We start from the raw sequence: 72,089 nt of genomic DNA, 5'->3' as shown, positions 1-72,089 counted from the left end.
ATTCAGGTTGGATGTTATAAAGAATTTCTTCTCTGAAAGGGTTGTCAGCCACTGGAATAGGCTGCCCAGGGAGGTGGTTGAGTCCCCATCCCTGGATGTGTTTAAGAAAAGAGTGGATGAACTGCTTAGGGACATCGTTTAATGGAGGATTAGGGACAGTTGGACTGGATGATCTCTAAGGTCTTTTCCAACCTAGAAAGAATCTATGAAATCTATGAAATCTATGAAATGGAGAGAAAATGCAATACATTTAGGCTGATGCTCTGTGTGCTGAATTGCAGAAGTCTATAAATTGCTGAGATAACTTTCTTTCAGTGTAGAAATAAAGAACCTTTTAAAAATTAATTTTAATTCTTAATTTTGTTTTCTGTATACTGCCAAGTTGAGATTATTATGTGGCTTTGGGGGTGGTCATCAGTATTTTTACTCTGTATGGAAAATTAATTGAAAAGAGATCATTCTTAACAAATCTCTTCATCGGTAGGAGTACTTAAAATCAAATAACATTAGCAAAGCTTCTTGAGATAGACTTGCGTACTTAAAAGTAAGTTGTGTTTACCTGCATTACTCTAACACATATGGTTACAGGCATTACACTCTGAGTATCTTTCTTCTGTAATACTGAGAAGAGTCCATGAATTTGATGGAGCATGGTCAATACTTATCCTCACAAGCCTCTTTTTCTCTGAAAGTTTCAGACTGAATTGTTCACACATTCTCTTTCTCTTCTACTTCTGCCCATAACATCTTGTTTATAACGAGACAGCACCCCAAACAGCTGACGGGGAAAAGCCTCTTCCTTTCCTGACAGCATTGTACAAGCCTTTACAAGTTACAAGCTCCCTATGCTATAATGTATGTAAGTTTAGAAGATTTCAAATACTGTAGTTGTATATATTTTTATAGATAGTCTTTTACTCTTCGTAATCCCTCTATTAATGAACTAGAATTTCATGCAATGTCACAAGCTATTTTCAGGCCTGAAAAAATATGTTTAGAAGGCACAGAGAACAAGAGAAAGTACATTTATTCTTTGCTAAAGAATCCATTCCACTATTGCAAGGAAATTTTTGCCCTTGCACCGGTATGTCTAATAGCACTTTTTATAGGGCCTCCATTACCTGGTAAGCCAAATTATTCACTACACTGCATTTGCTAAGTCTACATTGCCTTTATGGTTCACTTTGTAATGCATCAAATAATGTTTCTCTGTATGAAAGCTAAAGCTTTTTCATTTTTCTGTTAGTGCTTCTTTCTTCTTTGCTAGGAAGTGTGTTTACTTAAGACTAAATTATTGCATTTGGAAATGGAGGTAGTGAAGAGCACTGGCTTTGCTATCTAAGATTGTGTTTAAAGCTTCTTGTGACTCAGTTTCTTGTCTCTGGCCTCAGTTTAGATAAGCAATTCTAATGCCCCCAAACTCATGCCCTTAAAGCCTAGGTGAAGTTGAGTGTACGTTGTGTAAAGTACTTTCTTAAAAAGGAAGCTTATAAAATGATGGCTAGCATATGCTTCAAAAGAAGGTTAACAGCTCCCTATCCCTACAAAAAGATCAAAGCCTCCACTGCTACCCCCACCTCAAAGAAACTGGCAAGTAATTTTGTAATAACTTGTTCAGAAGAAAAATTCCCTCTTCACTGCAAATGGTAAATGGGCAGTTTATGCCTAGTGCCTGAGGCTTTAAATCACTTTATTATTAAACACAAAACATCCTAACTTAGGTAAGTGAGGATGATTTTTATTGCCCATCCCTTTTGAATACTTTGATTGCAGGGATATCTTGTATTGATGAGTTTCACAATATATTGTTTAAAGTATATTTCTTGTGATCAATCTGAAACCACATTTTTTAAATTATGTTCGATAATACCTTGCTGAATTCTTTATTGAAAGTTTTACACAGGTTGTTACTGTTCAGATGCCCCAAAATTGCTGGCTGTTTGGAATAGGATGTGCAGTGGCCAAAATATAAAGTTGTGACTAATATTTGTCACCTCCATTACAGAACATAAATCCTTTCACTTCTCAGAATGCTCTCGCACCTTGCAGTCCAAAATCAACAGGCTACTTGGCCCTTCAATATGCTATTTGAAAGCTGATGCTGTAAGTCTGTCAAAATCTGGGGAGCTGCAGTGAGTCACAAGAATAAATAGTACTTGGTATTTGTTAAACAGTTGTTAAAAGTTAATTAATATGAACATTAATATTTTTTCTGAGTTATGCAATATGTAGACTTGAATTTATGACAATATCAGCTGAGAAGTAAATGCAACACTGAATGCCATTTATTCTTCCAATAATGGAAAAATCTTCTGACAAGGTATGTGTAGGGACCAGAGGCTTTCACTTCAGATAAGTGGTAAAAAATAAAAATGAAATTATTTACTTTCTTTTGATTTACCCTGACCCTTCCCACATACCTGTTAAGTACAATGACAGTAGGAACAGGTCCATTCTCTTTTAAACCAGCCTTCAGCATTGCTGAAGTTCCAGGTGAGCAATGCTTTTTCTCCTCTAATGAAATGAAAGAAAAGGTAGAGTTTGCTGTGGAAGCAAAACGGTAAATAACTTTAACTCAACACAGAAAACATTTGAAAACCTTCGTGAACTCAGTATGACATTTTCAAAATAGTTTTCACCTTTTTCAGAGAGGCCAAGAGGCTTTCTTCTGCCTGTTTTTTTTTTTTTTTAAAAAAAAACCCTCTCTTTTTGTTTACTTTTTGTTTACTTTACTTTATTGCCCAACATTATATTTAAAAGCAGAAGTAAAGAGAAGGTAGAAATAGTTGAACGTCCTGAAAAACAAAACACTTTGTATCTAGTCAAACTAAATTCATGAAGCTGACCTTGAAATGAAATTTTGCTCTTCCATATAAAAAAAAAACCCCACAATCATTTGTCCACCTTTACATATAAGCTGAGGCTTTTAGTTGTTTGCACTTTTATTTCTTTTGAAGAGATCCCGATGGTGACAAAGCCCAATGATTTCAGAAAGTCACAACCGGGCTTTTAGTTGATATGATTGATTTAAACCACTACAATAACTTTTGGTGATGAAAACTTTTAGGTGGCAAATAACACATCTTGCCAGATTATGAATTAAAATGACTGTGGTAGGTAACCACAGAGTAATTCCATCCTGACGGAGTAAATGGATTCAGAAATGAAAGAAAAGACAACAAAAAAACCTGATTACAAGGCAACTTAGATTTTCATTTGACTTCATTGTAGTGAGACCAATTTACTTCAAATATGACCTCTTCAGTGATGAATATCACTTCCTACGCTTTCCATGTCACAGCGTCCATCTGCATTGTGTTAGAAAGAACACCATATAGTTTTGGCAGTGTGCTTAGAAAAACTTTCAACTAAAAGTGGAGAATTCAACAACACATCATAAACAAAGATAATCCTTTTCCCTGCACATGTTCTGTCTCCCGTATAAAAGTGACATTTTTCTTTACCTTTGCAGTAGATCGGAAAATATGATTTTGAAGGAAAATGGATGCACTACTTTAATCAAACCATTCTTATCTTCAAAAGATAGTTTTCATGTTTCAGATAGGTTTGTGAAGATTAATTCATTCATGTCCGCACAACACTTTAAGATCCTCGGGAAATGGAATGGTAGAAGTACAGAAAAAAAAACAAAGAATGTGTGGTTTTTATACCAAGGTGAAAAAGAACTGCAGAAGTGACTTTAAGAAAAAGGCTTTTTGTTTAATGGAGTGATATTAACTGGCATTGACATTGAGTCCATTATTCTAATTACTTTGCAAGTCAGTTTCTGGAATAGGATGGTGGGTTAGGATATCCCAAGGTTCAGTTTTCCCTATCTAAGTGTATATCAAAGTATAAATTACAGTTTAGAAAACTACTTGGGCTGAGATATTTATCTCTAAAATAGATAATCTTGGCCAGGATACTTTAAAGTTTTTACTGGCCTTCCAATGTGGGGAAAAGAAATGAAGACTGAAATGAAAAGAGACAGACCTTAAGGAAGTGAAGACTGCAGGACCTGACCGGCTGTCAGTGCGTCACGGGCCAAAAACTGACGACAGCTCAAACTCCTTCCTGAAAATCTGAGGATTGTGAAAGTCTGGTTTATTTTCATATCCTCCTATCTTGTCTGAACACTATCAGTTTTGCAAATGAAATGCTGGACCATTTCAGGAGATATTATTCTGAGGATAAACCTCACCTGATGGGATACTATGGGGGCTGGTCACCTGGGAAAGACTGATGTTCATGGGAGATTACCTGTCCTGTTTACAGAGTTGCAAGCTATAGGTTTAAATGCAGGTGGGAAGTGTTATATGTCAAAGTTTCATCAACCAAAGGTATTTAGGGTAATTCAGAGTTGAGGGCAGGCTGCCGAGTTTCTGGACCTCACTTATATCTGGAGGCAGGTTTTCACGAAGGGTCTCAGCATCATCTGATCCTGTGTACTCTCCTTTGGGTTTGAACGTGATGGTACTGGTAGTTTTCCCTTCATTACTATGTGTGAGATAATGTTTTGAGGGGGAGAAAAAAAATACATTGCCTGAGGCTGGAAAGTAATACGATAATAAGAATGGTGTGCTACAGTAATAGTTCCGCAAATGTACTCTAAAAAAAAAAAAAGGAAACTGTTTGTGTTTAGCAAAAAAAGTTATATTAATGTTGGTTAAGACTTCTTTTCTCCTGCTTCTAACTGTAATAGTCTTAAGAAAACCTGAGAACATCTATTTATAATTTAATAAACTTCCTTGCTTTGTCTTTTCTACTGATTTAATACCGTTATATAATTCTGTTCCAGGACCTTTACTCCTGATTTATACAGAGCTAAGCAAGAAGTAATGAAGTCAAGATCTTGGTGGAAGATATGAAATGTAAATTGCTGCCAATTTTCTGCTGAGATAAGCCTGAGAGGTCCGAAGGTTATCAAAGAAATGTCTTCACCGCATAGAAGACAAGATTGGACAAGTCGGGCCTGACCTGGACCTTACCTGGAACTGGCTGACATGACAGACCCACTGGCAACTGTTTGGGAAAGGTTTGGGGGAAAGCAGGCACTTAGATGGGGCAGGTAAAATTGCTCCTGAACTGCTGCCTCTCAAGTAGGTGATTGGAAGGGCTGCTCTCCCTCTGCTAGTGATTATGCAACACTTTTTTCCTCATCCTGCTGATATCCCAGGAAGGCTCATTGCTTTGACTGCTTGCATGCAGCTGTGCCCTTTTGGAGAAAAATATAAAGAAATATAAACCTTTAGAAGTTAGGTGCAACAGAGTTTTGCCCTACTTTCAACCAGTATATTTTTCTTCTTTTTTTTTTTTTGATAAAATTAAGTCTTCTAAGTTTATTCACTCTTTTGGGATGGACAAGACTGTTGCTGTCCAACTCACCTGTAAGAAGCTGCTTTCTGCAGATTGATAGGTTTTATAGAATTAGCACATGCAGCATGAAAGGTGTAAAAGTCGTGGACTCGTTCTGCCAGATGGCTGCAGCCTTGTCAGACCTGCATTTACTTGAAAATGTCTTTAACTATGTACGTTGTTCCAGGTGATCATTTTAAAATAATCCAGCTGCAATCTACTATCTTAATTTGGTACTGAGACTATATTAAAGTTATTTTTTCATTGAAAAGTTATCTCTTGATTCTAATAATCTAATTAATGCTGATCATGAAAGTGAGCAAAAAATGTTAACCTATCTTAAAATGTATAAAGCATCTGTTACAAGTTTTGCTATCAGTTTATTCATCTGCAGCTTTCATTTTTTGTCTCCTCAAGGTTCAGAAGAAGAACACGTGTTTTATTCTCCTCAAGCAGACTTACCAGTTTTACAATTCAAAACTAATACATTTGTATAGTTTGAGCATCAGTGACAGGAATGACATGTCTGTGCTTTGCAGTGCAACTCCTTTGACATCTTGTAATCCCTATTCTGTTATGATGTGTCTGTTATGAGGATGAAAAGTGGAAGTGTGCTACAGGGAGCGAGAAAGATCTGTTGACCTGGAGCCAGTCAAATCTGTAGAGGCATTTAGACTAAGAATTTCATAAGCCAGGGGCACTACTTAACAAAGAATAAATTAAAACTTGGAAGAGATCAATTTATTAAATGCGTAGAGCATCTGTGATTCTGACTTTAAAAAGCACTTTAACACTCATAAAAATGAGGCGTGTCTCAAAGCAAGATCTAATGACTTTTGACAATTCATAAATTCCAGTAACAATGCACCTTTGAGGGCCTGATGATCTCCACATAGGTGGCAAAAGAGAACTAATTTTTTAGAGGTCCTAATTTGAATGTGTTAATTGCCATTTTCTTGATTATGATTGCCGTTCATTTATAATAACAATTTGCAATTTATGAGAAGACAGAAACTGACATTTAACATTATTTACAGGGCAAAGTTTGAACCTGTAGTGCTTCAGGAGTTATAGAGCAAAGATTTTATTCTGGGCTGCATCGTCCCAAGATCATAATCTTGGTTCTAGCAGAGAGGTAAAACCTTGATTTGCTATTAGCAATAGTATTATTTTAATTGACTCTCACCTAATATCTTAGATAGAAAGATGTTTCCTATCTAGTAGCATGTAGGTGTGGCAAAGATCTTTGAAGACTGCTATATCACTCTAAAATTTGCTCCTGGCAGTCTATATTGTCATACTACCTTGCAGGTGAATCTTATCTAATCATTGAAAAAATACGTAATACAAGCATTTGGGCTGTGCTTTGCTTTGCAGTCTTATGAAATTGACATGATCTGTTTTCTTCTTATCAGTTTTGGTGATGTGAAACAGTTACTCTGATGCTATTTGAATTAAAATGGCATAAAATTGGTCACATGAGAAAAGAATCAGGATTTGTGTATTATCAGTACCATTAGCACTCTTTGCTGCAAATAAGTATGGTTTGAAAGGGCAGAGTATGATCTATTATCTAAATCTAAGATATTTGAGCTATTGGTCCCTCAGCAATACCTCTGGACAGCTTTCTTTACAGGAGGCAATTGAAAAAAATTCCTCTTATACTTGAGGGGGAAAGCATTTTTCCATTCTTTTTATAGAGTTACTTATTATGTGTAAATACATGTATAACACACACACACACACACACTTTATCTACAGATGGACAAGGTGTCCATGATATTTTTTTAAGCAAAGCCAGCAGTAGCCTAGCTTTTCTGTACAGACTTTCCTTTACGTAGCTGAAGGAGTCCGATAACAGGCATGTCCTCTTTTGATTTGTTAGGAAATGATTGTTCCTGATGGAACTAGCGGAGTGAGATGATAAATATTTTTCTTCAGACAGCCATTCCTATCTATCTGTTTATTTTGTTTACAACGCAGCCACTGAAATAATAATGAGAGCACCTGGACTGAAAAATTAACAGATTTAAACCAAAACATAATCCATTCTTTATTAATTGATATGCAGTTTTCTATGTTCAGTGTGCCAGCTTTGCATCTGAGCAGCGCAAACAAATCAGTGTAGGAATGATTTTCCTTTCTCTTGCAGTCTTTGGGCTCACCTTTACTAACTTGCCTAGTCCTGTGGAAGAGAAAATGGTTTTACTGCGTTATTCCTGCTTTGTTCAAGATTGTTCTCTAGGACGTACAAAGTCCTGCAAAAATTCCAGCTGTTAATCCAGTTACACTCTGTGAATGGTGATGCCTCCCAGCACCATTTGTCTCCAAACATTTAGTGCTTCCTTGCAGAGTGGTACCTAAACTGGGTGCGTCTCCCATCTCAGCTTTACTCTGCTGCTCATCCAGAAATAAAATGACACGTGGCAAGCCCAGATCTTGCAGCAACAGAGGATGAGTGCAATATTTAACTACTGATAGAAAGTGTTTTCACTGAGCAGGGTGATGCCAATTGCTTTTAGTCGTTGGGAGTTTGCCGGTTCTTGCAACAGGGAAAGGGAGTAGCTTGAGATGTGAAGCTGCTGCTGGCTGAGGCACTGCAGGAGAGAAAGAACTGTTAAAGAAGAAAGTAGTAAGAGCTTGGAAAAAACATTCTTGTCTGAATTTATAACTGAAAAATGGATGGTAATGCTGGTTGCTGGTCATTGCTGGAGATTCCTCTGGATGTTAGAAGCAAACCCTTGCTAGACTTTATTATCTCTCTAAGATTAACTAGACTGTAACATGATTTGCAGTTGCAATGTATATATAAATGCTGTTTGTGTGCAGCTGACTCCTTCAGAAGGAACACATCGAGTATGCCAGAATCAGTCCAACTGCAGCAATCCAGCCCAACTGGGGGTCGCATTTTCTGGCTGCATGAACCCATTAAAATTGGAATTCCTTGAAAGAGAGGAAGGTTCACTTTCCTTCTGCCTAGGTGCACAAGGGATAACAACTTCACAGGGATGTGGTGAGAGTTAAATCATTATGTTTCCAAAATGGTTCAAAATTTTTGGATGAGAGTTGCCATAGAAGTGAAAATGAAGTCAGTGTCATGCTAATGTTGTCCAAGTCCAACAGCTCAGAAGGAGCCAGAGATGAAAAGAGTCTTTGGAGTTGGTCATTGTAAGTGTGTGTTGGACCTGGGAGATTCTGTTCCTGGTGTTTAACATTAATGTGTTTACCTTATGGTAGTTTATATCTTGGGTACTGATGAAAAATTTGCAAAGAGGAAAAGCAATGTGTGTGTACCTTCTCTAATACGTACACACATAATTAATCATTTTATGCAAACTGAGGAAATCGAGCAGAGAAGGTGCAGTTACAAGGACGGGAAATGGACCATTTTAAGAGGTCTTTGTTGTGCTTTTTCAGCATGTGGGGGGTGACTTTAAATGAGGAAGGCTTATTATATTAATAACTCAGGAAATAGTGAATAAATAAAATGTGAGACAGTTAATCTAAATTTAAGTGCCAGGGCTTGGATCCAACTTTGGAGGATAACACAGGAAACTCCAAAACATGTAGTGCAGAGAAAGTTTATCTCGACGTTGCTGTCTGACAGTGAAGGATGAGGGGCCTCAGGGCCAATGGTTTATGCAACCACAGCAGCACAGATTGATCAGATCGGCAGCTGAGGTGGGTCCCTGCTGCTCCACTCACCAAAGCTCACAGCAGGAACTGTGCAAGACGAGGAGGTGGCACAGAAGTCTAAGGGTTTTGTAAGAGTTTCCATGCTGATTGTCACTTACGGGTTATTTCATTTGCCTGGGGGGAAGTCCAAAGGGACAAGAAATCTGCTTGAGTGTTGTGGTCTCTGCTTCTTCTGGATCTGGCTCAGACCTTCCTCTGTCGCACACTATTGCAGAGAGTTTCATGCAAATAATGAAATATAGTCATAATGATCATCAGATATTTTAAGGTCTGCGACAACAATGTAGACTGACAACTGCTTTTGTTCATGTGCTTAGAACAAGAACGATGAATGTTTAATGTAATAGCTCAGAAATACACGTTTATCACTCTTCATTTCCGAGGAACATATTGCTTTTAATGAGATGTTTGGTTATGTGTAACAAAACAAAAGATGAATCTTGCTATAAAAGACCCACCTGTAACATTTAGCGTGAATGAACATCAGCTAGAGCTAGTCATTTCTAAAAGCTACTTGCAAGTGTAATTAAACCCTTTAAAGTAATGACTCCCAAAGGAATAAGCTTCTTTAAAGAGGAAAGTGATTTTACATTCCCTCCTCCTATTTAAGAAGTCTCAGGTGTATTTTATAACCCTTCCAGGTTGTACTTTACCCAACAGTTCTTGTGTAATCTTATTCACATGGAATACTGTGCTCAGCTCTGGAGTCCCCAACACAAGAAGGACATGGAGCTGTTGGAACGAGTCCAGAGGAGGGCCACGAAGATGATCAGAGGGCTGGAACACCTCTGTTATCAAGATAGGCTGGAGAGTTGGGGCTATTCAGCCTGGAGAAGAGGAGGCTCCGGGGTGATCTTATAGCAGCTTTCCAGTACCTAAAGGGGGCCTACAGGAAAGCTGGAGAGGGACTTTTTACAAGGATGTGTAGTGATAGGACAAGGGGCAACGGGTTTAAACTGAAAGAGGGCAGGTTTAGGTTAGATATAAGAAAGAAATTCTTTACATTGAGGGTGGTGAGCTACTGGAACAGGTTGCCCAGAGAAGCTGTGGATGCCCCATCCCTGGCAGTGTTCAAGGCCAGGTTGGATGAGGCTTTGAGCAACCTGGTGTAGTGGAGGATTTCCCTGCCTATGGCAGGGGGATTGGAACTAGATGATCTTTAAAGTCCCTTCCAACCCTAACCATTCTATGATTCTATGATTCTATGATTCTAATCTGGTGCTCTTCAGCTGACCAAATCTTTGCTCTGAATTTGTGTAGTAATTTGTTTGCAGACTCTAGGGTCTCTGGTGATTCACCAAATGAGGTGGTTGAGATGTTTTATTATTGTGGGATGTCCAGCTGGCATGTCTCTAATATCAGCATAGTAATGGTGTTCCTGAAAAGAATAGGAATGATGTAGTATATAAAAGTAGTAAAAAGACCACTAGAGGCCAATATGGCTCCCTTAATAAAATTGTGTGGTTCTGATTTTGTAAAATATTTAATATTTTGCAAGAACCTCATTAAAAGAGGTGTGTTTAAGTGAGGGAAAAGGTAACAGAGTTCAAAACTTAGCTCTTAGAATGCAATTTCTGAAGTTTCATCATTTTTTTCAACTGATGGTTTTATCAGTGACTTGCATTTGTCTTTCTACTCTGAATTTTTTGAATCAACTGTCCTTATTCCCAGCTTGGGGATTTTTTTGGTTTGACATTTTTCCGAGAGCAAAAATTAAATTCACCTTCTCTCTCTCTGAAATTCTCAATGAGCTCAAATTCCTTGCATCTCCACTTCAGACACAGGCAGCAAAGTGCTGTGAAAAGAGTGGGGCAATGTGGGTCAGAGGATTTTCGAAAGAAATATTTCCAAAACGGTGCCATGAAGGTGTCTTATTGTCTGTTTTTCCGATGCTATTTCAGCTCTTAAAGAGTTGACCTTCTTTTCTTCCCTCTGCCCCTCATATTTGTGTTGGTGTACGTGAATATGCAAACACACACATAAACACTCAGAGGTTTATTTATACACACCCATACATGCACACTGTAAGTACATGTGATGTAAAGATAACACAAATGGTGCCATTTGTAGCATGTCACATGTGTTGTCTGTAACTGTGATTCTGCTTTAATTTTCGGCCGCTTTCCGTGTTGTACCCACCTCACACAGACATTCTTTTACTATTGTTCTTGGAACTGAGGTTGCTTTGGATGATGGTTCATCCTCTTCCACCTCAAGACTGAAAACTTCTTGGTCTTTCAAAGTTTATATTCTCAAGCCACAGTAGTCAGCAGGAGAAAAAATATGCTGTTTTACTTTAGAGATTTGGAACTCATTTTTATGTAATATCTGCCAACACTTAATTTAAAAATATTTCAAACATCATATATTGAATTTCTGGAAGTTTTCCAGCTGATGAGAATGCTTTTTCAGAGGCATTGCTTCAAATTTGGGGAAGATATTATTTCATTGGCCACTATTCTAGTAAGATTAATCAGAGTTGTAGCCATGAGTGAGAATTGCATACTTTTCTGACTTATCTTTTTGATAGCAGGCGTGTAGCATTGAGACAAACTTTTTTTTTGTTGTGAATCTTTTCTTACTTTTCCCCTAATATTGCTGAGTCTTGATTTACCAAGCTTTGATTCACTTACAAAAAAAAACTAGGTGTATTTGCTCGTCTCCAGCATTACTGCATCAAATATATTTCAGAGGAACGGAAGCCATTAAATGTTCTGCACTCATGTTAGGCAGACAAATGTTTTTTATTTCCTTTCCTGTTATGTGATATAGTCCCAAAATAAATTAAAGGGAAAGAATCAGCTTACTAGACTCACTTCATTATTTTCTTAAACTAGAAGAGAATTTAGCAACGCTACTTGATATTGAGTCCACTTTTCTGCAGTTACTCTGACCTTCTCTTCAGTTCTTAGGTATTTTACCTTTTTCTTTGCCCAGTTGTCCAGTCAAGAACGAGGTTACAATACATGAGAGTGACCCTTCATTGCTAGCCCTCTTTGGTTCTTGGTTTTGCAGACTTTGCAAGTGTACTGCCATAATTCAGTATCAGGCATATTGTTCATTATGAGCCCTGTAGGTGTATTTAGACGCAAAATGAAGCAACAGCTTTTTTGTGACAATGCCAGGTCTTTCCATAACTATGCATTCCCTGTTTTTTTTTTTTTTTTTTCTGAGAGCAAACTGAAACAAAATAATGGTCCTGGAAGAGAAGGCTTAATCCCTGTCTTCAGGATTTCAACAGTATCTTTGCAAGATCTATGACTTGATCATGCAAAGTGCTGTTAAAACTTCGTTCCTGTTTGATTGTGGGATGTCTGCAGTAAAAAATATTTCCATGTGTGAATGGTCTCTTATAATTTAGATGATTATACATTATTATTTAGCTCAAATAAATTTATAAGTTTAATTTATACAGGCTTTGCTCTGATACCTCCTAAGAACTGCTAATGTAGGATTTCATTTGTTGTACAAAATGATCACTTTTGTAGAATAGTAACTGTAAGTAATCAAACAAACTACTAGTGGTTACACGTACCATAGTATTTTTTAAACCACTTTTCTTAGTACAGTGTATTTGTTTAATGGATTCATGGTGGTTTCAGATAATACTAAGGCTTTAAAGATTCAACAAAAATTTTCTCACAAGGATTGCACTCAACCCTGAGAAAGTTACCACTTCTCTCTATTATTGTCATTATTCCCATTTCACTGATGACATGACCAAGAACATATAGTGAGTCAGTGTCAGATTCAGGGGAAAAGAATGTCGGGCTCCAGATTCTCAATGTCTATTTCTATATATTTTTCAATTTATTTCCAGGCAGAGTAAATAAACAAAAATGTAAACCAAACCAGAAGAACAACAATAAGACTACTGAAATAGAGGAATATGACTAAAATGTCATGTGAAGTAAGATAAAAGTCAAAGGAGATTAGGCATATCGTAGTCATCTCCTGAAACAAGTTTCACAGTTTGGGCAAAATGGACCTGAACTGGACTGAAGTTATCTTTTAGTTCAAGTTTATGAGCTTCTGTACAGACAAGTTTAAGGCAACCTTGACCTTGAGGTAAGTTAAAGGGGAAAATATCTTTTCATAGAATCATAGAATCGGCTGGTTGGAAGAGACCTTCAAGATCATCGAGTACAACCATTTTCCCAGGAAGTGAAAACACATCTTTTAATAAAATTTAATTTCATCTGGTACCACAAACTTTTGCTATGGTGAGAGCTACGAAACTTGAGTTTTGTAATCAAATTTGTCCTAATGGTGGTGTAGTTGAGTATCAGGACTGTGCCTGCACTCATATCTGATGCAGTTGAGGCATTAATACTCTATGTAGTCCAGGACACCAGCTATTGGTCTGCATAGCTGAGATCATGGACAGTTTGAAACAATGGACTAACCTCACCCAAGGTGCCTGACTGAGATCCTGACTGTCTTCCAAATTCAGTATACTGCTAATTGGTGCAGTAGCTTTCCAAGTCTGGATGTAGGAGGATTTCGAAGGTTCTCTGGCAGCTCCTGCTGTGTCGAGACTAACTTATGTGTCTATCAGCATCCTAGGCGGGTAATACACTCTCCAAGAGACTCCCCAAGCAGCTCCTGCTGCAAAGCCGAGCAAGTAGATGGGACACTTGCAAAGGGTGGGTAGAAACTGTTCCAGTGGGTGCCAAAATTGACAGAATTTTGTGCGTAGTTAAGAAATTTAGGGTTATTTTGAATGTAGTTTAAGAAAACTCAGTGGTGATGGATCATGCATATGTTATAGTGGTCATGTAGGACCACTGGCAGGTACGATTTTAGGAATTCCGCAGAAGAAGAGGTTCAGGGAATCTCACCTGATCCCGTTGATGACGCTATCTTTAGGAGCCTTGAAACAGAGATTCCTGTTACCTTTCCAACAGATCACTCTGTATGAGAGATTTGGATAACATGGGTGTTACCATATGCCAAGATGCCAATAATTCAGGCTTATTTTTTAAACACATACAGTTCATGAGTGCCTGTACGACAGTACAAATCGTTTGGTAGTCCTAAAGAGTCATTACAGGGCAGAGTTAAGATTCACTGTGCCAAGGGGACAGCCGTGCACGAGGCAGATCTGGATGCCAAGATTTGTTTCTCTTTTAATATATAGTTAAGTTAGTAAGGCGTCATGTGATACCTGAATAAGAGATGGTGAGATTGTTTGACTTATTGAAGGCAGGAGGGAATTCACTAACAATCAAAGCTGTAATGTTTCCAGTTGGTTGTGCAAAATACTTACTAATTAGTGAGTTAGATTTTTTTTGAGCCAATAATAAGTTGACTTCATCCTCTGTAGATATTGCTCCTTTATCTAATTCAAAGAAAGATGACAGCTGATATTCACAAACTTGTCCTAGGTCCTTTTAATACTTATGTGTCACAATCTGGGAAGAAACCTTATTGCATCATACAGATATAGTTATGTATTTCCTTTCACAGATATATACTTTGTCTAAGCTACTTGTGAAAATATAATGTGCCTCTTTATAAAAATATAAGACTAAATTAATTTTGTATACGTGTTGAACAAGTCATCCAGAACTGGATTCACAGACATATGGAGATGCATGCCATTGACTTCAGTTCAGAGACAATCTTATAAATGTACGTCCTTACAAACCTAGACTAGTGTCTTTACTGCAGTGTACGAGGGGTAAATACGATGATGAAACCTAGTATTTTGTTTATCTTTTCAAAATTGTTGCTGTTCAATCAAGGAATATCCCCTTAGAGAGGAAAGTTGCCTTGTGGCCCTCCATGGCAGCCTTTTGGTTACTTTAAAAAAAGTGTGGATGGTGAGACTTTGACTAGATCCGTGGTATTTTGCTGACTGGAAGGAGGAAGAGGAAAAATGCTCAGAGCAACTGCATGGATGAAGAATATCCTATCACTCCTTTACATTTTGGAACAGGAAAACTAATTCTTCTTGCTGTATGTCATCTTAGATTTTTTAAATGAAACTATGATTTGCAGAAAGTTTCCTTGTGTGCGTCCCTGACAAAAGGAAAGGTAAATCGATGATGCAATTGAAAATGCAGGCAGGGAGATGAACTCTGGAAATGGGCTCTTTTAGCAAGCTACAATCACTTAATTTCTGTGCTGATTCCACAGAGTGATGCATAGATATTAGCTCAGATTTGTTGGATCAGAATAGTTTGGATTGGATGGGACTTTTAAAGGTCGTGCAACCCAGTAAGCAGGGACAACTTCAACTAGATCAGGTTGCTCAGAGCCCCGTTCAGCCTGACCTTGAATGTTTCCAGGGATGCGCCACATACCACCTCTTTGGGCAACCTGTCCCAGTGTTTCACCACTCTCATTGTAAAAAATTTCTTCCTTATATCTAGCCTAAATCTACTCTTCTTTAGTTTAAAACCATTGCCCCTTGTCCTATCACAACAAGTCCTAATAAATGTTTGTCCCCATCTTTCTTGAAGGCCTCCTTTAAGCAATGAAAGGCTGCAATAAGGTTTCCCTGGAGCCTTCTCTTCTCTTGCTTGAACAATCTCAACTCTCAGACTTCCCTTACAGAGAAGATGTTTCATCCCTCTGATGATTTTTGTGGCCATCATCTGGACCTGCTCCAACAGGTCCATGTCTTTCCTGTGTGGAGGACTCCAGAGTTGGACACAGCACTCCAGGTAGGTTCTCACCAGAACAGAATAGAGAGTTGTGACTCTTTCCAATGCAGAGACATGGTACAAATCATCTGCAGATGATGTGGAAGAAGGAGCCAACTTCCATTGTATTCAACAATTTTAATACAGCCTATTCTAACAGTGGGAATACTATTTTTGTATTACATTAGCTGTAGGCACTCCTGTGTTGTAAATCCAGAAATTTATTATCAAAGCTTTTAATGAAGAAGATGAATGTATATATTCCTTATATTTGATTAAGATTTTCTATGTGTCAGATACATTTAAAATTTCTTATGTTTCAGTCAGCCACTGGATCATACTTTGTAAAATTCTTGTCCCAGTAAGCGTTGCATGTTCTCCATGTAAATGGCCATATAGTTAACACAGGGCTGTCAGATAATGAGAATTGCCAGCCACAATACATATATGGTGAAAACTTGTGCCACATTCTGCATCAAGGGTGCTTGCTTTTGTTGTAATGGGGATTTTAACATCTGTCCTAAGTTTGTAGGTTTTTGTTGTTTCGTTTTGTTTTGTGTGGTTTTTTTTAAAAAAAATTAAATATACTCAGGAATTTTTAATTAGAAATGAGTGTATTCAGTGTGCCTGATTTCTAATCTACCTGAACATAAGGAGTTTAAAAGTTCAGTTAGAACACAAATGTTCTTGAGCTTATGTTTTTCATTTGACAGATTAAGTCAAAAAAAGGAAAAAAAAAGCTTTATAGACAATCCAATACACAAATAAAAAAGTGTATTAGAAAGATGATGGAGCAGCAAAATGGAAAGGGTGGATGATTCTCTCCTTTCCCATAAAAACAAGTGGAAATAGAAAAGAAGAAAAATTAATATCTTAGATATACGGAGCATTCAGTTTTATGGTAGTTTAGACATTTCGAAGGAATACGTGCAGGGTTATCTACGTTATTTACACATAAATGTTTTTTCTTAGTTAGAAAAACTCTGTTTTTAAATTGAATCACTCTTGGGAGAGAAAAATGTTTTAAATTAAAGGAATGAAATTTATAGACTCATGCTAGTTTGAAAACCCAAACAATCGTCTAAGAGGATTGCAAGCTCTGGACTTTGCAGCATTCATTCATTCTGGCTGTTAATGATTATTCTAAGCCCTGCGGAATTTAGGGATGATCAGAAATGCTTAAGAAGCTGGAGGTTTAGCTGTATGGCTGCTAGAAAAAACAGACAATGGTAACATGGTTTGAATGTGGTTTATTCATTCTGAAAGTATTTAGTCTTTTTTTTTTTTCTCAGTTGTTGACTCATCATTTGGTGTGCAAGTGATATTTCCATATACCGCTGGAAGTGTAGTATCTGTTACAGGCATACCCAGCAGGGAATCTTAAAAATAAATGTACTTACGGTGGATGGTCAGTGTTACACATTGTGAGACTGTGGTGTCTTCTCTTCCAAGTCCTCTTGTTTCCCTGAAGAGATGGGCCACAGTCAGCACATCTATGTTTCAGGAGTGCATTCTTCAAGTGCAGATAAATGGGACAGAAACAGTGCCTAGCTCAAACCTCCCCATCCCTAAGCAGAATTTAGGAAGACTTTTGTTATCTTCCTTATGCAGAAAGAGTGCATCCAAAGGGCAGAGGGTTGTGCATATCATACATCTATCTCCTAAGGTGCAGAAAGGGCCTTTGCAGGGCAAGTTGACCAACACAATGTCTCCTGTGAGAATGGTGTGCATCTATGGGGAATGAACCTGAAGGGCTGCAGCTGTAGCCTTGATCAAAAAATGGAGGAAGAGCCTACGGTGCTGTTGGGTGATTTTATTTTATGTGGGTCTAATTCTATGCTCACATTCTATCTGGAGCTGTTTTACGTATGGAGGCACTAGTTCTTCCAGAAGATCCAGAAGAAAGTCTCTTTTTCATCAAGATGGTAGGACCTGGAAGCTATCTTATCCTATGTTGAACTTGTATTCTGCTCCCAGATACCTGCAGCTTAAACTTTTCATAGTAAATTTGATTCCTGTCATAGTTGTGCCAGAAACAACACCAGTTAAACTGAGCAATGATGTCTGGATGTAGCTGATAATTGTAAGTCATCTATGAAAGGGGATATCCAAAATCATCATTACATGCCTGAAACAAAACTTCCCTTATCTACATTTAAATACCCTCCAAGTTTAATAACATGACTAACCGATATCTCTGAGAAAATATGTTTCTATGCAATAGATTATGGCTAGTTTAGTAACCCTTGTCACTTTCAGAAAGATGACCACTCAACTTTTGAATGGTGAACACTTCTTCAATTGTCAATATAGACAGAAGTGCTTCCTGAGCTGTTTGTTAACAGGGGAGTTGAGTGTGGTGAGTATTATCTATGGTAGCTGGCTTTAAAATGCCAGCTGGAAAGTCACCGCAACAGGGAAAGGTCGTGTTTTCTTTCCAGAAGATAGGTTGCATACTTTGCATACAGATCTTGGAATGTTTCCCCAAGCATTGTGCTCAGTGGCCCACTCATTACTTCCACATAATATTTTTTAGAATTTAAAATATGTTTATTTTTGGCTACGGAATGCACTTGGGAGAAGCAGCGCTTTCTAATTTTCCTCCCGCAGTCCTATCTGTGTCTGCTCAGCAGCCATGTGGTTTCCCTTTCAAAGTGAACTACTTAATTGCCTTTGGAATGCTCCGTTTGGTCTACTGAATGCTAGGCCAGAAGAGTTGCTGCTACGAGCTGTGTGCTGGGTTTGTGTGGTGGGGTTTGGGCAGCTGGGGAGGGACTGCAGGGGTGGCCCCTGTGAGAAGCTGCTGGAAGCTTTCCTGGCTCCAAGTCAGACTCACCTTTGGCCAAGGACGAGCCAGTCAGTGATGGTGGTGGGGTCTACGTCATAACATATTTAAGAAGGGAAGAAAAACAGCTGGTGAAGCTGAAGCAGAGAGTGGAAGGAGGCATGAGTCTCAATCCCAGACTCTGATTTGGGCAGCTGCGTGTGAGGCTGCCAGGGCTGGTGGGACCGGTTGGGCCTGGAGTGGCGGTGGGGAGAGAGGAGTGGGATGTGAGAGAAACAACTCTTCAGACACTGAGGTCAGTGAAGATGGAGCGGGAGGAGTTGTGCCAGAGCTGGGATTCCCCTGCAGCCCGCGGTGAAACGGCAGTGGCCCCTCTGCCGCCCATGAGAGAAACGGTCAAGCAGAGACCCACCTGCAGCCCGTGGAGGACCCCACACTAGAGCAGGGTGTGGGGTGACCCAGCTGTGCCCTAAGAAGACTGTGACTCCATGGGAAGCCCACACTGGAGCAGTCTGTTGGTGAAGGACTGCAGCCCATGGGAGGGACCTATGCTGGAGCAGTTTGTGAAGAGCTGCAGCCCATGGGAAGGACTTGCATTGGAGAAGTTCATGTAAGACCATCTCCTATGGAAGAGATCCCATGCTGGAGGAGGAGAAGAGTGTGAGGAGTCCTCTCTTTGAAAAGAAAAGAGCGGCAGAAACAATGTGTGATGAACCAACCTGCAAACCCCATTCCCCATCCCCCTGCGCTGCTGGGAGGGAGGAGGTAGAGAAACTGGGAGCAAATTTGAGCCTGGAAAGAAGGGAGGGGTGGAGGAAGATTTTTTAAGATTTGGTTTTATTTTTCATTATCCTACTTTAATTTGATGGGTAAAAAATTAAATTGAGTTTTTCCCCAAGTCAAGTCTGTTTTACCCTTGACCATAATTGATGAGTGACCCCTCCCTGCCCAGTCTCGACCCACAAACCTTTTGTTGTATTTTCTTCTCCCCATCCCACCAGGGAGGAGGAGGGAGCAAGCAGCCACGTGGTGCTTAGTTGCTGGCTGGACTAAACCACAGTACACAAGTTTTGCCAAAATGAAACACCTAGCTGTAAGTGATTCTGAGACACAGAAAACAGCAATGGGATTTTAAATTGGTAGTTCATGGGCAAGTCATTGTTTTCAGTGCTCTATGTGGTGCCATGCAACCAAAAAACTGAAAAAAAACCCCTGCCTCTGCCATTATTTGTTGTCTTTGTTCATGGTAGACAAACTTGGCACACAACCAGCGGTAGGCAAAAAACACAAGGTGACCCAGCTCAAGGAACCTCTGGCAGCTCCTTGGAGTGCTGTTCTGTGCACTGTTTTGTGACTTGCCCCTAACTGCAGCTAAACTAGTTTATATTTACTATTCACTAGTAAATAACTAGTGAATACTAGCAGAAAATACTTTTGCTTCTCCTAATGTGAAATTAAAAATTAAAGGTAGATCCTGTTTATCCCTCTGGATTTTAAATTAATTTTTTGAAGAGAACAGGCAATTAGTTCAGATCAGAAGTGAAGAGACAGAGACAGACTTTTCCTGAGGTTTTACTTTATTTTCTCTGCTTGATTTCAGTTGAATTCCTGACACTTTTCTTGATTCAACTACATTTTCCTGCTGCAGAACTCTCTCTGGAATTCAATTTGGCAAGATAAATCAGCATCATATATATCTCTACAGTTATGAATCCTATTTGCAACCTCAAAAGACAGTTAATTAAAGTGTTGAATGAATAAAATGAAATTACCAAGTGAGCAACAAAGAGTATTTTCTTATGAATGTTTTTTGTGAAGGTGAAGACAGGTACAGAATAGAGCCACATCATATTCAAGGAAAATCATTTCCAAGTTCAAACAAGGAATCAGCAGATCTTGAAGAAAATTTGTAATTCATATTCATCTTTACCATGAATAAAGACTGTAACAGTATGCCAGTAATTAACATAACAATTACTATGGCAACTCCCTGTATTTTTCAACAAGTTTCTTTATTCTAGAAGTATTCCATCCAAAAATGATACTTGATAAAAATATTTGTCCAAAAGTCTAATAGTTCTGTAAAATTCAAAGATTTTAAATTGTTTATATGTTTTAGATAAATATTTACATGTTCAGTATTTTATTTCACCATAATAAACTCATAGAAATTCAGAGGCGCTCAGTGACTGGTGAGAGTCCATGAAATATGAGTGTACTACAGGTCATACAATAAAAATAAAGCCATATGATTTGTGCTGCATGAATTGAATACCATCATATGTCTGGAAATTGAGAGTGCTGTAGGGATATTCAGAGAAAAAAAACATTTTGCTTTCTGGAATGCAAGCCTCATTAATTAGTAATCTTTTTCTAAATTGCATTTCCAAACCACATAGATTAGCGTTATATTTATGGTATCTTGGTTCATCATAGTGCTGTTGATTTTTCCAGCCTGCATTTTCCAGTTTTGGAAGAATCCTTCCTACTGGTGAAGTTTCACAAGGGAAAAAGAAAATCAAATTTAGACCGTGAAAACTCATAACAAGGTTGCAAACCTTTCCTCTACTTTTGAAATGATTTTGACATGCTTACTACTTACTGAGAGATGTATTGTGGTTTGTGGCTTGGATTTCTGTGCATTTTTATACTTTATTAGTGCTTTTCATGATTCTAGAAAATTATAGGTGGGTCTTTAATTTTGGAGTAGGATGCAAGAGTAGGCAGGGGTGAGGAAGTCCATTGCAACATAAGGTAAACTCATGAGTTTGCTTCCGATTACAGAGTTCCACCAGATACGTTAAGTGTGCATATATATTTTGAGAAGAATTTTCTTTTAGTGTTTTCTCTTCGTAAACTTCCGAACTCCTTTTGTTAAGATATGGATTGTTTTACTGAAACATTCTTCAAATACAAAAGTTACTGTTTTTTCTCTCTGAGATAATGATGTTCCAATTAAAATAGTTGATACAGAAGAGATGCAAACTATGTTCAAGAATTTTAAAATTTTTGCTTGTAGTGCTAGAAGAAACATTAGGCTTAACTTCCAGCTGAAGAGTGCTAAAATCAATAACAGTGAAACACAACCACTTTTTGGTTCTCTTTGATGTGAAAAACTCTTTACACTACTTTGGTAACACAGTAGGTTTTAAGGTGGGTATAAATTACACAGGAGGAAGGGTCTGAGCATTTTATTCACCACAAGCCTTTGCCTTCAGAAACACCAAGGAATGAATTCTGCAACATGCTCTTGTGAAATGGAGAAAAATGCTAAATCCTGGTATGAAGGAAGATACGTATCTGCTGAGGGAAAAGCAGCAGAACCACTTGAAGACTGTTCATGTGGCTGCTGCAAAATTGTGGCAATTTACTACCAAACAAAGCCCTGTACATAACAAATTTTCATGCCCTGAGTACAGGGCAGTAAGTTAACTACTATGTGTAGTGCATCTGTTTATATAATGCAAATATATTTACCATTATCAGCCATATTTATAATCTCATTTTTTAAAAAACAGATTTTTTTTCCAATAAAATCAAGCTGATTGGTGTTGACTTTAACTGCTCTGCTGCTTTCTGAGTGAATAACTCCCATAGCAGCCCTTCAAATATTTTGTTTAGATCAAAATCATGTTAACTAGGCTATGATTTCCCATGGTATGTGGTGTATGCTTATTAAATTCTAACACAATATTCCTTTTTTCCTAGACATTTGAAATATCATTGTCATCCAGTGTCGCGAACTGCCTGTATCTTCTCACAGTGAATCGCAACCAAACAGCTGTTGCGATCACGATGTATTCCACAATCAGAAGGCTGTTCTAATCTCAATGTTATCTCAATCAGAAATCTATCCAACGGAGAGCTCCAAGTCACCACTCTCTAAGGGCTTCTACCTCTCCAACATGCTGGAGGGAAATGCCCCTCTCCCAGGAGGCAGTGCCCCACCTTTAACCATCCATGGGTCACGTGGTTTCCGGCTGACCAACGTGACTCATCACACCTGTTTTAACAAGCACCACAGGTGTCTTCTATTTAACCCATACAGCAGCCAGAAGACTTCCTCGACAATCCAGAACTTTGTTAAAAGTTGTTTTCTCTATACATTCTCAGTTATTCTCTCAATGATGTCATTAATATTTTGTTTCAAAAGTAACAATTGTTCCTTAACATCCTCCATGCTTGATAGCAGAATATCTGTTAGATATTCTGTGATATCTAATTCTGCAATTAGATGTCATGAAATCTATTCCCCCTGCCTTGTGATAGCCGAAGCGTCATCCTTATTTAGGATTGGATAGAGTCGTAAAATAAGATTTAGTTTAAAATATCTCTTGCTTAATCCTACTGGCTATCTGCTTTTTACTTATTCGTCAGTTTTTCCCATCATGCACCAGTATTACCTGACTGTCTCTTTGTAGCTATTGTTACTAGTGTTTCTGTTTGGTATAATAATTATTTTACTTTCATCTCCTTTATTAACCAAGATAGTTTTCACTGGGAGAAACCTCCACTGATGAATGTGAAGTTCTTGAAGGATTCCCAGTTACCCTTGGCATTCTACTGGTCTTCTCCCATGCTGCTGACGGTGGTCTGAGTGACTGCTCTGAAGACACGTACACCATGGGACCGTGCTTGCTGGGGAAGTTAAGGAAGGAGGTGTGGCACAGAGAGACGGTGTCCAGAGCTGCGGAGTCACCAAAGAATATGATGAGATCACTTCAGAGCCCTACAAGAGGCTGTTCTTTGCTATAGTCTACTTTGAAGGACGGAGACTGTAGTGCAGCTTTCCAGCTGTGGTATTTTTTCATGTTAAAGTTGATGGCAGAGATGAACGACAAGGATTTACAGTGATGACTACCAAACCAATACCAGAGAACTTTAAAGACAATCTTGACTCCTGCAGTTAAAAACAGTGCACCACACATTTTTTTTCATTAGAGTGAGGGTTATCACAAACAAGATTTGTTGACCAGAATGGAAGATACTTTTCTTTGTTCAGTTCTTGTCAAAAAATATTTCATAGTGTTAAAAAAGCATGGATGCTCTAAGTCACCTTTACTTTCTATTATATACATTGTCTTCAGACTTTGACTTTCTGAGAGGTCTTCCCTAACATGGCAGGTTTTAATTTTTTTCTAAGTTTCATTTATTATAGTAGAACATATTACTCTATTTCTTTCCTTTGTTCTGCGTCCAGCCCTTTATGATGATCTCCCTGCCTAGTCGTGGCTGGGTGAACTAAACCATTTGGGACTGTATTTAGAACAATTTGGACTCAAACAAAAAACATAGTGATAACTGCTGAAAGTCCTATAGAAGTTGTATGAGCTGCAAATGGCTTGAGAACCCTGTAACATAGTAGGAATCTTTTCTGCTTTTCTATTTCTGTTTTTTTGGGATGCTATGACAATTCAGCACGACAGATGCTGGGCAGCTGGGAGTGAGACTTTGTACCAGCTGCTGTGGCATGATAAGTAACTTGGTTAAATTTCTTTATACTGTGTGAAAGCACTCTGTGAAAGATCCTCATGATTTTATTTTTTTTTTTTTTTAATTTTAGCCAGAAAATGTATTTACCAAAAGCGTTGAGCTGCTTAAGACTGAACACAAAATGTGTGGTGTTGCTGGGAACGGATCTACCCAAGGTGAAAACGTTTTTCTCTCAAAGGCTATCATGGGCAGAGGCAAATCCTGGCTCTTCCAGCAGAAGCCAATTCTACGAGTAAACATCAAGTCAGCTTTGAAAATATATAAGATCTGGTGATCTAAAAGGAAATAATGCAGCATATACTTCATAAAACTGAGCTACTTTTTACAACTTTATACCATTAATCATGTAGATTTAGGTCAGGGTGGAAGGCCTGGCAGTTTGGAAACTGAAATCAGAAAAATAAGGAGTGAGAAAGTTTTGTGATGATACCTGGTTGTTTGTTTCACAGAAATGCAACATCATTGTAGGATCAGGTAGCAATTATATCTAAATGTTTACCACTTTTTCAACACGAATTGTTATTCCTTACTCCCATTAGAAATCCAACTGGGAAAAAGTGGGAAAAAATCCATGGACCTATGTGCACCAAGGGCATTTTGACCTAGGAAGAAGTATACCATGAGTTATTAGTTGTACCTAACTAATGGTACAATTCTGTTAAGAATCTCTACTTGCACATTACCAGCCTCTAGAAGACCCTTCCTAATAAGAAAACACAGCAGAGTCGTGGCTTCAGATTTTTTCTTTGTTATCTGTATGAAGAGCGTTGCCATTCTCTCTGTTATAGGTAGTGCAAAGGATTGCTTTATCTTTGTGCATTCCTTTCAAATTAAAGGGAAAAAAAAAAGACCACCCCCAAGACAGAGGTGATTTTATATCTCTTAGGATACACCCTCTGTCAGGAGCGTGGCTCTTAGTGCCGACTGGTTGCACAATATTACTAATGAATTACAGCAGATCCTTAATGAGCACCCGCAGTTGGGGTAAGCTTATGTAGGTGCTAATCTCTCCTCAAACCTTCCAGTGAGAGAGACGTGCTGGCATCAAGACTGTTTTAAAAGGAATCTGTTGTGCTCCTCTGTTCCTCTCTGTGTTGATTTTGGGTCAGCTCTGTTTTCAGAGGACGCACACCTCCTCCTTCTCAAACCCAGCCTCCACTGAGCAGGAGCAGGACTGGGAGCTCGGTGTGTACTTCATCCAGGAGGTGTGACCTACTGCACCCTACTGTGCACATTGCAGGAAAAAGTAGCAACGTGTAAGTTTTCAGAACAGTGATCAACCCGGATTACATTGCCGCTTTTGTGAAGAAAATGTGGAGCAGAGTGAAAAAAAGTATATCAGGAGATGAATAAAGGCTTCAAGAGCTGCTCAGAAAAACCTCCAGAATTTAGCAACATAAAGGCAGTGTTTTAACACAGAAAAGAAAAAGCCTTCCCAAATCAGAAACAAAGACGATTTTTAAAAACCTTACAGCTCTTCTAACTTTAGTTTTAAAAATCAGTTACCAGAGGTGACTGTATTTCTAATATGGTTTTATTTAAAAGCTTTTAAACAATGTTGGGGAAAAAAACCCTGCTACTCAGCTTGACCTTAGCTCGGTGTGTTAGCAGTACACATGGTAGGAGGCCTTTTTAGTAACGAGAAGCAGCTGTTACTGCCCTCAGCACATAATCTACAAAGCTATTCAGTGGAAGTGAATAACTATTTATTATCCCTTTTCTTGCAAAACTTTTAGGACTAAACAGTAGGTTCATAAGCACGCCAGAAATAGCACCTCATTTTCCATTGAATAAGGTCAAAACAAGCCCTTGAAAGCTGATGATCACCTACTTTAGGAAATAAGAAATGCATGAAATATCCGATGCAAAGCCACTGAGTGTGGACATCTCACTGTCTGGCATTGCAAAGTGAGTAGCTCCTTGAACCTAGCTGACAGTTGATGTTTGGATTTTTCCCGAGTGACATCACTACTGAATTTACTGTTTTGTAAATGATACATAATAGATCTCCTTGTCTCAAAGGAAATTTTTGAAAGAAAGGGAAAAGATCCCCAGGAAGAGTAGATCAAAGACAAAATTCACTCTCAGGACATGCTCTCCGTTTCCTTTTTCTTGATAGTGACATTAGGAGTTAAAAATTAGGCAAATATTAAAAATTAGGCTCTGTTTTATCCACAAAAGCTTATGCCTTTCATAGGTTTGTGTGAAAATCTGAAGGAGATGTTAAACTTTCCCCCTAGTAGGGTGTAGCTCTTTCTCAGGAAAGTCTGAAGCCAAAATTTTCCTTGCTCTGAGAGATTAAAGCAAGAAAAGGCTTCCTAAACCCTTGTGTATGAAAATTATGAAAGCTGATATCATCTGGAACTGCTGATACCATTGCATGAAGATTAGACTAACCTGAATTACAGAAATTAAATCATACAGCACAGCTCCCTGTAACTACCAACTACAATACCTTTCAGAATTCCTTAGCATGGCAAATTACAGGTAAGGAATCTCTGTAAGAGAGCAACAAGGCTCATACAGATCTGTTGCTGAGTACTAAATTCTCAAAAATACACAAGGTTTTCAACATAATTTCACAAATTCCATCTGATTTAATGGATATGTTTGTAAAAACGAAACAGGAAATATCCTTAATAACTAGCTTTAATTATAATCAGATTCTCCCTGCTCTGTTTTCACCAATATTTCTGGTATCCATTAGAGTGCAGTCCGTAGAGTTACATCAGGTTTAAATTTATCATCCAGAACTGACTGTTTTAAAAGTGGAGATATGGACAATATGACTTTGTGAGCAGGTGAGTAGACAACAGAAGTAGCTGGGGAACCAAGATGTGTGGGTGTTTTACATCTTCTGGAAATTAGTCCACCAGTTAAAAGGCATAAAGTGTTAGAGATGTTGGATAAAGCACAGTGACTTTGCATTGTAGCATGTGATTTTAATTTGTTTCAGGAATGGAAAAAAAACCCACCCTAAACCAAAAGCCAAAAGAAAATAGACTTCTTAACGGAAGTTCTGATTTCTTTAAAAAAAAAAAAGGGAAGACATTTGTGAATACGTTATTATAAGTTAATTTCTTTACCTAACAAACAACAAACTGGAAACCTCGAATGGCAAATCTTGGCTGTTAATAACAGCTAAGTTTTAAATACCAGAGTCTTGTAACTCAAGTTTCTCATGTAATAGGGAAACTAGGAGAGGTAACTTGCTGTGAAGGCCCTCCTTCTTTGTTTTTCTCTTGCTTCATAGATTATAGTTGACTTGGATGATTGACTCAATCTTGAATCTGAAGTAACTACTTAAAATGTATTTAAATAGTTGCTTGAGTTTTTTTTAATAAATATAAGACTATGGAACAATGATTTTTTTTTTTCCACAATAGTTGCCACAGAAATGTGACCCACCTCTAACCTTAAATACTACAGAATAAGTATGAAAATGGTTAATGACAGTGCAGTACTGTCCATTTACTAGTTCGGAGAAAATTGGAAGCATATGTTTAAGCCATGTGTCATTTTTTTTCCTTTTTTGTTTATCTGACAAAATTGAAATGAGAGCAGGTTCAGACCTTATTAGCTCCTTCAGTATCTAAAGGATCCCTACATACACCAGGCTGCTTTTGTTTTCATACTTCCCTCATTGCCTAATTATGTAGCAAGAAGAAAATCCTGAGTTAAGGTGTAAATAGGTGGTATCTCCACTGGCACAGCTGAAGCTCAGTTGATTTCAACAGAGAGGCTCTAGCTTTGCCTCCATGTCAGCGGGAGGAGAACCACCTGTTCCTCAGGGGCTCCAGTGTCTCAGTGGGCTCTTGGGTGAACATTAGTCACTAATGCAATAGCAATAGCAACAGTCTGTGAGGTCCTTTGAGGAAAACACCCATCTCATTGCAGAAAGCACAAGAGTGGGGTAGCTTCACCACCTTGTGTCTGCATCAGATGGTGCTAATGGGAGACGACCATCCCCTCTGCTCAGTCTCAGTCTGAGTCATTAATATTGAGTGAAACACACCTGGGCTGTCAGGAGCACTGGGTTGCTATTCAAGAAGTGTCGAAAAGTGACTGATTTTAATGAATTCTTGTTATCCTGACAGAAGCCCAAGAAGGAGCAAAGCCACATGGATAAATATTAGACATGGGCTGATATTTTAATGGTTGTTCTCCAGCTGTGTGTGCCATCAGAAGGGTTTCACTTGGTTATCTCAGCTGCAGCATGTGGGCTGAAGGTTTGTCTTTGCAAAAACAACAGTGTGCTGCTCACCAGGAGATAAGAGCACCTCTCCACTGAGTCCAGTTGCAGAAAGTTCATCACACGCATGTATATGCACGTTAATAAATGTGTGAAATGCAAAATCCATGCTGCCTACTGTGGTGAAACATTTTGCATCTACTGGTTGTTTCCAAGCCCTGGGATGCAGTACTGGAGCCTCTGATGGTTGTACACCATTTTCATGATTCCTAACTTTATTTGGTTTTCCTTGGCTGGTTTAGAGAATATAGAGCTAAAAGTACCATCTTCACTCTTGCTTTATGCATTTCTGGGATGGCAGAGTGACTGAATGAGACAAAAGAACCGAATGAGTTAAAAGGTTACAGCAATTGAGGTTATCGTTTTTTAGAAAACGCTCTTTAGATGATAACATTTATTTAGTTAGCACCAGAGGGAGTGGTGTTTTAGAAATTAAGAGTCCTGAGTTTTGGTCGTGATCTTGCATTCAAGATGTTTGACCATGAGGACCCCGGTACCTATTTGTACCTACTTGTGCATGAGTGTGAGGCAGAGGAGCAAGTCTATTCATCCATCCACCAGAAGCATGCAAGTGAAGGGCCCCGTTTTGCAAATCCTGAGTAGTATTGCTGACATTTTGTGTGGAGCTGTAATCTGGATCCATCCTTTGTAGGACTTCTATCTGCTTTTGTGCTGCTGAACAAAGCACACAGACTCAAGAGTGGGCTGGGAGAAGTATGCTACGTGGGGCAGCGTACACATGTGGTGGGCACACCGATTTCAAAGACTTGTCTGTGTGACTGTTCAAAAACCTGTAGTGCTCTGTATAGTGTTTGGTTTTTTCTTTCTTTGTCTGTCTTTTTTTTTCAGAAAAACTTCCAAGCTCTAAATTTTGCTTTTGAAATTTGACTGGCAGTACAGGTCAGTGAGTTGAGTCACAAATCCCTCATGCTGATGTCTCCTTTTCAGGTATCAAACACATACATGTTTAACGAACAGAGCCCTTCAGGCTAGAAAAATAAACATTCAGATGAGACCCTTTTCCCACTGCTACCACAACCCTAACTCACAGACAAATGAAAACCTGATGAAGGATATATGACAGGACCTATTCCACTCCCTCTCAATGACCTCAATCTATCATGAATGCAACTGGCCTGTATCATGGCAAGCAACCCAGGCAACTGTCAGTGCTGCTAATAAATCACCGCAGTCCTAAAGTTATGAGCTCCCCACAAATGTTGCCATAACTCTTGGTGTTCAAGTAGTAACACGCCTTAGGGTTGCGAAAGTTTTGAACAAGGTTCGCTCATGTTGGCGTTATGCTCCTTAGATCAAAAAGAAACGTGCCCCCTCACAGAGGAAGAAACGGGAGCAAGTTTATTGTTGCTTCATTCTTGGGGCAAAATGCTTCCTTTGTTCTCCTGCTGGTAATAAGCTGAGGCACCCACCACCATGAGAAGCATATGACAGATGCCTTTCGTTCTTAGAAGAACAGAAGGTTTTCTATAAAGAGTGGGGCTTCTGGTTCCTCTGAAGTAGTTGCCATGTAAATCGTGGCTGGTAGGTAGTGCTGCCCTGAAGACAGCTTTTGGTCTGTTTTGCATAAGCAACAGTGTGTACGTGGGAGTTTGGCTGAGCGCTATTTCTTTCAGTTATTCTATCCCGTTTCTTTCATCCCACTTACCATGAAACACAGGCAATTTTCAGTAACGGAGAGACTTTCTTTTCCACATTTTAGCCACTGGTTCTCTACTGTGATATAACAATCATAATAATAACACAGTAATAATTTGTTGTCACTCAGACTTCTCTAGCGTAAACCTGATTCCAGCTGGTCCAGCACAGTTAAGTTTCAACTGACTTGAGCCTAGAAAACGTTCTGTGCGGTGATAATGGCAGTCTTCCTGACGGGCGGCACCACAGTGAGTCCTTGCATCACAGCACAGCGCCCTGCAGTCTCTCCTTGTGCAATGCCGTGTTGGAATCAATATGTTCACTGCTTTGTTCATTCCTAACAGGATTTTGGTTTTGCATTGCAGAATTTTTAATTTTTGAAGCGGAACAATGCAGCAATTGCTCCTACACTGAGAAGAGAGATGCTTGTGACTGATGTTTCTGTTCAATCATTTTTTTTTCCTCTGCTTTTACGTGTTAGTGGCGTTATGCTCAAGGAAGACAGCAGCTCTCTTGACATCCTCGTCCTACATGCTGGCTGTCACTTCTGTCTTTTTACTTCCTTCAGGATGACAGATACATTGCCGCTGAGCAAGCCGAGGCTTCATATCAATCAGTCAAATGCTTTTCTGCTTACGCTGAATAAACTACACATTTATTGGCACATATCAGATCAAAAAAGCAAGAGAAAATAAAACCTAAGTTTTGAAAAAGAGAGCTTTTCCAGATGAACAGAGCCATAAGCAAAGCATCCATATTCTGTTAGAAACTTAGTTTGTATTTTGAAAATCTGCTTTGAAATATAGCAGTAATAGTGGTGTTGTGAGTGTGAAGGTCTAGGACTAGAAATAAAAAGTTTATAGGGAGGAGCTATGGCCTTTGTTACACCAACTGGTAGTGTATTAAAAGAAACAAGCTTTAGGGCATGAAGAAAACCTTTTCCAGATCTGAAAAGTGAGTATGAAATACCAAACTAAGGAGAAACCAGCTCCTCTGTTCTTGCCTTGTTTATAGTAATTAATTATCAATTTGTGAGAAAAGAGGGCAGCAACATCTGAGAATTGAGTTAGCGGAAATACTAGTCAAATATTCCTTCTGTGATCCTGGGGTCAAATCATTATCCGCAGAAATTAGCAAGGAGCAACATATTTAAAATATTTATGAAAAAAAGTCAAATAAGAAACAAGTCACCAAGCATGGTCTATTTAAAAGGAAAGACAAATCTCTTTTTACATCTGTCCTGAAACAAAGATACACCATGGAGTCTGAAAAACATACATAGAATTATCAAACTGTGATACACTCTGCTGTGAGACTCAGACATCCTACTCTTCATTTTATTTTGCCTTCATTTTATTATCCTCTCACTTTGGCATTAGGTTAATCATGGATGTAGACTCTTTAACTGAAGTCCCTGAATGTCTGTGAGGTCTACTCTAGTGCTTTAACATTAAACATGTCTGTAAAATGTGCAGATCAGGGCATATATTGATGGATTTGGCCTGAACTTCATATTGTTTTGCCAAAAATATCTTGCTGCTACTTTTATAGATAGAGGTGTTCCACCTTGCCAGAAGCATTTCTGCTCAGCAGCAGCATTTCAGAGCTCTCTTAGTTTTCTGAAGGAGTTAGACAAGGGATGAAAGGACTGATGGATACACATCACCTTATCCATGCAAATGCCCAGCCACCAGTGGAGCTGTGCCAGTGGGAAAATATTGCCCTTGAATCCTATAGCAGAAAAGGCCTTTGTGTGGGTCAAAGAAGGGATTTCCCCCCCCCCACCTCCCCTGTCCTGCCACAAATGGATAAACAAGGTTAATTTTAATGTTTCTTGCCACTCAGATCTCATTCCATATGTCCTAATTAACCCTGTCTTATTCTGACTAAAGGTTTCTGTTATCACTTTCTTTTCAGTATTTCTGGCATGCTGAATAAACAGTCTCATGCACAAAGCTCCATTAACATGAAAATGCCTAAGTTACACTTTGTGTTGAACTTCATTAGTATGGAAAGATGCATTTCCCAATGGGAGGCCGCTTGGACAAGACAGTGCAATTATACAACTTTGGTGACAGCTCAGTATCATGTGGGTGAATACTGCAACATTTTCTCTGGTGTGTTTGCTTTAGTGGAAAATGAACTTCTTTGAGAATATATTGCACTCATTTGCTCAACTTTTCTGCTGAATAAATACATTGGCAAGTAATCTTGCCAAACCAGTGAATTTGAAATCAGTTTATGAGAAGGTTTAAGTAAAGTAACATTTGAATGTGTAAAGAAGAGTTTTCTAGGGCCAAATTGCTGGAATGTACTTAAAAATAAATTTGCACTAGTAAAGGCATGTAATATGAGAAATGCATGTTCAGTACAGTAAATTCGGCTTAGATTTTGGTACAGATTTTCCAAAGAATCAGAGAGAATGCTTGCAAACAATCTTCAGTTCAATACTTAAAAGAAAGAAAGACTAATTATAATTTATTATATAATTGTAGATATTAAGATCTGGGCAGTTTAAAATTCATACATACAAAATGGGGACAAATTGATTAATGTAACAGTTTTATTACTCAAATTACTTTCCACCTGTAGCACTCATTATAAATTATTCACTTGGCTCTGGTGAATATAGAGCATCAATACTTATTGTCTTTAATTCTGATTCAGAAGACAGATGTTTTCATTATCATATTTGTTCTAATGTTTAATAAAAACATAATATTTTGCCTGGAAAATTATGATGAAGAGCACCTGAATTCAGCTGTGTTCTTAACCTTCCGTCTAACCTTAAGTGCTTGTATTGTTCACGCAGAAATACACAATTAGCTGTATGAAAATGTTGTAAAAGTGGTTCTCATGCAGAGCCATGATTTTTAGGTTCAGGAGTAAGGATGCAGACAGTGAAGATATTTAATTCAAAACTTGCTGCACTTATTGGAAAGGAAGGGTAGGAAAGAGTGGCAATGGTTGCCCTGAGCTGTGTCCGTAGGTGTGGGCTGTGGTGGGAGCTAACGGCTGCAGCTGGGCAGAGAAAGATGCTGTGGACCACCCTTTGCTGAATGGCCTCACGTGGAACCAGCTGACAAGTTTTCTTGCAAAAGTGAGGACGTGGGGAACGCTCTGAGAAGTCAATTAGCAGCTTTGTAGGAGTAACCTCGTGGGTTCATTTGTGTCATCGAGCACAAGTCAGCAGGGTGATGGCAACTTACACTTTGCTGCTGTTGCTGCTGACAGTGGTCATTATCAGGTGATTCAAAAGAACAGTGAGAAGTTTCAATGGTGGTATTTTTTCTTCAGTTAGCTCAAGCTGCTTATGATGGTGTAGGGACTTTGTGGAGACAGTGGCTTAACTGCTTTTTATATCATCTGATGTGATTATATTATTTACAGGAAGTCCTATGCGTTTTGAATCTGTGGTATGTTTTGGGCTGCTGTCCTACCCTGTGACAATGAATTTTACATCTTTATTATTATTTTATATAAAAGTTGCATTTTGGCTTTTAATTAGTTTCTGTCAGGTCGTTGAATAGGCTCTTGTTTTTATAATTATTTTGAGAAATCACAAAGCAATGACTTTCTCAGCCACTGTAGTCTTGAAATGTGTCTATAATTTCTTCTAAGCATTCTCTGTGAAATAAGTATGCCAGATATTTCCAGTTTCTTTTCTTATGGAAGCCTTTTCATGTTGTTATGCCATTCTTTTGAGACCCTTCTATTGTTACAGCATGTCTTTTACAGTAGCCAGAGTCCTAGATGAGTATCCCACGGATTTACTGAGTGACTCCATAATCCCTTTGGTATTATTTTATGCACATATGCTTTATATATCCTTAAAAAACCACATCTGTCCCTGCACATTTCAAAAGATACTTGCACAGATCTCTCCATAATGTCACCAGAATTTTTAACGAATGGTTTTCTTACTGTAGAAGACATTATTTCTTGAAATACATATTGTTTTGCATGTCTTTCATCTGCCAGGTTGATGTATAGCTGTAGCTTTTTAAAATCCTCTGAAATCCTTCATGCTATTCTCTCATCTCAACAAACGGAAATAATTTTGCCTGTATTTATAATTGTTTTTTCTATTCTTTTGACTCTTTCTGCCATTCTGAAGTTCCTTTTTCAAAGATGCTCTTGAAAACTCTTTACTGCCAAATGTAGTGCATTTGCAGCATAGCATCTACTTCTCTCACAGTTATTCCTGGATCTTGTCTGGTATCTCCTGTGGAAGATTATCTATTGAAACACATGAGTATATATGGCATGGAAAAATAAGGATAATAATTTCACTCAAAGTATTTATTTCTTTGTTTTATGACATTGATATTGAGGTCCATCAGAAAGCTGACGTATGTGCAATATCATAAGCATTTTCAAAGAGGGAAGAGGATAGATTGCCTTCCAAATGAAATATTAACTTCCTATGTAGTGTGAAGACAGGTAGAGTTATTTTAGGCAGACTTAATTCAAAGCTGTGTGACGATGAAAACCCATCATGTCTGAAATGGGAAACAGGATGTGGGTTTTGTAGTATGTTGATGGCTCATAGAAAGCCTGATTGGTCCTGGTGGCCCATAGAAAGGCTGGTTGGAAAGTCTCTGCATATCAGGGTTGGAAGACATTTCATTTTGGCAGAATGTATGGACTACTGGCAAAAGATGAAGTTCCTCAACCATGCATAAAAATTGGAGGTGAATGAGGAAGGAAGCAGGGAAAGACTGCAAGAATTTCATAACTAAATGTTTTAAAGTGGAAAATGAAGCAAAAGATGTAGAATGTTCCAGATTAAATGGTGTTGGGCAATGTATGTTGTGAAACAAATAATTTGTGTTTGCTCTGGAATTTTATTTTAAGAAAGATCTTTAGGGATCTGTAATGTTTGCAGCTTACTACCGTGCACTGTAAATAGTTTAGTTTAACAGAGAAGTGGTGCCAGAACAACTGCAACTTTAACGTCTCCGGTTCCACCCTCTGCAGAGAACTGGAACTGCTTCAGGATCCAGTTGCATTTATTTTACCTTGTGATATATTACAGAAGTCCCTCAACTCCTGGACTGTCTTGCTGGTTTTCTAATGGAAGTGTATCTCAAATAGCGGTACTGGAATTTCTCCTGATTTATTTGAGGGTTTGAGTGCAGAACTCCTCAACTGTGCCCCTAACAGCTAACCAATTTCAGCAGCACATATCAAATAAAAGGGAGAAGGAGCTCTCTTTGTGGAGAAGAAAGCTGGCAGAACCTACATGCTTCAGGAGAGACAGAGTTAGAAAACATATCCAGCTGTCTTTTTAATTAAAAGCTTTTAATTTAATTGTCCAAGTTATTTTAGATAACTTCAGAATGGATATATCTGAATTAAAGTCTAAATCACAGTTTAGATAATTTAGATTATCTAATCTGCTTCCAGGCAACTAATTAAAAAAATAACACTCCCTCCACAATCTCTCCCTCTATGATAAGATGTAGCAGCATAGAAGACCAAGAAACTTAGCTCTGATGTAGACCAAAAGCCAATAGCTTTGCAAAATCTCTCTCCTTTGTCCTAGAAGACACTTTTGTTTCCTGATTTGCAAGGTGACTGTGCTTGTAGCAATTAGCTATGCAGCAGTATTTTTCCAATGAGTACAACTTTACAATTGCTCCTACTTCTAAAAGATTAAAAATTCAATTTTGTTTGTTTCTTAAAGGGTTAACAGCTGACTTGAAATAAAATTCTCCTCTTTTTTTTCTTGAAAAATTGAAAATTTCATACTAAATTTTAATGAAATCAAATCCAAAATAATAATTACTGTTCAGGAAATTGACATTAAAATTTAATGTGTCTTTATGGTAATCTAAGGTAGCATTCTGGCACACCATGTACAACTTTCCATGCATTTCAGCAGAACCAAGATTTCATCAGTAATTTTTAATTTTAATTTTAATTTATCTTTTCTTTTTTTTTTTTTCTGTAATGATTGTTAACAATATCTTCACTGAAAAACTATCAATATAGAGATCTGAGTTTTTCTCACTCCATGTTGTTCTAGTGCTTTAGAATGCAAAATAATTTTTCCTATAGAAAATTCCTACAGGGAATTGACTTTTCAGAGAAAGCTCTAAAACTGTACTGTTCCAGAGACAAGAGAAATAATGTCTAGATGGATTTGATCTGGAAGGGACTCTTCCAGAATACCCTTTCAATAAGAATTTTGAAATTTTTTATTTTAAAAAATATTTATTTAAAAATACCCTTTCAATAAGAATTTTTTTATGAGGTGGTTGTCTGACACCAATATAAAGGCAATACAGAGACAGACCAGCGTTACGAAGTCACAGCCAAATGTATCGTCCATATTCAGAAGTAAAAACATCTGTGATCTTCTGTATATGTTGCTCAGCATCTTTTTGTTCACATCAGGATGTTAATATTTAGGAAGTAAGTTTTAGGTATTCACATATTGTTTTGAATTCCTATTGAGGGAATAGTCGGGGTTTTCTTGTGAGATCCTAGATGTAGAAACAACTACAACAGAAATGTCTGCCAGAATCCTCCTTTTTTTTGGGGAGGGAGAACCCCCTTATACCTTTCCAAGTTACAGCAACAGCTCATTTCTGGTATTTAACATCACAGTAAGTGCGTATTACATGTGTACTCTACATGAACTGCATTTTGAAGTAAATGAAGTTACACGCTCCATTCTTTAAATTCGTTTGACTCCCAGCACAACATATGTAGTATCTCATAACAGACTGCAGACAGGATAATATTTCTGCCATTTGAATTACCAGCAAATCTTTTAATTTATGAGTTTTACTCCATTTTTAAAAGAGTGCTTGGCCAAGTAGTTTTGTTTTCTTGTTAAATATTATGCACAGAGTTTATTCCTTGAAAAGTTACCAAGGGCACATTAAAAAACCTTACCTTCTAGCAGATTTATTTCAACTGTATGATAGGGGAATTCAAGAGATTTTCATGCAGTTTAAGAAGAAAAAAAAAACAAAATCTGTTAGAAATGTAGAGTATTATGAGACATATGTAATGAATTCAGTCTAAAAGAGTCTGATTTCTACACTATAGCAACACTCGAAGATGCTGTCCTGCGGCAATTTGGACATGTCATATCATAGAATCATAGAATGATTTGGGTTGAAAAGGACCTTGAATATCATCTACTTCTAATCCCCCTGCCATTGCCAGGGATATCTTCCACTAGATCACATTGCCCAAAGCCTCATCGAACTTGGCCTTGAACACTTCCAAGGATGGGACATTCACAACTTTTCTAGGTAACCTATTCCAGTGCTTCACCACCCTCAGAGTGAATAATTTCTTCCTTAGATCTAATCTAAATCTATGCTTTTTCTGTTTAAAGCCATTCTCCCTTGTCCTATCACTACATGCCCTTGAAAAATGTCCATCTCCAGCTTTCTTGTAGGCCCCCTTTAGGTGCTGGAAGGCTGCTAGAAGGTCTCTCTGAAGCCTTCCCTTCTCCAGGCTGAGCAACCCCGACTCTCTCAGTCTGTCTTCAGAGGAGAGGTGCTCCAGCCCTCGGATCATCTTCGTGACCCTCCTCTGGACTCGCTCCAACAGGTCCGTGTCCTTCTGATGTTGAAGACCCTAGAGCTGAATGCAGTACTGCAGATGGGGTCTCATGAGAACAGAGTAGAGGGAGAGAATATCCTCCCTTGTCCTGCTGGCCATGCTTGTCTGGATGCAGCCCAGGATGTGGTTGACTTTCTGGGCTGCAAGTACACATTGCTGGCTTATATTGAGCTGCTCACCAAGCAACACCCCGAAGTCCTTTTCAGGGCTGCTCTCAATCCATTCTCCACCCAGCCTGTATTTGTGCTTGGAATTGCCCTGACCCATGTGCAAGACCTTGTACTTGGGCATGTTGAACTACATCAGGTTCTCACAGGCCCACCTCTCCAGTCTGTATCTTGACTTCAGCAGAGCCTACAAGTGTGCAAACAGTCAAAATCAGAATCTGGACCACATATCAAGTTAAGGGCTGAATCTGTGTTTTCCTCTTGTCTGCACTTCTTGTCATGGTTTGATGTTGGGGGGGGAGGTCCAGGTGGCAGAAGCTGCCCATCGGAGCGGACTCCCATCCCCCTCGGGGCTTGAGCCAATTGGCACCTCTGCAAATTGCCCTATTTGCATACGTCGGGACAAAGGAACCGGAAAGGTGTGCCTTTGCCCAGGAGCGAGGAGAAGGGAGGGGGACACTGCCCCCGATCCCCAGCGCCCGGCCGGGCCAGTGGCCCGGGCCGGGCTGGTGCCACCTGCTGAGGATGACGACTGTGGAGCCGCTTGGGGAACTCGGGGAGAGCCCCGCTCCTGGGGTGCCCACAGAGCCAAGCTCACCCAGAAAGGACTGAGATCTGAGAGAAACGGCCACATCGACACCAGGTCAGTGAAGATGGAACGGGACAACGTGTGCTGCAGCTGAGTCCCCCTTGCAGACCAGTGGTGAGATGGCGAGTGCTCCCCCTCGCAGCTAAAGGCGGTCCTTGGGGGAGCAGAGACTCACTCGCATCCCGTGGAGGATCCACGTCGAGAAGAGATGCCAGAGCCTGAGTACGGTAGGCATCTAGAGTCCGTGGGACAACCCTCGTCGATGGGGAGGTGCTTTGTTAAAGGAGATGCCTGAGCCTGAGACTATTGTGAATTATGGGCACGGATCGAGGCGCATTTACACATCTAAAATCTGTGTGGAGATGCATTTAAGGTCAATATGACGACCCACGCCAGAGCGAGTGGCAACAACTCCTTAAGAATCCGAGACTGTGGTAAAGCCCGCACTTGGAGCAATCCGATGGGGAAGGATTGCATCCTGCAGGTAGGACTCATGCTGGAGAAGTCTGTGGATTTTCCTTGTGAGTAGGGGATCCACTGGAGCAAGGGACAATGGTGTAAGGACTCCTCCTTTAAGGGAAGCGGCAGTAACAACATGGAATGAACTGACCTGCGCTTCCCTGTTCCCTGCCCCCCTGCGCCGCTGGGGGGAGGAGGTAGAGCTGGGAAGAAAAGGCAAAGGGGGGGAGTGGTGTTGTTTTTAAGATTTGGGCTTGTTTTTCTTGTTATCCTCTCAAATAACCTTTTTAATTTGCTTTTCTCTTTGTAGGTAGCTGTTAACAAACTGTTTTGCTTTAAGGAAACTGAGTCTCTTTTGCCCGGGACCGTGGTTGGAGGGTGCTGCTCTGTTCTTGTCTCGACCCTCAGCTCTTTTATTATATTTTTCTCCTCTCCATTTACTGGAGTGGGAGACCGGCTGCATGGAGTTTAGTTGCCGGATCAGCCTAACCCACGACACTTGTCTATACTTGTAGACTTCGATCAGTACAACAAAACTATTTCTGTGATTCAACATCTGCTGTGCTGAGCTACATCATCTGTCTAAAGATTCAAAGTGATCCACTAGGGCAACCTTATAATTCTCTGTGTGTCCTGAAGTCTCAATATGACACATGGCTGTGAGATGGGACTACAATTCAGGCTGGGTTTTTCTGTGAAGAACTGTGAGAATGGTTGACTTTCATGTCTGCAGATGGACTGAGGAGCTACAAACTTTTTTTTTTTTTTTTTTTTTTGAGAGAGAGCTGAGATGACCTGGATATATTTGAATATTTCAAGTGAAATGAAAAAGCAAAATTTGGTTCAGTTTAAACAGCAGTTTTATTGGTATTTAATGTAACTTCCTCTCCCTCAAAAAAGTAAGCAAGTGAGCAAGCATCTAAAAGTGAAAAATGCAGGTGCTCTGTTAGGAAATAAATATTCAAAGAATTGAAAAGAAAATGTGAATTTTTCTTTTCCTTACTTAGCAAAAAACTTTATTCAACAGTTAATCATGGTCTCTAGCTTGATGCTGCATTTTAAATTAAGAGTTTTAACACAAGTTTCTTCCCACAACTGCAAAAACAACACAGTAGAGATGGACTTGGGTCCATGTTTTGCACGTGATTGACAGAAGGTCCTATCTTAAAGGTAGAGAGAGAAGTCAGCCCAGAAGGACCCTTTGTAGCACAGAAATGATGGGAACAACATTACCAGTTTCAACAGATTAGATGATAGCTGAAAATAAGTGATCTTAATGCACCTATTGACTGGAGGAAGAGGAAGATCTTTAATCTTTGAGCCGGAGTAATGTTTAGAACCAGTGATGTCAAGTACACTTTTGAATAATTTTGAATCCTACTGAATATTGATTAAATGAATGTAACCTTTAGTGTTCAAAAGGTTTTAACTTACAGTATGATTTCCACAGATATATTGTTTATTTGCACATTATGGCCACACTGGTGGCACAGTGGCTGCAGGTTGTTGGTAAAGTACCACTGCTGCTGCAGATACCAAATCTCTAGTAACTCACCTCTTTTAGGGCTTTTGCTCTTTAACTGGCTTATTAAAACCTTTAAATGACAATGTTGTCTCACAAGCTGCAGTAACACAGCTCAAGCATCATACTGTGCTTTGAAAATTTATCCCTTCCTGTTTAAGCTGTTACATTAAAGAAATCTGCCTCAAGATCTTATTCTATATAGCTGAAGGGGTGAGGAAACAGAGCATACAGCAAAATTTTATTCTTAATTTGTTACTCGAGTATCTTAAAAAATAAATTTATTGCTTTGATGGGATTAGATACTAAGAAAGAGCTGTAAGTTTTTTCCTTATTGTGCTTTGTGGGCCTTTATTCAGTGTTACAGCCTATACGCTTTCTCACAGGCTTTCATCCAAGCATCTGTCTAGGGACAATTAGGCAAGTATTCATTTTGAGTATACATTATGAGGCAATTAAATAAGAGCTGCTCTCCTCAGAGAGGAGATGGAGTGAGATCTGGGACATTAATTACCGAGATGTCATGAGAAACTGTAGTGAAGTAAGTCATCTGGTTCCAGCTTGAACTTGCAGCCAAGCTGCAAACTCACTGCAACTTGATACTGCAATGCGGATCCTGTGATAGCCCCTTGCTTAGCCTGGTGTGCACACGCTTGCTAGAAAAGCAAGAAAAAGGAACTCTACTCTTTTTAACAATTTTGAGAGACGTGGGAGCTCTTCATAAGCAAACAAAGCAGTTGCCATTAATCCTTCAAAAAGAAAATGAAGAGACTGCTGAAGCTCCGCATCGGTTTTAATTTCCATGCTGGTTACTGAGACGGTCTAGTTAATTGTTTAATATAAGAAGACTAGGAAAATGCAATTTAACAAGCTTTTAGTGGGTCAGACTGGCTGCTTGTATGTTACATACATTCTTTGATGTTATGATTAATAATATGGAGAAAATAATAAAAAAAAATTCTTCATAAATTATTCAAAATCTTAGTTTTAAGGAGCAAACCTTGAACCACTAATCTGCTGTAAACTCCTCTGTCTGGCACAGCTCAGTGAACGCGCTTGAATTCTCTGTGGTTGTGAGGGCCAAAGCAGTGAGAAGCAGCTGTAAAACTGGTGATTAATTTCACACTTTCCAAGTCAGTCCCATATTTTCTTCTGAAGCTGGTGGGACTGACCTATAATTTCAATGACCCCTTCCTGCATCCTGTGCGACAAGGTGGCAGGCATGATAGCTGGAAGAAGACGTTCACGCATGATGAAGAGAAAGAGGAGGATGTAGAGGTTGACACTGCATCTGGAGGACCATGCCAGGATCACTAGCCACAGTATTTTGGGTGGAGGTGAGTAGTGTGGGTTACAGCAATGCAACTCGTGTCAAGGCCAGAGGAAAAGCTTAGCAGGGGCCTGGGCAGGAGTTAACACATGTTTCTCAGGCCTCTCAGAAAGCCGTGTTAGCTTGGGCATAGCATCCCTTTAATGCCATTACACGGTTTTCAGGCTACAGCTGACTTGTTCCCATCTGCTTTGGAAAGACAATGCTTGCTTAACACTGCTCATCTGTGTAGACATTCCCCAAGATGATACAGTCTTAGATAAGACCTAGGCAGGAAGGATTAAGTCTTCAAATGTTCTGAAACTGGAGGTGACAGGCAAAGGGCATGACCTGTAGAGCATGGACTGGTGAATGTGCTTAGGTCATGACCTTGAGCATTTGATGGGAAGGTGGAGGAATCATCCATGACAACGGAGGAAATTAAGCTGATGGGAAGGCTGAAGATGAAAAGATCAAAGCTCATCTTTATTGAGTTTAAGTTGGCACCTGGATCTGCACTGGGAGGTGCTGTCAGGGTGGTTAGAGTGCAAAACAGACAGCTCAGAACCGGATTTTATGAAGTAAGTGTAGCACTATCAAAGATGGACTTGGGAACCTCCTTTGAACAAATAGCAGGGAGCTGTTCTGGGAGAGAAGAGGTGGGAACCAGGCCTGGAGGATGACACTGAAGAGATTTTCTTGATTTACATGTATTTTGTGGTAATGAAATTATTTTTACACAGGTAACTTTCCCTGTGCGCTAGATGTGTACAGAAATTCAGTGGGCCAGCACCTTCCTAGTGTGTCCTTTTCCTGGTGCCAGCCCCCCATGGTGCCACATGGTCACACTAAAACATTGTTAGCAGATAAATAACCACAAGAAAACTGACTGTGGTCCAAACTAGTGCATGAATGTATGATCAGCTGACGTTGCCAGCAGAGACATCAAGTAGTACAGGAAAGAATTTAAAGGCCTTTTATTGTAGTGTCTGGGAGCTGGTTTCTGTAAAAAGAAGCAAAATGTCATAAGAATGGGTAAATTTAAAAGGTCCCGCAAAGCATTGCCTTTCTGTGTGGTGAGAGGGCTGTGTACGTTACAGCAGGGAAGCCACTGCCAATTTGCATGTAGGAAGCGAGATCCACTCCTTGGGCTTGCTTTGGTTACACCACGAGGAGCTTTGGAGCAGAAGAGCCTGCAGACACCCTGGTTTAGACTGTTTACTCCCCCCATGCAATCCCATTGGAGCTTTTGGCCAACTCCTGAGCCTAGTTGAGTTGCACTTTAAACCACGTCTATGTTTTCCCTTTTGCAAAGCAGGGACAAACCCAGACTTGGATGGAAGTCAAAGCTCTCCAGAGGTGTTCTCACTTACATCCAGCTGTTCGCTGACCACTGGAGCTCTCATGATGAGTCAGGATGACCATGGGCAACAATGATCTGTGAACGATTGCTTTTGTTTCTTCTGATTATGTTGGGACAGCGTGAGGGAGACAAGAGATCTGCTATGGCAATTCCTATAGACATGAATATTTCCCATAGGAAGGGATGTTCTCATTCAGCTGCAGTGGCCACTTTGGTGGCTCACAGGAATGTGGAGGGACAAGGTGGGAAATGAGCTGAAGGGAAATAAATTCAGGTTAGACGATGTGGGTGTTGTGGAACTCAGTTGCCTAATTTTGGTATTAGGGGTAATTTTTCTGCATGACTCACTCAGATCTAGTTTTCAGAAACATTCGCTATGGGTAGATGCTTATAGATGAGTCTTTACATTTTTGGGGGTGAAAAAAAAAGGAAATGAGAAAATCTTGCAAGCTCATTGCTTAGCTTTCTCTTCTGTTAGGTTTGGGATAAGAGGCAAAGAATCTTGAAAGCCCACAAATATTTGTATTTAGCAATTCAGTGGTGTTATCTCTGCATGAGACCAGGCTAGGATAGAGAATGCCATGGAAACACAGACTAAACCAGCTCTTTAAATAGTTACTCCCAACCCCCTCCCTGAAATTTCTTATGACAATTTAATTAAAATCAGAGAAGGAGTCTGACTAACACCTCTGAAACTCAGGGACATAAATACCTAGTCTGAACTTCACTCTGTTTATGCCATGTATCCAAGTACAAATCCTGAAGAAAGTTTTAGCCTGAATCCAATCACTATGTGTCAAACTAATTTAAAAGGTGTGTTGTTGTTGTTGTTGTTGCTATTATTATTATTATTATTAATGAATTGTCCGTCTAGGAAAGACAGTGCGAAATATTGCAAAACATGTTGTTTAAAGTAGTCCAGAAAGTCCATTCAGTGAACAAGCTGTCTTCAAACTCAGCCTAAAACCAGCCTACAGTCTGACAAGTCTTTGAATTAATTGTGCTCTCCCTTTTCTAGCAAATGAGAAGTTTTTAAACATCCTTTTCTACTTGCTGAGTAATTTATGCTGAAGTTTGTATAGCATGTTGCCACAGAATATTGTGATATTCAAGAGCAGAGCATTGCAAAACGTAGTAAGCGATTGTCCAGGTCTGGACAGTAGGAAGGAATAATCGGCATCTGTCAGGATTGGCTGTACCCGGTTTGTTGGAGAGAATTCCCTAACTGTGAGCTCTGCTGTGGGATAAGGACTGCTAGCAGCCAATACATGCCACGCAGTGGGCAATGGCAGCGGGAGTATATGGAGTGGGTAGGCAGGGACACTCTAAGAGAGGGTGTCTAATTAGGATCCTACAACAGAGATTCAATTTGTCCTTTCCTTGTGGGCACCTGGAATCCAGGGCAGGTACCTTCACCCCTGCTACATTTGCGAGGCCATTTCTGGGGATAAAGAGTGTCATGAGAGAAAATACTTCTCCCTGGGCTCTTAGGCATGTGCACTGGTTCATCCCCTTTCCTTATGCTTCCCATAGGGCATTGCTAGTGTGCAAGGGGAGGTCATACAGCTGAGCTGCAGCGGCTGAGAATTGGATGTCTTGTCTCCATGCTCCCCTAAGCTCCTTTCACACCATGTGAAGAGAAACAGGCACCTCCAGGAGGTGATTTATCACATCCATCCTAGAGCCATGGCTTAGGACAGGATAAATCAGTCAAGAGAAGCAGTTTTCTCTTCCCTGTGACTGTAGAGGGGCAAGAGGCTGCTGGTGTAGGTAAGCCTGTGAATTTTCAGTGGCTTAAATTGGGTGGGATGATGCCCTCAGAAACTAAACGCATGGAGACATGCAGCTTAGCATGACATAGCATTGCCATAGCAAATGGGAAATTGACAGCAGTGTCAGGCTGAACTGGAAGGCAGGAAGTCACAAGAGCAATCAGTTTCTCTTAATGCTTAGTAATGCCTAAAGCAGTTATTGTTTCGGGAAGCAACTCCACTTGCAACTCATCTTGTTCTCCCATAATGATCACATGAGTCACTGAGACAGGTTCTCTGAGATGTGGACACAGATACCACAAACTTGAAATTCAATGGGCAGCCTCCTTTGGTGTCTCGGGACTAACCTCTTCCCACTCCTGGAGTCGCCACCAGCACAATCAGTTGCAATAGCAGGTGACCTGGACGTCAGGTAGAGATTACACCAAATTGGAGATTTAGGCTGAAGAAAGAGAGTAACTGACACTCTACCTTGTTTGTCATATTCATGGCATGTGAAAATTTCAGATGTGTTTGCATGGAAATCCATAACCCAGTATGACTTTGCTCGACACCACCTTCTTTGGTTTTTCTGAAATAAGAGCACTGATTTTCCTTGATTTAAGGGTCCTTAACCTACAAACATCTGGAGGAGAGAGGTTTTGTCTTGCCAGAGTAATGTGATTCTTTCTCACACTTTTACATGCCTGAATTTTTGTGTGTAAGATATCACAACCCTTTTGGCCAAATGTAGTACAAATGCTTTAAAATTAAATTGCCTTATTCTGAGTATTGATTGTCCTGTGTGGGTTTTTTTTTAAAACCTAAATTTCTTTAAAATATGGATCTCACTGATCTAGAAATAGTGAGAAAAATAACAAGTTTAGTGATATATCTTGATATTAGGAGTTTTCTGATGGTGTCCCATAAACAGTGCCAACTGCGTTACCATGTTGCTGAAGATCATAATTCAGAGGCAATTATAAACTGAGGCTTGTCATTAACACTGTACATACAAACTGGAGCCATGAGAGAAGATGTAAGGTTCATGACTTCCTAATCCTGGGTGGAAAACAGCAGTGCAAACGTGTATGAAAACCAAATCCGCAACCAGACATACCCATGAACTGGTAATAAAAGCCGGTGACACAGACTCTGCCTTGACTAATCTTGTTTAAAGGATCTAAGGCTGAGTTACAAAGAAAAAAACAAGTCTAATAAAAGCATCCAAGGATTTTGAAATCCAGTAAAAAATTGCTGATGCAAGGCAAAATGTGAAATAATTTCAGCATGAGTCTGTAAAGACGTCCATTCAGAGGACTTGAACAACAGCAAATGCACTCTAAACATTCAATGTGAGAAATAATTAAAAATCTTAAATGAAAAATGGAAATTGAACATATTTAAAAACAGGCACCAGCATGAAATATCTTAGTGCTCTCAATCCAGACCTCATTCTTTTAACAGCCAAGATATGTCATCTTATAATACTTTGCTGACATAATAGGAAATTTTTGCTGCTCTGAATATTCAGTTACTCGCGTAGGGGATGAAGAGACACATACAGGCTTCAGACCACAACATCTATTTCTATCTTCAGTAGTTATTACTGTTTTTTTCTTTTAATATTCATCTATTTGAAACTGCTATGAATTTTTTCTCAGAATGAGTGAAAAAAGCTAAGCTCCTTTATTGAGCCACATAGCCTAAAAAATCAGGAGCCACCAATCAAAACCATAATGTGAACACACTAATTGTAAATTCTTAACATAAACGATAAAATTTTATTTAAAAACATTTAAACCCTAATTGAGAAGATCTACCCTCCTGCCTCGAAACATTTGTGTTTATAATGGGAGAGGAATATCATGTTTTGCCATCTTTACTGTACTATATTGATGTTGTCATACTGTGATAGTCTTCCGTTCTACTGAAGAAGCCAGGACTTAGGAAAGCTTTTATAAAAACACAGAATTTTATCCAAATACAACTGATGTCATAATTAATTGCTTTTCTTCATGAAAAAAAACACCAAATATATTTGAGCTAGCATTTTGTTTAATCGCTTGAGTTGGAAAAAAGTAGTATTATCTTTGCACCTATCTCTGTTATTTATTTATGTCTGGTCATAGCAAAATGAAATACCAAAGAGATAGTTACTGTGTATCTTTATTAGTCAGTTTTGATATAATTATAACTATTTCATTGTTTTTATTGTGCAACTGTAGTGGCCAGAAGTCCTCCTCTTAGGCAAGAACACTTTTGAGCTGGGTGCTTTCCAATCCAAGAATGAAAAGATGACCCCTCCCTCCAAAAGCTTGCAGCAAGGAAACAATAAGCCTGTATTATTTGGCAGGAATCACTGTAATCACAGCATTTCAGCAACTGCACTCATATCAAGTGACTTTTATGTCACTTCCTGAGGAGAACAGTGCCTCTGAGGTATTAACAATTTACCTGACTCCTGTGGGAGTCATGCACAGTTCTAGTTCTTTCCGAAAGCTCAGAATAAGACATTTTGAATTTTAAAGTTAAAATCTCTTCCTAGATTAAGTGAAATTCCTATCTCTAGAAAGAAAAATTGCTTTGTGAGCTGAACAGGGACCCTTTATAATTAGCATTATAAACTGATTTCCAAACTCTTTTTGTTGCCAATTTTGGCCAGCTCCACCTGGAGAGGAAATCAAGCTACTGTCCACATAGTAGAAACACTTGTGCATGTGCACATGCACACACTCTTTCACTCTCACTTTTAGCCTCCTATTTTGATTTACGGGAGCAGTCTACCCATTTAAAAAGCATCAACCATCTAATCTCCAGTGAAAAGCTAGTATTTTCCACTCTGTCTACCCAAAGGCTCTGTCAAAGAGCAAATCTGTCTAGCGATACGGCAAAAAACTCTATAGATTAAAAAAAACAGAGCACTTGTTTCCCTATTCCAGAGAAACTTTAACAATATGCCATTAATAGACCATTTTAGCCTATAAATCTCTTCCCAAGGCCTGAAACACTGACATCACTACCTACCTGGAAGATCAGCTTTAGCCACTCAGACGATTACAGAGTGGAGACATAAACCTGGCTGTTCATGCTTCCAAGGGATATAAACCTTTGCTCAGTCAGCGCAATGGGGTAATCAGTAACTGTGCAAACTGGCAGATGTGAGGTCTGGAGTGCTTTTCCCAGCCCGCACAAAGACTGAACGACACAGGTAACTCTTGGAGCAGTAAGTCAAAGAGTCTACCATATTTCAAATAGTTCTCCTATTCGAAGTCAATGAGATTTCAGGAAACCAGATGGGAGAAGGTATTTGCATATCACTTCTCGGTTGATGAAACACATCATATTCTTTTGAGCAAGAATTAGGCTACACTGTACAGGTCTGTCTTCTTAGCCAGACAGGCAAAACCACAGATAAGCAATAATCTTTGTTCTCAGATAGAAAAATGCCATTAAATTGTCTGCTTACTATTGATCCTACATGGGCACATGTATAACTGACTTATGCTTTTTTCCCCTTAAACATCTGAACTGCATGAGAAATTGCCTTTCTTGCAACAGAGAATCCAAATCTTTGAGGCTGACCCTTGCTGGGGTAAGCAAAAAAACAGTTGTTGGGTGGATGATGTTTTAAATCTTTGAAATTGTTTCTCCTCACCCAGAAACATCTTGGCCGAAATGAGACCTTGTGGGCTTGCTTGAAAACTCCGTTTTTCTGGGATTTAATGGATGCTTGTGGAAGCGAATTGTAGCTGAAGATGCAGGAGCGAGCAGTGAGCTATCCGAAATTACTGTCCTTGTTTTCCAAGCTAGGTTAAAGGTATTATGTGTGCTTTTAGGTGGGCATTCTTTTCAAACAGTTCTAGGAATCAAAACTAGGGAATTAAATCTATATGCATTTACTCATAAAGCTGTAAAACAAGCTTATCTCTTGTCCTTTAGTAATCATATTTACCTGGGCACTTATCCATCTGTCTTCTGTTATGAAGGTCCCTCAAGCAAGAAACAGAAAACTACACTGTTCTCAAACGTACTTAAAATTTGGCTGAATGTTATCAGTAAGTCAACAGTGCAGACTGATCTAAACCCGTATTTTAACTAAACCAAGTTATCTAAACTGGTCAATTAAATGACCATAAAGCAATTTAAGAGTTGTCTTCGTGTAGTTCTTTTAGTTCTCTTGAATGAATACATTTAAAAATAATTTATAAAAATGCTGTACAGTCGAAAAAATATTCACCCAGTTCTTTTCTCAACTGCTATATTTTGCAGTCTGTGGCAAATCGGTGTTACTTTTCTCCGTTTCTGTAAAATGCTCAACGAGTTCAAATGACTCTCAAATCTTCTGAGACGGTTGAATTATTGCAAAAATCTGTCTAGGGCTGTAGACATGTGTTCTTTTGACTCCCCCTCCATCCTACTGAAAAATAAACTACTGTTCTTCATGGCTTATTTTGTCTCTGTCAAGGAAACTTTCTGCTCTCATCTCAGGAGAGTTGTACAATAGCAATCTGATCCTGACCTTTCTACCTCTTCCTTGAATAACAGATGAAAATTGGACAGTGAAAAGTGGTGTACGCTCTATAACTTGTATCCCAGACACAATCTAATGACACTCTTCTTCTAGTAAAAACAATAGTTGCAGCAAAGGTTAAGGTAAACAGGTTTAGCTAATTACCTCGTAATCAAATCCAGTTATAATTTACTGCTGTCGTCTGAAACTCTGTGCCTACTAAACCATTGGCTTTGGTTGGATTAGCTTATCTCTGATAAACGCAGTGTGATTAATTTCTCCCACAGTACAGCAGCACGTAAATATCAAACAGGAATAATATATGACCAAATAAACTCAACTCGCACACTATCACAGCAGAACTCTCCAAGGCCCTCATGTGCCAGGCTCTGAAACCAAATTCCTTTTTTCACCGAAGGTGGTGGTGGGGAAGCAATCATTTTTACGGTATTCTTTGTCCAGAAAAAGAAAACATCAGAAGCGAAATGCACCACCATTTTCATGATGAGAAAAGTCACACTGCATACATATAATGTGCAAATCCTTGCTATAGGCACATAAATCAGGTGTATACGTGTGAACACAAACATGACTTTGTCATATTATGCTTTGAAAGCATGATTCAGAACACTTCACGTGACTAATTTTTTTAAGTTGTCTTTCTAAAATATGAAATAATCTGTTTTTCAAGTAAGTGAGAGGGAATAAAGAGAGCTTAATTAAAATCCATTTGGAATGTTTATATGAGGCCTGAAACTACAAATACTTCTTGAGTTTATACTTTGGTTTCAAGCTCAGTCTGGTTTAATCAAAAGATTTCTGACTTTTTGACCAAACTTTAGACTACATTTTAAAGGAGCTGCTCTGAGGTATGATTCTGTGTCAACATAATAAGGAAGCCATAATCCCCCAGAGTTTTGTTAGAAGCCTTGTGAAATGCAGCAGTTTTGATTCGGTTGCAGTTTGTTTTTTCATCTTTACACAAATCCAAAAAGTGAGGAAGACCATAGAAAATGTCTACGTAAAGTCTTTGTTGCAGTAGGAAACAGTAGAGTTTGATAAAACTCTGTCTGCTGGTGACCCTTTGGCATGCTCGCTGGAGTAGAAGCAGTTTACCTGAACTGAGTTATCTTAAATACATATCTTGCCTTGCTTTACCATTAACTTTACTTCAGTGCCACTTGCTTACTGCAAAGCAGGAGGTTGTCACCAAGCAACAACAGTTACACTGAAACATTGCCCTAACTCTAACACTGTATGTCCTTTCCCATGCTGCTGAAGACCTGCTATTACGCTGAATGCACTTGGAACACTAATTTACACTTCTTCGTTGTCAGCCCCATATTGCTTCCTACATTTCTTTGCTCTAGCAAAAGCTGAGACGAATTACTTCTCAGGTCTCAGCACCATTCTTCATTTAGTTTGTTGGGCAGCCTTTACTGCTGGGACATCTGAGGAAGAATTCCTCTAAACGTAAAGCAGAGAATTCATGCTTCATGGCTACTACTCTGAACAGTGGTTTTTTGTGGTCTACAGACATTGAGGTTCATCCATAGAATCACAGAATTACAGGTTCATAGAATGGTTTGGGTTGGAAGGGACCTCAAAGATCATCTAGTTCCAACTCCCCTGCCATGGCCAGGGACACCTTCCACTAGATCAGGTTGCTCAAAGCCTCATCCAGCCTAGGCTTGAACACTTCCAGGGATGCGTCAGCCACAACTTCTCCGGGCAACCTGTTCCAGTGCCTCACCACACTAAGAGTGAAGAATTTCTTCCTTATGGCTAATTGAGATCTACTGTCTTCTAGATTAAAGCCATTTCCCCTGGTCCTATCACTACACATCCTTGAAAAAAGTCCCTCTCCAGCTTTCCTGTAGGCCCCCCTTAGGTGCTGGAAGGCTGCTACAAGGTGTCCCTGAAACCTTGCCTTCTCCAGGCTGAATAGCCCCAACTCTCTCAGTCTGTCTTCAGAGGAGAGGTGCTCCAGCCCTCAGATCATCTTTGTGGCCCTCCTCTGGACTCACTCCAACATGTCCACGTCCTTCTGATGTTGGGGACCCCAGAGCTGAACGCAGTACTGCAGGTGAGGTCTCAATGTCTGAAGGGAACTGTGAATGGTAACTGAGAAAAACAAACTAAGCACAACAGGTTTGAATACACTAAACCTGAACCTAAACCTCCACTGATTATTATTCTACAAATTAAAATAACCAAACACAACGGATCTTCAGCACATTTAACTGTGCAACTGTCAAAGGAATGCAAAATCGAAATGGAAAGAGCTGGATGTAAAAGTGGTCCTGAATTGGCTGTGGTAGAAAATTATTTTGAATCTGACCCACATCCTTTCACAGAAATTAACAAATGCCTTCACTGAGGATTGTGTTATGGTGACTTGCACACTATAAGCAAATGATGAGCCAAGCTTTAGGAGCCTTCAAACCTTCTCTCTGTTGGACAGATTTGCAGTTGTCACTAACCTTTGATTTTCTCCCTTTTACACCTATTTTTGTTAGCTCTGCTGTTGTGTGCCTTGTGAAAATAGACGTCGAGTTCAAAGCCATGTACAGTGGTTGGATTTTTCTCAAGCCATTGGAGTTCCAGCCAGTAAGTAAGAGTCCCAGTGCATAGGCCAAATTCATTCCATCATCATCAAATGGAAACAAAGCGCCTCAGACAAAGTGACTGAGAGGTCAAGGAAATCTGCAGCTGAGAATGAAACTGGGGCCGGTCAGGAATTCAATACATTAAAGGTGAGCTAGGGGGCATTTTTAGAGCTTGGGGTGTACTCCAGTGACTGCACGCAACCTTTCATGCTTTTTGTGGATCTATCTCAGATTTGTTGTTGACTTATGCACAAGGATTGTTGTTATGTGAATATTTCTTCTTTGAATTAATTTTATATAGCTGATGTGATACTATATGAAATGACTTTTTAGATTTTTTTTTAAAACTCTACACCAGGAAAGCTTTTTGTGTCTGACAGCTCTGGAGTTGCCCGGTCAGAAGACAGGTCAAGGTTCAACGTTGTTAAACTTTTGGTAGCTACAAGATGCTACATGAGCTGAATTGCCCATCCACCAACGAAGATCTGATTGCTGCTTCCATTTCCTTATATAGCCATGGACAAAGCATGAAAGAAATTAATGCACATTTTTTGTCCCCTGCAGGACTTACATCTTTCTAGCTGACTGATAAAAATGTTCAGATGATCAGACAGGAGAACTGTATCTGCTGCATAGTTACTATGCCTCAGAGCAGCACTATTATTTAAGACTCTCTTCCATTCAATGGTAGGTCTGGGAAAATAGGGAAAAAACATAAGCTATCTTTTGGGTGAACACAGCTGTGAGTTTTCATTGCAGTTGTAATCTTGCACCTTAAATTCATGATCCTTTAAATTTGGTGTCATGTGAATCCTGATTACTCATCCCCTGAGGGAAAGGAAGCCTATCTGAGAAGCTCTTACACTTCCAAACTGTCCCACTCTTTGTGGCTTTAAGCCACATAAAAGTAATAACCATTCCATAAGATATTGCTCAGTGGCTCTTGGAAATGCCTTGGAATAGGACTTATTCAGCAGATTTGTGTAAAACTCTTGTTTTTACAGTGCCCGTGGATTAAAACATGAAATGTAATCATTATGACTAAAATCTATGCCTCTCCACAGTGCTGTTTCATATCAAATCTAATGCTTTTTTGGTTGCCTGTGGATAGCCAGCTGGCTGTGTTATGCCAGAACGGGGCATTGGAATGTTGTTCATGTTTCAAAAAACATCTGTTGAATCTTCCCCTGCCCAAACCACCAAACACATCCCGTCTAACTGGGGTCTGCAAAGCACTGAGTGTTCTTCTTCTGCCTTTGGGGTCCTTCTTGCTCCAATTCATTTCAGCTCCTCTCTACAGGTCCTTACACAATGATTAGGTCGTAACTTAGTTAGTCTGACCTCAGCCAAGGGGTCTTATTAGAGCTTTGCCTCTTTCCCTAGACTCCTCCTTCAGCCAATGTACAGAGGAAATTATATGGAGAGGGTTATTCAACCTGTTGAAGATCTGTATCATCATCTAGATGTAGAGTTAATTATCCTGGAAGACTCCAGGACATAGGACACTTGATTTGGCTTTGCATTATTGTAGTATGGACTTCTGTGTCTTGACTAATCACCTTAGATATCCTCCAGAGTCAAGGAAGAGAAAAAAAGGTGCTTTGAGATTGTCATTCATCTCACAACCAAAGCTAGTGAGACAATTATCTCTCTCTCTTGTGTTCCCAGGGGACAATGGAATGCAGAGTGTTACGGATCTGAGGTGAACTGTGGCACCTGGCTATACTTGAAGTTTCCACCACACTGAGAAATCTCATCCTGGAGTGACTTGGTTTTAAACTTAAGAGCCTTCAATAAAATTATGGTAGTTTCTTAGGATGAACCTAGGCAAATGGAACCTGGATCTTTAAAACTGTTCCTCTGTGGAGAATTAACTCCGTTAAGCAATGTTGAGTCTCTTTAAAACAGATAATCCTTGGCGGATGTTGAGTAACTGTTGCAAGTTATTTGCATTAAATTGTTGAGTCCTATTGTGCTCAGTAAATTTTATCTTTCTTTTTTTTTTTTCTTTTCATTAGTGCATAGAAAGAAATGCTTCCTTTTGGCACAGTACAGTTAGTTTTATCTTGGGAGTTTTTAAATTTAGCTTATAAGGTTTGGAAAGATTGTCAGCTGATTATGAAACTGATGAATTCAGAGGCATTAATAAATGTAATCTGCACTGAGAGGACTGTGTCAGTTGTAAGCTTGAAAGCTATTTCCAGTGACACTAGCTCTGAGGAGTATTTTACATTTGAAAGAGCATGGAATTCTGCTTTTGGCATCTCTAGTGAAAAGCAGAGATTAAATGATATGTGTGCTTTTCCCTCCCATTTTTATAGTAGGGGAATTGTCTGTGTAGCTGTGCTGGGTTTGCGTGGTAGGGTTTGGGTAGAGCAGGAGGAGCTGCAGAGATGGCCCCTGTAAGAAGCTGCAAGAAGTTTCCTCAGCTCCAGAACCAGTTGGACCTCCTCCAGCCAGGGCCAAGGCAATCAGCCCCTCTGTGAATGACTATTTAAGAAGGGGACAAAGGTGCCCAAACCAGGGCTGGACCTACAGTGAAGAGAGGGCCCCATACTGGGCAGCTCAACTTCACTGGAGATGGCCACAGTGGTGCAGCTGGGAGAGCTCCGAAGTGTCCCACTCCCAGTGCACCCACTGGGAAGAGTTCATCCTGCTGGGACTGTTGAGGTTAGTTGGGCCCGGCACACCTGCAGCTGAGAGAGGACTGAGACCTGAGAGAAACAGCCATGCAGACACCAAGGACAGTGAAGATGGAGAGGCAGGAGGAGTGCCAGAGCTGGGATTCTCATTTAGCCAGTGGTGAGACAGCAGCGGCCCCACTGCCACCTGTGGGCATTAACAGTGGAGCAGAGACCCATCTGAAGCCCGTGGAGAGTCTCACCCTGGAGCAGAGATGCCTGTGCCTGAAGGAGGTTGTAGAGGACTGTGTCCCATGGGAAAGGACCCCACACTGCTGGAGACTGATGGTGGAGCAGAAATGCATCTGCAGTTCATGAGAAGGCACTCCATACCAGAGCAGGTGGCTGAGCCTGAAGAAGCCATGACTCCATGGGGAAAGACTACGCTGGAAGAGTCTGATGGGTAAGGACTGGATTCTGGGGGAAGGACTCACTTTGGAGAAGTTTGTGGATGACTGTGTCCCATGGCAAGGGAGGGGTGGGGCAAAATGTGTTTTTTTTTGAGATTTGGTTTTTATTCTCGTTATCCTCTCTGAATGAACCATTAACGAATTAAATCGATTTGACTCCAAGCAGAGTCTCTTTTGCCTGAGGCCATGGTTGGTGGGTGCTCTCTTCATGATCTTATCTCAACCCTCAGTCCTTTTGTTCCATTTTTCTCCTCTCCACCTCACTGAGGGGGGATGAGTGAGTGAGCGGCTACACAGTAGCTTAGCCGCTGGCCGAGCTAAACCACAGCAGTAGCTTTTATGACGAGTGAGAGAAACCAACTCAGTCCATTCCATGTGACATTGGTTTCTGTCAAGAGTCACAGATTTAGTGGTGTATAATGGTCAAGGCACTAAGAGAATACTTGAGTATTTTCATTGTTCTTCCAGGTTCCAACCCTGACATTGCAAAAGCATAATGCTCTAAACTCTTCTTATCTCAAGCCAGTGCTCAAGTACTTGTTCATTATGTGTGATGGTCACCAGCTAGGCCTAGAAGATAACAAAAAGTAAAAAGGACATTTAAATTGTGGATCTGGTCTGGGCCAATGAAAGTTTTGTATTTACATGAAGTGGAAGCATCAGCGTAACAGACTGAAGGTTTCTGTCCTTTGTTGGACTGAGCCTCAAGTGTGAGCAGGAAGGAAAAGCACTGTTCTGGTGTGAAACGGTGTGGTGTCAGAGGAGCACCTGCCTGCTCAGTGCTGTTGCATCCATAGGAACCATAGGCATCTTCAAGTGCTGTTGCATTCATAGGAACCGTAGGCATCTTCAGCTTCAGGTAGCAGGTTTGGGGAATTCGATTTGTGGACTCACAGTTGTTGCAGTGGTTAGCCATCCCGGTCACATTCCTGTGCAGGTCCTATGTCCTGAAGGTGTCTGAGCTTAAACTGTTCTCCTCTTCCCAGCATTTTCCTAGTCTGGAGGTTCTTTTCAACACATTGGCTTTGGTGAGTCCCATTCTCACTTTGACAACTCTCTTTCTGAGTTACATGAGGGCATCAAATCCAGATCTATGGGTTCTGGTAGAAGTGAGCTGCTGTAAAGCTGAGTCTAAATCCTCTCTGTGAATCCAGCCCCTTTGTGGATGCCAGCTGTGCTTGGAAATTTGACTTAGGATCTTAAAATCACTTTGTAGCTCCTGCCCTCGGGCACCTTTGAAAATCCCTCCATAGGAAATGAGGGTTTTTTCACCATAAGTGTGAAACAGAGTATAACTCTTACTGGGTTTAGTGCAACTAAGATCATGTAGCACTTTTTATAGACTGCCAAAGGGTCTAAATATGGTCAGTAAACCAGAAGGTGTTTTAAGGGGAGTAGACAGAAGGGGGTTACGTCTGCATGGGCTCATTGCCATCTGTATTTAAGGCATTGGGGGGACTGTGATGCCTTTGGGGAGGAATGCAGCTATTTGGACCTTATTTTAGTCTTGTAATTTCAGTGCAAGTCCCTGGAGCTGAGGAGAGATGATTCTTTTTCTTTTTCCTTTTCTTGCCTCTGAACATTCAGCTAAATAAATAATGAAACCTTGTACACTGGTCCGACTGTACAGAAAATTAATTCATTGAAGAGCTTGGCCCTTCCATGATTAATTGTGTATCCAATTTGTTATTTTAAGCAGGCTGGGTTTTCAGCACTCAACTTCCCCTGGAAAAAAAACAATTTCATACATTAAGGTTTGCATATGAGTTTTCTAGCAAAATTGACTGTGACCCACTGAATGGCACAGGCTTAAAGTAGTTATATGGATTCGTGTTTTGCTGTAGTGAAGAGCTCTTACAACCAGGGTACTGTCAGGTACCTTTTGGTGCCTGAGATGAATGTTGTGGGTCTTATGGAGACAACAATGGCTTTTGTTTTGTGAAGGAAAAATATGTAACAGTATATTCGTTTTAACAAAAAGTACCCTGTGAAGTGGACTCGTGGGGAACTGAAATTTTACCGTACAGACTCCAGGCTGCAACTCTTAGAAGCTTGGGATGGTTTGTAGTCTACAAATACACTGACAAACGTGTGATTTAATGTGGAGAAACACTAGCACAATGATCCTTTCATAGACCTCTTAAAACATTACTGTTTCCTGTCTTCTAGCGGTCACTTCTGGAAATTTGAATGTAATGCTGAACCCTTCACTGGTTTTAATGTCGCCTTCGCATAACTGCTCCCTTTTGGAAAGGGATGCACAGGTGTTAATCTACTTATGTATTTCAGCTGTGTTATTGTTTTAAAGAAGGCTATGAGAAAATGTTCTCTGTGTTTTGCATTGACCAACTTTCTTTTTCTTTTGTTAGAAGAAGGCTTTGTGAATACAGCCAAAGAGCTTTCTTTTGCAAACTCCTGAAGCTTCCAAATAATTACTTATTGAATTTTACTCTGGACAGCAAGGTTGTAGGAAAGCAGGATCAAACCCACCAACTTTAAGTTTTACTTTCTGATGTCTTCTGGAAGAGACTTCCAGATACTAGTGCTAAGGACACAGCAAAATTTCTTCTTGTATTCAAAACCCTGTTCTTGACACTCAGTTAAATACCACTTGCAATCTTTTGTTGCTCAGCTCCTTAGACGACATGGTCAATGAAAAGTCTGCTTATACTAGCTACTTTACACCAGCTAAAGAGTTGCCTTTGAGGTTTTTGCTTTAAATTTAAATTTCAGCAGGTAGGTGCCTTGAAACCTTAGGGCTGTATGCTGTGTGTTTTTCTGCTGCTTAAAGATGATTTAGTTGTTTAAGGGAGAGATGGTGCGTAGACAGAAATGTAAAGCTGTTGAAGCAAATGAGCTCCATTCAAGGAGACAAAACTGGGAAAGTAGATGTTTCTTTCCCGATAGAATTATCATCACTGTTTTCACCATCCTTCCTTTCAGCAGAACAATTTCGTTCCACACAGCCTTCTTGGTCAGCTCCATGGTCCTGCACCAACCCTACCTAGAGGGATCTACTTCCAGGGGGTGTCAGTACAGACCATGGGAGTTAGCCTACATGAGATTGCATCAAACATACACGCTAGTGGCATAAAGAGATGTCCACGGGCTGAACAGCTCAGATGATAAGTGGTGCTAGTGAGCAGATACACACTTGCTTGGAGTGTTATAGATCGTTCAGAGCAGGCTTTGGCAGAGTGGCGTTTCTCATGTGCAAAGGCAGATGGTGACAAGGGACCGATGGAGCGCAGTAGCCTGTATGGCTCTGCTACAACAGGACCTTGAAACTTCATGTTGTGTGAGGATGCTCAAACTCCTGTGATGCCTGATGGACAAGCTGCTTGCAGGTGCCAGGACAGTTTCTGCTTGAACTGCTTGCTTGCATATTGTGTTTTTTGCCTACCAGCTTGCCTCCTCAGAGATCTGTCAACTTTGTGTCCACCATCTGGTGTTCTGCAGCCTCTCTTTTTCTAACATCTGTTTGATTTGCCAGGAACTGGATAGATAAATGAGCTGTGACTGCTGCTGAGCACTTCTGAGCAAAGAAGCTTGTCAATGAGGTCATGCTGCGGTCTTAAGATCCTGACAGTCCAGGCCATGATTATCAGACCTGGACTTTCTAGGTTTGCTGTTTGATTTTAGCATATTGTAATATCTCCTTGATTTATCTCTGTGGATCGCACTTCCACACATGCAGTGCTTTTCTATAGGATACAAATTATGCTAGTAAATTTAAGGGAAAAGAATAATTAAGCAGAACAAGATATACTTTTCTTTAGATGTTTTGATGTGTGAACTTTCTATTCCTGTGCTTTCTGTTGACTCCAAAGATTTATCCAAAAAGAAACATTCATTTCAAAAATTAAAATAAAAAGCAATCCTCTCCCTTACCCCAGCAATTTGACTGTCTTGTCAGGAAAATGCAGTGGAGCAGAGCCAAACCTGTTACAGGGTTCATCAGTGAGGAATTGTGACTTTGAAGTGGTGTTTGCTGAAAAACCAGGGAACCACCATTTGAGCTGGTTTAACAAATGTTTTCCTTTAACAATTAATTTCAGGAAGAGGATTTGAGGGCAAAGAGATCAGAACAACTGCTTCACAAATGTGAAAGTCATTCTATTTGTCACTGACAGCTGAAAAGGTCTCTTTTTCTAAACCCTGTGTGCAGTCAAGTTAATTAAATGCGGGTACTAATTGGAGCCTCAGCTAGGGAATTAACAGCTTTCAGTCTCATGTGATGATACTAGATGTAAATGAAATAGAAATGGGAAGGGACTCCAGCCCTGCATGTGTTTCCAGCATCGCTTAAACTGCAACCCTACAATCAGCAATGATACAAGCTGGCACCAATGTTGGAGGAAGTAGCCTCATCCTCCCTTCACTCCTGGCAGCTTCTGCCTACTCCTTACCAGGAAAATTGTCCAGGTTGTTATGAATCAGGAGCAGACCTAGGTTGGAAGGATCCATAACTGTGTCATCAGCCAAGCTCTCGTGTTGGCTTCCTACATCCTAGGGTGGTGTGGCAGCAGGAAGGACCTGCAAGGGACTGAGAGGAGGGCAGGGCTGTGGCTGTGCCAGCCCATGCCAGCTGAAATTCTGCATGACTTTAGTGATCTTCCTAGGTCAGTTGTACTGACAGATGAGAAATTTGAAAGCTATCCTTCTAGGGGTTTGTTACTGCTGCTGTTTCTAGTTGATGACATCATGACGCTGGGAAATTTTCACCAAGGACCTGAAGCCCACTGCACTAGGTGTTGTACAGCCACAGAAGGAGAAGACAGTCAGTCCTCAAAATCAGCTTAAAATAATGAATGTTGTTACAAGAGACCACAAGTCGAGGAGACGGAAGAGCAGCAGCATCTTGTAAAGGACGTGAAAGCAATGGGGTGCAGGAATGATTCCCACAGGTCAGTATGCACATGTCTCATGGGTAAGCAAGAATGTAAAAGCCTCACGTCCTAGGAGAACATCACATTGAAACACTCAAGACTGAGAAGAAAAAAGTTTAGGTAAATGGAGAAATTATTTGCAAAGCATAACAAGGAATTCAACAACAGAGGATGCAGAAGGATGTCTGACTTGAAGATCCCAGCCATGGGACTAAGAAGAATGATGGGGAGATCAGAGAGTTTAGGTGGGCTGAAGGACAAGATATAGTTTATTGTATCTTTGTTGAAGCTGGGAAGTGGTTCTGTGCAAGGAGGTGTCAAATAAGTAGCCTTAGATCATAGAATCATAGAATTACAGGTTCATAGAATGGTTTGGGTTGGAAGGGACCTCAAAGATCATCTAGCTCCAACTCCCTTGCCATGGCCAGAGACACCTTCCACTAGATCAGGTTGCTCAAAGCTTCATCCAACCTGGCCTTGAACACCTCCAGGGATGAGGCATCCACAACTTCTCTGGGCAACCTGTTCCAGTGCCTCACCACCCTCAGAGTGAAAAATTTCTTCCTTAGATCTAATCTAAATCTACACTTTTTCAGTTTAAAGCCATTGTCCCTTGTCCTATCACTACATGTCCTTATAAAAAGTCCCTCTCCAGCTCTCTTGTAAGCCTGTTCAGGTACTGGATGTCTGCGAGAAGGTTTCCCTGGAGCCTTCTCTTCTCAAGGCTGAACAGCCCCAACTCTCTCAGCCTGTCTTCACAGCAGAGGTGCTACAGCCCTTGCATCATCTTCGTGGCCCTCCTTCAGACTCGCTCCAACAGCTCCACGTCGTTCTTGTGTTGGGGACTCCAGAGCTGAATGCAGTATTCCAGGTGGGGTCTCACGAGAGCAGAGCAGAGGGGCAGAATCACTTCCCTCGACCTGCTGGCCACACTTCTTTTGATACAGCCCAGGATACGATTTGCCTTCTGGGCTGCCAGTGCACATTGCCAGCTCATGTTGAGCTTCTCATCCACCAGCACTCCCAAGTTCTTTTCCTCAGGGCTGCTCTCAATCCATTCTCTGCCCGTCCTGTACTTGTGCTTTGGGTTGCCCCAACCCACGTGCAGGACCTTGCACTTGGCCTTGTTGAACTTCATGAGGTTCTTACAGGCCCATCTCTCCAGTCTTTCAAGGTCCCTCTGGATGGCATCACTTCCCTCCAGCATGTCAACCACACCACACAACTTGGTGTCATCAGCAAACTTGCTGAGGGTGCACTCAATTCTAATGTCCATGTCACCAATGAAGATGTTAAACAGCACCGGCCCCAGTATTGAACCTTGTGGAACGCCATTCATTGCTCATCTCCACTTGGACATTAAGTTGTTGACTGTAACTTTTTGAGTGATACCATCCAGCCAATTCCTTATCCACCAAGTGGTCCATTCGTCAAATCCACATCTCTCTAATTTAGAGACAAGGATGTTGTGTGGGACAGTGTCAAATCCTTTCAACAAGTCCAGGTAGATGATGTCAGTTGCTCTTCCCTTATCCACCAATGCTGTAACCCTGTCGTAGAAGGCCACCAAATTTTTCAGGCATGATCTGTCCTTAGTGAAGCCATGTTGGCTGTCACCAGTCATCTTCTTTTTTTCCACGTGCCTAGGCATAGTCACTAGGAGGACCTGCTCCATGATCTTGCTGGGCACAGAGGTGAGACTGACTGGCCTGCAGTTCCTGGGCTCTTTCTTTTTTCCTTTTGTAAAAATGAGGGTTATGTTTCCTCTTTTCCAGTCAGTGGGAACAAACATTTTAGGTTTGTTCAGTTAGGCAAAAGGAGACAGATCAGAGCAGAGAAGATCTACAAGGAGCCTGCATAGAGATGGCAGTTGAATTCATGTGAGTGATGGATGTTCAAGAGGGGCACAGAGGTCCCTGAACTGCAAGTAAGGATTTTTAATGCAGGCTATATATATGTGTATGTGTATATATATATATATATATATAAATTGTATAATGTTCTCATTGCAAAGCTCTTGTCTTTTCCCAAGGCACATAAAAATGAGTGCTGTGACACTGTAATTACCATGACGGACATTTATTCAAGGTGTAAAGGAATTTTGTAGTCAACTATGCTAAACAGCCTCTATGAACATATCTACTTTTGAACAAACAAGCAAATGATATCATGTATCTGTTTTACTTCATGCTTTATCAAATGGGGACTCTTTATACATGAAATATCATAGTACCTGGGCACAGGAGAAAAAACATAACTATTTTCTGTCAGATAAAATACCACAGTCTTTCCATTATTACAAATATCTCTCGGTTACAACTGAGAAGCCTAGAAGTTAGTTAATCTTTTGTCATATTCTGCACAAATAGAGACAAAACTGAACATATTTCCAGTATTGAATTACTTGTTCATTTATTCCAAGTTAAAGATGCTAATTGCTATCTGTATTTTTGTAGTCTTATTTGATTATATTAACTTGACAAAAGGGCAGCCAAAATTCAAGATTAAATTTCAAGATAATGCTAATGGACTCTTTTTTTCTCCCATCTCTTTTGTCTTTTGGCTGATTTTCATTAGTTCATTTATAAGGCTCCTATCAGCCCATAGTTATTTCAACACAGTATGCAACACAGACATGGAAATTTGATCTCAAAGTTATCCTCCACTGTTTAAAATCTGACTTCAGATCTGTCTATTGCCCAAGGAAAGCAGGAGAATGCAAATAATGATCTAAGATTTGAGAAAAGAGATAGACAGAGAAGTATAAAAATCTGCTTTGAAGATGTCTTCTGGAAAGGAGGAGTAGAAGGACAGTGATTCAGAGATGCATCTTACAGAAACTTTCTGGAAAAGAGAACCAGTCAGCAACATGCTCCAAAACTTTTCCAAAGTATCACTGAAGTCAGTGGCCTTAATACTCTCTGGGATGTATGAACTATAAAAAGGTAGAAAAAAAGAGTAGTTTTGTCTGTGCTATCAACGTTATTATCAATTTCAGCATTAAAGACTCATCTTCCAGATTATAAACTGAGGTCAGAAACTCATCTTGTCCCTCTTTGTTGTAGGAAAAACAGGAAAAGTGTGTATGCTCAAGGCTATGACAAAAAGAAAATGCTATTTTTAAAAGTCTCATGGAGGTTCAGCCAATGTTTTCAGATCCCAAGTCATGAATTTTAAATGCCTAGGGTTGGTACAGAGGATATTATTATTTTTGTGTTTTTTTTTTTTGTCTGAATGAGTGATAAGTGACAGCCAGAATCAACTTACATGACTAGATAATTGGATTTTCAACCAGTTGGGATTTTCAACACCTTAGAATCATAGAATCATGGAACGGTTTGAGTTGGAAGGGACCTAAAAGATCACCTAGTTCCAACCTCTCTGCCATGGGCAGGGACACCCTCTACTACACCACGTTGCTCAAAGCCTCATCCAACCTGGCCTTGAACACTTCCAGGGATGGGGCATCCACAACTCCTCTGGGCAACCTATTCCAGTGTTTCACCACCCTCATTGTAAAAAATTTCTTCCTTACACCTAATCGAAATCTCCCCTCTTTCAGTTTAAAGCTGTTGCCCCTTGTTCTATCACTACATGCTGTTGTAAAAAGTCCCTCTCCAGCTTTCCTATAGGCCCCCTTTAAGTACTGGAAGGCTGCAATAAGATCACGCCGGAGCCTTCTCTTCTCCTTCCGTCCTGCAAGTGGCTTTAGATCCCCAGAGTTCAGAAGCATCCAATGATATATTTACATAGGTCTTAAAAAGAAGCAGATAGAAAAAAAAAAAAGAAAAAAGTATGGGGTGGAGAAACATCTAAGAGAATGAAAAAGTAAGAATCAGTGGTCCGTCAGTATCAGTTCCGGAAGAAAGAAATTTGCAGGTAACAGACTGGGCCATCCTCAGGTTTTCCAGCTCTCCGTATTATTTTGCACAGCCGTGTTAGTGACTAGCAGGGACTTCGTACCTCTCCATGAGGACCCACGGCATGAGCCGTGAGTGCGCACGCAGAGCGAGTGAGGGACTGTTACATATATTTGCCACGTATATATAATCCTTCCTCAAGAGGGATGGAGCTCTGATTTTTCGCTTTACACTCAAGGAGATGTTTTACAGGAAGGTTGAAAAACCTTATTCTTTTGCTACTCGGACACAATGGGAACACCAAAGTACATATTATGTCTAGTACACATTATATCTCAAGTACTGTCTCTCTGTTGCTGCAAATGGAAAAGTGACTGAGAAAATTAATGTTTCCTATGGAAGAGCTGCAACAGCTTAAGTATTCGAAACCTAAATCTCACCTACTGAAGGCTCATTTATCTAGTTTGTTATCCTTAACGAGACATAACCATTTCCACAGGAAAACTCTCGAACACAGGGTTACACACAGCTGCTACCTCCTGGTACTTTCCTTCCCACCTCATTGCGGCAGAGGAAGGGGGTTCCTCAGGCCAGCAGTAGACCTGTGGAAGTAGAAGCACAGCGAAGTGAGATTCATTTCTCTAAAACAGATCAGATGAATGGCATGTTGCAAGAACTCTTTTCATCCCATGGATAACAAAGAGAGTTCAGGTGGCAGGTCAGATGTAGATATTTTCTTTAGTGGATCCAACTGCAGGACTGGATTCCCCTTGTTGATCCAGCTCCCTGCTACGGGCATACTTTCTTCTGTTGTGGTTGTGTTGAGCAAAGGCTGTGCTGCTCCACTGCTGGGGCCACTCTCCTCCCCTCCTCCTGAAATTTGAGTCCATGATCACCCTCTAAACCCATTTCAGTCAAAATGAGTTTGTAAAAAAATTTCTAACCCAACTTTGCTTGCCTGAAAGGCATTGTAGGGAGTGCATGAGCTGATTTACATGTGTGATGTGGGAGCAGGCTGGGACTCACCTAGGTGGACCATGCTGAGAAGCTGTGGGTGGTCTGGGATTGCAATGAATCCTGCTGGGAGAGGACCTGTGCCTGGGACCCATGCCTGTCCCTGGCTCAGGTCCACTTCATGGATCACCATCTGCCAAAGACGTAGGGACAGATTGAGGATGATCAGTTCTATGTATTTTAAGTGATTTCATTTCTTATATGAAAATAGAGTCGGTTAGAGGGTTTTGGTGTGAGTTTCATTTGTCTGGCTAGTAAAAAGGAGAAATAAATGTTATGGATCTTGAAAACAGGAGCTGGTTCAGGCAGTCTCCTGAATGAGTGACCATGTGTGCTGGTGTGCTTCCCTGACAAAAAAATGGAAATAGTGTCTCCTTCTTTAGGTGGTCCAATAACATACTTAAAAACCCAAACATTGAAGCTGATTTTGGTTTGAACTATTTGAAGTGGATCCAGTTTATATTTTCAAAAGGATTTGATGGCTATAAACGTATATATAAATGGCTTTATATTAAATATTATATAAAACTAATAAAAACACTAGTGAAAGCACCACTGAACTGATCACAGTTAGTTTATTGAAAGTATGTTTTCCATTATACTAAAAAGACTAATGACCAGAAATTGGCAACAATCTTTTTATTTAAATAATTTCTAAAAATACTGATAAGGAAATATAAAAAGTAAAATGTCCATAACTCAGTGTAAATGCTTTCACAAAACAGAAATAAAAGGCCTTTTTTTCAGGAAAGTATTTTTCACTTGAGCTGCCCACCTGAAAATTGGATAGATTAATGTATTAATGTGTACACTTGTGTCTCGAGGTTTTAAAAATTTCCGCCCTCAATTAGCTAGTTTCATAATCACTGTTCTCATTGCCACAGCTGCAGATCTGTACGCTGCTACAAACATCCACAGTCTTGGCACTGAAACCTCAAGTTATAGCAAATCAAGATCCTCCTTTCACTGATATGTATTCCAGCTGAATTATATGTAAGATTTTTAGCACTATCATTTTCAGGTTAGATGTGCACAAATGTACAGGCATCCTTGACTTGAGGGCAGGGGAAAAATTATGTATTTGCATTTGTGTTAAGCCAACAGCATCCACATCTGGGATTTATGTAGACAGTTGGCTTGCAAAACTAAACCTTAATAAAAAAAGAGAGCCTGTTTCCTCTAGATCTTGACCCTGTTGTAAATACATGCAATGTTTTTATCATTCCAGGTAGAAAAAACCTTGCTTTTGCTTGCATTTAAAGAATGAATTGACATTACAAAGCATTGATTAGAGTGCCTGTGGCAGAGTGCTGCTTGTACTGCAGTCAAAACGTTCCGGCTATAGTACCACCTACCCACTGGCGTGCCAAAATTTCTTCTAGTGTTCACATTTGGAGCTAGATCCTCGGTTCTACAAAGCACTAGAGGGCAGGCTAGACTAGAGTTCCTCCCCAAAAAATGAGTTATAAAAGAAATTAAGTTCACAATTCTACTCAGAAGTACAACTTAAAGCTAGAAGGAAAGCCTCACGTCACACCTAAAGGTAATTTAACACACCTGTAATTTAACAGGAATTAGGCTGCTTCACAAGGTATTATTTTTGCTCTTATTAGGAAACTTTGTTTTCCAGCACAAGCGATTCTGTAAGGAAGCAGATGTGAACGGCAGTTAGGTGCAGCCCTGGAAGGCTGAGGGGAAAGTCTGACCCCACGGTTCCCATGGGAGATCTGCTTTCTCCTTCCCACCAGAGCCGATGCTGAGAGCTGTGCTCCTCAGCTCCATCAGAGGAGGCAACGTCCCGAACCCTCCCTGCACCCTGACCTTGCTCTGATGGTTGGCTGAATCATGGTCTTGCCTCTCTTTTTGCCTGTAAAGTAAGTAACTGACTTCTGTGCTATTAATGGTCCAATTCATGGAATCATAGAATGGTTTAGGTTGAGGAACCTTAAAGATCATCTAGTTCCTGCCACAGGCAGGGATGCCTGCCACTGGGTCATGTTGTTCAAAGCCTCATCCAACCTGACCTTGAACACTTCCAGGGATGGAGGATCCACAGCTTCTCCAGGAAGCTGCAGTTCTGCAAGCTTTCCTAACTGTAGAGTTGTATTTTCTTCTGGCTCGCCCATACATTGAGCAGGACAAGACTGGTGACAGTTCATCATGTTGGGATGCAGTGCTGATCACTCTGAACCCTCCTCTACAAGGAATTACTGCTAATTTCTCAGTTAAGCAGGGTGAAGCAGCCCAGCTTGGTAGCACAAAGCCATTGACTGTGATAAAATACTGGTGTGAATAAATTAGCTCTGCAGCAGTTCACACAAGAGGCATAGAGTTTGAGTTTTAGTGGATATGTGTATTTTCTGTTCCCTCTCTTGCATATTGTCTTCACCTCTTATCAATTCCTGTTCAGATTACCCATCCGCTCCATATTACCAAGGAAACTTTAAGCCCATTAACGATATGCTTTAAGTGTACTCTAAAAACAATGTACATTAACTGTGATGGAGATGTCTTAGATAATTTTATCCATTTCTTAGTCAAGATAGATTATTTTCTATAGTGTGTTTCTTGCCACTTTGTCTATTTTGAAAATGCCTTTCATGAATTTCTTCCAGGATCTTTGAGGTCAAGATTATCCCCAGTATAACATAACTTATTGAAACTGTCTGGTCCTTGGTCAGAGTGGAAGTGCTCTGCATTAAGGTTATTATTAGTTTCAAGGTATATTCCTTTATTATTTATGGTGTCCACACAATTTCCCAGTGCTGCTTAGTCTAACTAAGCTATCAATCTCCCTTTTGCTTTTCTAATATCAAACTGAAATAATTTATCTGAATGACAAACAAAGTTAACAAGCTTGCATAAAGGCTACTAAGGACACGTATTTTGAGAAGTGCATTGGTCTGCATTGTCTTTTCTGACACAATAGTGATGGACAGAATGAGATGAAAGGAAATATCAGTCTCTCTTGTTTTAGTTCTTAAGATTTTTCTTCCTGAGTATGACACATCCTGAGTTCTCAGGATAAACAGAAATTTGGCCAAGCACCAGCCAAATAAAAATTCCCTTGACACCTTAGCATTGTGCCTTGTCTGAACAAACATCTTGGAGGGTGTTTACTGAACCTTTCTGCCTTGGCCTGACTTTGTGCCGTGGGACCTGAAGAAAATTAAAGAATCAAGCATGATCAGAATACATTTATTTTCTGAGCTACACAGCTCCATGGAGTACCAGAAAGAGAGGTCTTTAGTAAGCCAACTGCCTCCTGTCTCTAATGGTAGGCTTGCAATAATGTCTTGAAATTTTGTACAAACACAGCTAATCTGTATGATTTCCTTTGTGTACAGAACCGTAAACTCTTCTTTGTTGTTTCAGTTAACAGGGATACAGCTCTCCCTGTTGTTGTACACAACTGCAAAAGAAAGGGCTGGGTTTATGGGCAGGGTGTTAGAGGTTGCTTTTGGGGGCTTCCCTAGCACTGAATGGAACTAAAGAAGTGCTTAGTTGAGACATGTAAGGGTCCTAGCAATAGGGCAACCTACAGCAGGATGGCTAAAAGACCCAAAAGACAGTGTGAATTTTATACTCAGTTAAGTTTTATCCTCATAACTTGAGTTTTAGCAGTTCTCAAAACCAACACGTACTCCAGCATACTTATAGGCTGCTGCTTCAAATAAAAAAGCCCAGAACTGGTTTATTTGGTTAATATATGATGATGCTTTCTTATGTTATTGTCCAGTCATTCTGAAATTCCACTGCAGAACCCCATCAAATTTAGAGACAATATTCCTTTTAAACCGCCAAATTTCAACAAAACTTTTAAGCGTGATCTTAACCTGACGGGTTTAATGAGATTTCACCTCATCCTTGTGTGGCTGAATTGAAATCTAGACTATATTCACTACAGCATGGGTTCCGTGGATCATTAGAGAGCAGCTTCATGTTATATTCAACAAGTCCATTATTTATATAACGTATAATATAATATATAATGTATATAATAATAGTGTATATTGTATAGTATAGAGTACAGTATCATGTAGTACTACAATTAGTATTATATAGTATAGTATTATAAATTTGAAATTATATTTTATGTGCTACATTTATGAATTATATATTATATATTAATTAGTATTATTTTATACTAATATCACAGGATAATATTATGTATTAATATTTAATATTTATTATGACAATAATATTTCTGTTTTTATTGACTTATTAATATAATTTATAATATTATATACTGTAGTATATAGCATCTACCATACAATATATAGTAAATAATGTAGTATAGTGTACAGTATATATACTATAGTATATGTAACTTATAACAACGCAGTACAAATTATGTGTTATGTGCATTTTACCCTCTGCATTGTGAACATTTTATCTTCAAATTAGTTTCCTGTCTGTTCTCTAGTTAGGTGCGTATTAAGATTTCACTAAAATACACTGTTCGTGTTTTTAAAACATTAAGTCGATATTCTTCCTCTCTCCGGAAGAAGGTGTAACATAGTAATAAGGGAATAAACACATGAATAAGGCCATGGTGAATAGGTCTGGTGGGCTTTGGTTACTGCACAGTTAATCAATTTCCAGATTATTTTTTTTTTAATTATTTAAATCTGAATACAAATGTTCTAGATGAAGAAACATCTCTCATCCAAGAAATTTAAAATAATTTATGCAAGTTACATGTGAATCATATGCATAACAATTTATTTTGCTATCTAGAGTCTGATTTCTCTATTAATGGAGTCAAAATTATATTTTTGAAGCCAAAACTACTCTTGAAGTCAAACTAAACACCTTTTAATCCTATTGCTAAAAAAATGTATTTACATAACATTTATATTACATAGTCCATTTCTATTATATGTGCTCTGTTTTGTGTACATTTCCATATAGGAAAGCCAGATAATGTTCTTGCTGTTGAATCGTAAGTTTGATCCTGGTTCAAAGAAACAAGTATGAACTATGTAGCTGAAAGATTTGGAGAACATTGGGTAAATGGAATATAATCTTATATAAATATTTGAAATGTTTTTTGTATTTATAAGGATGGTTCCCTCAAGGAAACACAGTCTCTCAGGATAGGAGTTAATTCAAATCTAAAGCAGAGCAGCTGACTTTTCATATTCACCCCCACTGCTGAAACGTTGATTGATTCAGGAGCTAGTCTGGAAAGTGATGGTGTTGACATTAAAAAAAAAAAAATAATTACTTGCCTTCAGTAAAATACACAGAAAAGGGAACCCCACAGTAAGGTCTAGTCCCAACAGGGACGTCACACAGAACATGAGTGATTGCTGATGAGGAAAGCGTGTTTGATGGTTTTATGATAGATTTTTGTTGTTTATCCTCATTCTGAGCGAGTAGGAGCTCGTCAGTCAGGAAGGAAGACCATTGAGACCTCCTGCTAAAGATGAAGACTGCTGTTGATGAGTTAAAGCCTGCCCCCAAGTCACTATCTCAGGGACTTGCCTGAAGACAGCATTGCACTCCAGGAGGGACACACTTTATGGTACCACCTGAGAAAACTAAGAGATGAGTGATTTAACTAACAAGAACTGCAATTAAATGGAACCTTTGCCTTCCATAACTTGTTTAATATCAAGTCTGAAGCACAGACTAAGCAAGGCAATTTGCACACTTTCTATATAAGACTACAGCAGTGCCCCAGACCTATCTGAGATGACATCATAGAGGATCAGGAATGCAATTATCTTGAAGATAATTCAGTCTTAATCTTTCTGAGCCTCACTTTTGCTGTTAAAAGGTGCTAATGGTAATAAAAATAATCTTAAGAGTGCTGAAGAGACCTGCCTGCATCGTTTCATCAAAAATGGTCTTTCATGATAAATATTGTTTTCATAATAAAAAATAGTTTCAAAAATATTAAGTACAGTTGCATTTATAATGTCCTGAAAGGAAGGGTTAACATTTTGTTGTCATAATTTTTAACTGAAAAAAAAATGTTAAAAATTTAAAAAATTGAAATGGTGTGTCATTTCAATACCGAATCATGTTTTATAATTTAAGTTTTACAAGAAAATAAACCTTTTTTTTAATATTATTTTGTAATGGAAAAAATTGAATTTTTTTTTTTTCCTGAGAAAACAGCAAATATAAGCATTCCCTTCCACAGGTCCTGCTGTGGGTGCTAGTATTTCTAGGGTTTGGCTCCTTAATGCGATGGTATCCCTGGGTAGAAAAATACAAAATTATCATCATTATAGTAAGTAAACTGTACTGTCTTTTAATTCTTTTAGTTATTTTTGTGGCATTCTAGGAAAATCCTTAGAAGTATCTTTACTTCTCAAAATGATATATAAAAAAGCTTTTTACCAGAAAGTTCTCAGAAGATATCCTACTTTTTTTTTTTAACGTTTTACTGTTTTTGTAGTGATTCAAGTTTTTATTTTAAGCGCTTAAGTTTTGAACATAGGACTGGAGACACTTCCGGTAAAATGCACTACTTCTTGTTGAATTACTGTTTGAAGGACTTACCTGAGATGGGAACACCACTTTGCTGGGAACTGTGAAAACACTTTAGGCTAAGTCCCGGCCCATTAGAGACAGTGACAGAAATCCCATTCGCTTTGATGGAGCCAAGAGCCGGGTTTCACCCACAGTGAGAGATGGTCTTTGTCTAGAAACTCTAGACCTCACTGCTCTTGTGCTTTGGAGAGTGAGTCATGAAACCTCTCCAGCCACTCGCACACAGAGTAAATGCTCCAAGAGGTTCCTATCAATAGGACTCAAACATAAACAAACAAAACCAAAGGATGTGGCCCATGCAACAGCCCAAGTCCCTTTGTTTCTTCTCTGGAACTCTTTACAGGCCCCTCGATTTCTAACTGAAACCCGTAATGTGCCAAATTCAATATTGTCTCTCCACTGTTCTTCTAGGCAGAGTCAAAGACTGTTATATGTCACTGCTTGGTATCGGCAGCAAACAGATAGACAGATAAGACGCAGACTTCATTTACTGTTGGAGAACTGTTGTCCTGGAGTTTGTTGTTTGGTTGTGGGTTTTGTTGTTGTTGTTGTTGTGTTGTTTTGGTTTTTCGTTGTGTGGTTGTTTGCTTGTTTGCTTTTTTTAATAATCTCAGACCAGAATGCCCTGCATCTTTTAGCTCCTATTTTGGAAATATCTTCATGATAGGAGACTCCAAAGTTCATAGACTCTACAATGTGCTCAGATTGTAAGGTTTTCAACATATCTTATATTTTATGCCTGGGTGAAGTCACAAGTGGACATGTGTCTCGTCACCTTCGTATCCTTTCTTACAAAGCTTCTAGAAGAGGAAGAAAAAAAGGTTCAAGGCTTGGTCAAAGAAACAGAATATTTGTCTATTTACCCTTCAAAGAGCTTTTTCGTTCTCCTGAACAGACAGATTTCAGGAGAAGCAGACTGACTCTACTGCAATTATGGGTATGGGATGGCAGTTTTCATCTGAATGAAGTTGT

This window comes from Tauraco erythrolophus, chromosome Z, assembly GCF_009769465.1.
Source record: "Tauraco erythrolophus isolate bTauEry1 chromosome Z, bTauEry1.pri, whole genome shotgun sequence".
Lineage (NCBI taxonomy): Eukaryota > Metazoa > Chordata > Aves > Musophagiformes > Musophagidae > Tauraco > Tauraco erythrolophus.
Note: the sequence above shows the minus strand (reverse complement) of the source record.